General features: G+C 41.8%; 4 protein-coding genes, 2 non-coding genes and 1 pseudogene across 12 annotated transcripts in view; 4 read left to right on the top strand and 3 right to left on the bottom strand.

The window, feature by feature from the left end:
• MRPL18 (mitochondrial ribosomal protein L18) overlaps window positions 1-6047 on the bottom strand; it is a 6136-nt gene extending 89 nt beyond the window's left edge. The window contains exons 1-4 of one of the 4 annotated variants that reach the window (XM_040628024.1): window positions 5366-6047; window positions 4898-5084; window positions 1296-1378; window positions 1-417 (exon numbers count right to left, since the gene is read on the bottom strand). The exon at window positions 1-417 is cut by the window's left edge and continues 89 nt beyond it. In XM_040628024.1, coding sequence (XP_040483958.1) covers window positions 350-417; window positions 1296-1378; window positions 4898-5084; window positions 5366-5417 — 390 coding nt within the window. In that variant the 5' untranslated portion in view covers window positions 5418-6047 and the 3' untranslated portion in view covers window positions 1-349. Of the gene's footprint in view, window positions 418-1146; window positions 1379-4897; window positions 5085-5323 lie in introns of all 4 variants that reach the window. The other 3 variants (XM_008688496.2, XM_008688495.2, XM_008688498.2) reach the window with 3 other exon arrangements.
• A 307-nt stretch (window positions 6048-6354) lies between these two features.
• Window positions 6355-17323, top strand: TCP1 (t-complex 1). Its single transcript, XM_008688494.2, has 12 exons — window positions 6355-6573; window positions 7355-7440; window positions 7635-7763; window positions 10090-10187; window positions 10571-10681; window positions 10989-11170; window positions 11558-11684; window positions 14884-15059; window positions 15448-15571; window positions 15880-16072; window positions 16183-16346; window positions 17024-17323. The coding sequence occupies exons 1-12, from the start codon at window positions 6510-6512 to the stop codon at window positions 17238-17240; spliced, it is 1671 nt and encodes a 556-aa protein (XP_008686716.1). The 5' UTR covers window positions 6355-6509; the 3' UTR covers window positions 17241-17323.
• Window positions 10342-10481, top strand: LOC121102351. The gene has a single exon (XR_005834468.1). It is a non-coding gene; the product is annotated as a small nucleolar RNA SNORA29 (small nucleolar RNA).
• LOC121102349 lies at window positions 15633-15761 on the top strand. The gene has a single exon (XR_005834466.1). It is a non-coding gene; the product is annotated as a small nucleolar RNA SNORA20 (small nucleolar RNA).
• ACAT2 (acetyl-CoA acetyltransferase 2) lies at window positions 17234-30224 on the bottom strand. Its single transcript, XM_040628023.1, has 9 exons — window positions 30070-30224; window positions 29420-29554; window positions 26513-26694; window positions 24900-25017; window positions 20385-20528; window positions 19433-19555; window positions 18674-18828; window positions 18046-18156; window positions 17234-17631 (listed from the first exon to the last, which is right to left on the bottom strand). Exons 1-9 carry the CDS (start codon window positions 30122-30124, stop codon window positions 17461-17463), a joined length of 1194 nt encoding a protein of 397 aa, XP_040483957.1. The 5' UTR covers window positions 30125-30224; the 3' UTR covers window positions 17234-17460.
• A 6974-nt stretch (window positions 30225-37198) lies between these two features.
• LOC103660835 (WT1 associated protein) lies at window positions 37199-63706 on the bottom strand. Of its 4 annotated transcripts, none has more exons than XM_040628020.1 (8): window positions 63417-63706; window positions 56397-56434; window positions 53958-54013; window positions 50580-50638; window positions 48785-48912; window positions 45140-45318; window positions 39979-40133; window positions 37199-38460 (listed from the first exon to the last, which is right to left on the bottom strand). In XM_040628020.1, the coding sequence occupies exons 2-8, from the start codon at window positions 56424-56426 to the stop codon at window positions 37877-37879; spliced, it is 1191 nt and encodes a 396-aa protein (XP_040483954.1). In that variant the 5' UTR covers window positions 56427-56434; window positions 63417-63706; the 3' UTR covers window positions 37199-37876. The 4 variants fall into 4 exon arrangements, with proteins under 4 accessions (XP_040483954.1, XP_040483953.1, XP_008686722.2 ...); XM_040628019.1 differs by lacking the exon at window positions 63417-63706 and adding an exon at window positions 63078-63256; XM_008688500.2 differs by lacking the exon at window positions 63417-63706 and adding an exon at window positions 62689-62709.
• LOC121102355 lies at window positions 47072-47187 on the top strand (annotated as a pseudogene).
• Window positions 63707-70249: the final 6543 nt, after the last annotated feature.

The following is a 70249-nucleotide window of genomic DNA, read 5'->3' as shown; positions in this document are numbered from 1 at the left end:
CTCAAAGGCAAAGATTTCATGTAACCAGAAACTGCTCATAATCTGCGTTTATTCTTATAAACAACATTTAATTTGCCCTTGGGAAGTTAATTGTAATTGGCAACAGCTTTTCTCAGATACTTCTCTCCTGTCCAACAGGGGGGGAAGAATTTAGCCCTTGATGAAACCACTGCGCCCCCCCAACACACACACACGGGGAGGAGGGAATGACCTTAACTAGTAATAACATTCCACTGTTACATGACTATACAAAACTTCCAAGCTGGCTGTTCTTCCAAATGCTCTCTTCTGAAGGACGGGACAGTTCACGGCTTTATATTCCCACATTCAGATTAATGCTCCTCTTTATTCATAGATTCTCCGAGGTTCCTGCAGCACCACACCACCTTCTGTCATGGCACTCTGTAGCCGTTTCATCTGATTTTGAAGATCCGGAAAAAGGAAAAGGTTAAGTCAGCACAACGAAGAAGCTGACAATAAACAGTTCGCTTCCCAAGAGAACTAAAACAGCTGACTTGCTCTTTGCTAACTTCCAAGCCTACACTGATTTTCCAGAAAGTGATCTTAATAATGACATAGGTAAGAGACTGAAGGGATGCCAAAGATTAGTAGCATTTCATCATACAGACAAGATACCGTTTCATCATACAGAGAGATGTTAACACGTGAACAGGGAAGCAGAGTGGTAGACATTGCAGCTGTAGAGTCAGTCACCCTGGACTCAGTCTGCATAAGCCAGCCTCAGGTGACTTGGGCATACTACTCCTGACCCTCTGGGCTGCTGAGGACGGAATGAGGTCACGCATGTCAGGATACCCACCTCAGCATCTGCCACATGGAAAGAACGTGATAAATGCAACTATTGTTACTACATAAGCACCTGCTGTCAAGAAGTAATACTTTTTTTTTTTTTTTTAAAGATTTTATTTATTCATATGAGAGACAGACAGCCAGCGAGAGAGCGAACACAAGCAGGGGGAGTGGGAGAGGGAGAAGCAGGCTGCCAGCGGAGGAGCCCAATGCAGGGCTCGATCCCAGGACTCCGGGATCACGCCCTGAGCCGAAGGCAGACGCTTAACGACTGAGCCACCCAGGTGCCCCAAGAAGTAATACCTTTTAAAAATAAGTACATGAAAATCAAAATACCGAGTCTGAGGCTGCCTCCCAAGGAGTGGGTTGGTAGACCATGAAGTTGATTCCTGCCTCTAAGCAGCGCTCTGCCAGCACTCGTCCTATACTCTCACAGGCCACCACATTTTTGGTGCTGTAAAGGTGCTTTTTAATAGCCCATTCCCGAGTGGAGGCTGAAACCACAACCTGGCCGTTGCGATGCTCAACCAGCGCTTCTACGTGATGCTGAGTCCTTATAACTCGCAACCTACATGAGATGAGAAGAGAATAAAATCATAAAAGAATCCTAAAGATAAATGGACTCAGGTGAATAAATGCCTACATATTTCTCAAGAATGCAATGTCTGTTTCATTTACTTCATCACAGTTAACCTTGGGAATATGGATATGACTTGGGAAAGCTGTTTTTCCCGTCTTCATGAGGATATCCTCAATAACAATAAACCAAACATTTCCACTTAACCTCAAATATCCAAGAGAATTTTGGTATTTCTGAGATGTAATAATTATTACACAGCATCACTTCAAAAAAGGATTTGAGGAGGCACAGCTAAGCTGTGACCCTCCAATGACTAAGGATATACTTACTCTGTTTCTACTTTCCAGCTAACACCAAAATAAATGCACGAATGGTCAGATTGAAATTAAAAACTGAAATCATAATACTAGCCAGATTTTTTTTACAACCTCAAAGTAAGTCTATTTAGTTTATTTAAATTCAATTAATTAACATATAACATATTATTAGTTTCAGATAGAGGTCAGTGATTCATCAGTCTTACATAATATCCAGGGCTCATTACATCACATGCCCTTCTTAATGTCCATCACCCAGTTCTCCCATTCCCCCACCTCCTTTCCCTCCAACAACCCTCGGTTTGTTTCCTATGATTAAGAGTCTAAAGTAAGCCTATTTTAATAAGACATCAAACATGTCATCCAGCTTTTATAAAGAAAAAATTGATAAAAGTTTTCTATAGTTCAAAAAAACAGTAAACTGAAGTCAAAAGGCAGCAAGAAACAAAAAATACTTTAAACACACATTATTCATAGGGCTAATTTCCATACGTAAAGAAGCCTCCTATAATCAGTTCAAAAAAAAAAAAGACCAATACCTTAATAGGCAAAGGATTTGAACAGACTGTTCGCAGAAACAAAATATTAAAGACTCTCGGGCCTATGAAAACATGCCCCTCACTGATGAGCTGCATGGACAAGGCAATTCATTGCTACACTGTTTGGAATCATTAAGGTAATCATCAATACGGAGCTAGCTAACTAAACCACCCACACGGTGGTATTCTGTAGTTACCAGAAAGAATGAAGTAGCACTTAGAACAGTGCTTTTGCTGACATTCACTGAGCACCTACTGTGCCGGGCACTGTCTTGTTTACAGGCAGAACTCATGTTTCAAAATGATCTCTCATTCTTTATTTTTTCTTTCTCTCTTTTCTTAAGGCCACAGAAACTGACACGAAAAGGTTTAGTAACTTTAGCAAGATTACAACTAATGGTAAGTAATGGAGCTGGGACTTCAGTCCAGGGGTCTGGCTCCAGAGCCAACGTTCCTAAACAACACAAAGGATTTCCAAGGCGTATTCTGAAGGAGGTAAGGAGAATTCAGGGTATGTGGTATGCTAATATTTGTAATTTTTTAAAAATATTTTATTTATTTATTTGACAGAGACACGGGGAGAGAAAGCACAAGTAGGGGGAGTGGTTGGCAGAGGGAGAAGCAGGCTCCCAGCTGAGCAGGGAGCCCAACATAAGCCAAAGGCAGATGCTTATACTTAACAGACTGAGCCACCCAGGTACCCTAATATTTGTAATTTAAAAGCTACAAGTTTATACTTACATGCACAAATTATCTCCAAAAGGATACACAGAAAACCTGTTTGCTCTTTGGATTTTACAGCATACATTTATATTACGCATTTAAAAATTAAGCTCACATTAAAGAAAACACCAAAATTAGAAATCACACTAGGATTCTTAGTGTGAAACAGCAGAAAAAGCACTAGACTGAGAAATGTGGGTTCCACCCTTGGTTTTGCTGGCAGCCCTAGTAAAAATCACAATTTCTTAATCAAAGGTCAACAACCCTTTTCCATAAAGGCTCAGATAGTAAATGTTTTAGGCTTTGTAAGCCATAGGGTCTCCTGCAACTGCTCGACTCAGCCATAGTAATACTACAACAGCCAGGTGAGAATGAGTGGTAGTGGGTTACAATAAAACTTTCTTTATGGATAATGAAATTTGAATTTTATAGAATCCTCACATCACAAAATATTTTTCTTTGGAATTCTTTTTCATGTTTTAAAGAAAGGAATTTTTAGCTTGCAAGCCAACTCTGGCTCATGGTCCTTGTCTTAAACCACTTGTTCAACAAAGGCATAGGACTCATCCTTTTTAAGGTCACTTCCCATTATAATGCGCCAAAATTCTATACTGATAATACTATGAATATAGCAGATAGGGGAAAATAAGTGGGAAAATAGTTCTCTAATTATTTACATGATGCAAATATTAAGTAAATAGGTTGAATGTGTCAGAAGAATTTTAGATTAATTGAAGTGATCTGCCTACTGCCTTTGACTCCTTCCTATGTACACTAAGTAAAAATACATCATAGCAACTGTAAAATTTTATTATCCCTATTCCATCTTCCACAACAAAAGTTAAAATTTTTGCTAACAAGGATGTCATGTACTTTATCCTTGCATCTCCTCCATCTAGCATGATGCCTAAGAAGTGTCATAGGCCTAATGTTTGTTGAATGAACGTATCACACAATTACGACTCCTATGTAACTTCCAATTACAATTTTATACAGTCCTTAAGAAATATTCCATTTTCAACAAATGCTTAACAAGTAAATAGCCAGCAAATAAACACCAACATAAAGCAGCACAGCACAATAATTGTAATTACTGTAACAATTTATACTGTCTTGGCTCTTAGTAGGTCAGACAAAACATGTTTGTATCTTAGCTCTGGAGCTTATTACCCTAAGCCTTGATTCTCTTGCTCCCATAAAATGGAGGAAATTACTGTACCTGCTTCATAAAGTAATTTTAAGGGCTAAATGACAAAATGCACATAAAGCAACTAAGAGTTCCTGGCAAATACAACGTGTTCAATAAATAACCATCTTTATAACAAAGAACAGACTCCTAACTTGTCTTCCTGCTTCTGTCCTTCCCCCCTTACAAATTTTTCCCCAAAGCAACTAGAATGATCTTCAATTCAAGCTCAAACTTTATTAAATTCTCTGTTTCCCACTATTGTGAAAAACTGTAAAGTGCTTACTTCAATTTACAAAGTTAATGATGTTTCCTACCTACCTCTCCATTTTCATCTTACACTATTCACTCCTTTGCACACTGAGCTCCAGGTACACTAGCCTTGTAGTTCTTCAAAAACACACAAGCCCATTCCCACCCTAGCCATTTCCTCTGCTGGGAATGCTCTTCTTGACAGATTGTCTTATCTTTCAGAAGAGGTGTTAGCAGGCACCTAGTCTCTCCATCCTAATATCATCCTCTTTAAATTTTCTCCCTGACACCTATTTATTGTCTGTCTCCCCAGGGTCACCCCTCCCTACAACCTCCCACCCCCCGTCCACTAACCCCTCCTCCACCACCAAACAGCAGCTTCCTGAGAAAATCTCCAGAAATATCTGGCCCGTTGACTGAAATGATGAAAACAATTTGTAGGGCACCGCGCACTGCTCTGTAGGGTCAGTTAACTAGCCGACTTAACTACCTGTGCCAGAACTCACGGGAGGGCCACGCTGTCCCCCAACCCCGCTCTTTCCTGGCCACACCTAAGAGCTCCAGATTGCGGGGGTTCCGATTGGTGAACTCTGGGGCAACAGCTGCATTTTCCAGAGGGTCCACTTCAGGCTTCGCGGCTGGCTTGGAACTGGTTGAGAGCGCTGCGACCCCACACCCTAAGAATGGGAACCACCACATGTATCTTAAAAAATGACAAACGCGGACAAAACAGGACTATGACCCAACCTCTATCCCCATCCACCCACCGAAAGGGAGAGCACAGGTAAATCTGGTCACAGGGTACAACCATCACAGACCCTGGTTCTTAATTTCCTACTGTCATCACAATGCTGTTGGCCAGTTTACTGTTCGGTGGGGTTGAATATAAAAACACTTCTTGCATATGCACACTTACTGTGCGGGCCCTGGGGAGTCGTCTGAGAGAAGAGGGAATTACCAGGGTTCCTGCAAACCCACAGCCACTGCCAGAGCCGCGACCGGAGCGCCATCGCTGAGGGATCGTGGACAAAGCTTCGGAAAAGCCTCGCGTTCTTTCCTCATCGGTGTCCCAGCCGCTCGCCGGCCGCAGCCATAACTCATGGAAATGCTTTCGGATTCCGGAGGTCACCTATGCCTCGACCCGGAACTAACAAGCCCCGCTGCCGAGCGGCTGATGGGACGATCTGTTACTTCGGCTCCTCCAATCACTGCCTACGCTGGGGTGCACGAGACGATGGAGCCCGCCAACCACATCAAAGCAACGGGCTTGGGGGCGGGGCGCAGCGTTTTCGCCAGAGTTGCGGGCGTAAGGCCCCCGTAACCGCACGTTGCTTTGTTTGGGGCTTGTGGTCGCAAAGCGTCGTGCGTTCGTTGTCGGATCCACACACAGCCTCGCTGGGCAATGGGAGAAACCGGTGCAGCGCAAGATGCAGTTTCTCTTCAGAAATCGTAGTTGTCATTTTTCCCATACGGCCCATGTAAAGCTCTTGCCTGTCCCACCCAGGTTCAGGCCCCCAAGCTTATGCCCGTGAACTTAGGATCCAAGCTTGTGACTCGCCACGTGCTCTCTGAAGACCGTTATAAACGAACACGCGGGACTCGCTCAGAAGCCCAGCTTTCCCGTGAAGGGCCCGCCCTCTCTCGTCACACCCCAACTCCAAGCTCCACCCTACCGCCCGCTTTTTCTAGAAAGCACTAGAATGTGCACAGGCGCACGCGCAACCGGTGCCTGAAAGAAGGAAGAAGCTTCCGCGGAGCACCGCCTTCCTCCTGCAGCGCAAGATCTTAACTTCCGTTCCCCTGCCGTCGCGCCCTTCTTATTCGCTCTCTAATTGGGTGAAAATGCTGAGCCCGCCCTCTCCCGGCTCCTCACTTCCTGCTCTTCAGTACTTTTCGCTCCCCCTCCCATCCCTTCTTTCTTTCCCGCCCTGCCCCGCGGCCGGGTCGGGGGAGCGGTGTTCCCAGCAGTCTCCGCGGCCTCGCTTGGGCCCGTTCCACGCCGTAACCGCCGTCGCCGNTGCTGTGGCCGCCGCCGGGCTTAGGGACGCAGACGCTGGTTGCCCGCGGTGAGAGTGAAACTCGACGAGTACCCCACCGCGAAAATGGAAGGGCCTTTGTCCGTGTTCGGAGACCGCAGCACTGGGGAGGCGATCCGCTCCCAGAACGGTAAGGGCGAACGAGACCTGGGCCGAGCCCACGGCGGTGCGGGCCCCCTCCCGGCTCGGGCCGCGGCTGCGGGCTCAGCTCCTTCCTTTTCTCTCCCGAGAGAGGGCCCGGGGTCCGACCGCGCGGGTCTCGCCATTTCGAGGCGGGGCGGCTGCGTGTGGTTGGCAGCGGATGCCCAGGCCCTGGAACTGGAAAAGCGCTCTTGGGCCTGGAGAGTCCGCTCCTCCAGTGACACGTGCCGGTCACGCCTCGAGTCCCCTCTGGTCCGGATGCCCTGAGCCTGGTTCCGATTCTAACCAGCATGAGCGTGTATCTCAAGCTTTGCGCCTGGTTTTAGGTCCATTACGCAGGAAAGACTAGTCTTAACTGTTCGCGTTACTGATGAGTGAATGGCCGCAATCCAGATGACTTGCTCATTGCACCCCACTGGTTAGAATCTGTAGTAGATGCCGGGTACTCCGTGTCCAGGTCGATTCTTACCCATCGCTGACAGGTTTTTACGGTGCAGTTGGTTGAGGAAATTTCAGTTGAACGTTAGCCTGAGTGGTACTTAAAATGAGTTTATTCTAGCAAACGATACGAATTAAGACATTTGTTGTTGAATCTCTTTTGAGGGCGTGTACACGTTGAAGTTACCGATGTCTGTCCATCTTATTTTAAGTAATTAGGATAGATTTGTAGATTTGGAAAATCTGCAGGCTGTTGGATGTCATTTACTATAAGCCGGGATGGCTGCCATTTGGAGCAGTGGATTTAATTTTTTTTTTTTTCATTTCTGCAGTTATGGCTGCGGCTTCCATTGCCAATATTGTAAAGAGCTCTCTTGGTCCAGTTGGCTTGGATAAAATGTTGGTGGATGATATTGGTGTAAGTACACCTGTTTGTTACTTGAAAGGAAAATAACAGTGCTTAAACATCTAGCTATGCGAATTCTCTGTTTTTATCAAAATGCTGGGGTATTGGAAGGTGTAGTAAAGGTGATAATGGGTTTGTGTTAATTTAAAGGATGCCCTGTGTTTGCCGGTGATTGTGTTGTTTTTTTTCTTCCCTGCAAATCTTAGGATGTAACCATTACTAATGACGGTGCAACCATCCTGAAGTTATTGGAGGTTGAACATCCTGCAGCTAAAGTTCTTTGTGAGTTAGCTGATCTGCAAGACAAAGAAGTGGGAGATGGAACCACCTCAGTGGTAGGTAGTTTGTCACCTGATTGATGGCTGTAGATTAGTAGTTTTCCTAAAAGTGAACTTTGAGGGGCACCTGGGTGGCTCAGTCAGTTGGGCGTCTGCCTTCAGCTCAAGTAATCATCTCGGGGTCCTGGGATTGAGCCCCGCATCGGGCTCCCTGTTCAGTGGGGAGCCTGCTTCTCCCTCTGCCCCTCTCCAGTACTCATGCGCTCTCTCCTGCTCTTTCCCTCCTGTGCTCTCACATGAATAAATAAAAGAAAAAAATAATAAAATAAATAAAATTGAACTTTGACAAAGTGAAGCCATAAGTAAGTCATTTGTTTCTGAGTCAGAAATAAGTTACATACTTAAGGTGGAGAAAATTTGTTTCTGGGATAATAATTCAGAAACAAGTTGAAAATCAGTACTTACTGCTAGTTTGTACTATTTAAAGGAGAGAAATTTAAGAGATAATATAGTTGACTCATTTTAAATATGGATTATCACAAGTTTCATGAGTTTTTTAGCTACAACAATATTTATACATTACATACAGAGGTTTTTTGTTTTAAGTTCTGTTTCTTTGTCACCTGTGGGTGGCTCAGTCAGTTAAGCATCTGACTTGATCCCAGGTCAGGTCTTGATCTCAGGGTCCTGAGTTCAAGCCCCTCGTTAAAAAAAGTTTTGTTTTCTCCTCTCACTACCTGAAACTTAGAAGTTCCTAAAAATCTTCTCTTTATAACTAGCTAGGGGAAGAACGTTACTGGCTTTAAAAAAAAAAAAAAAATGTATTTATACTAAATGCTAATAGGCAATCTCGTGAGTTCAAAATGAGAGCGCAAGAAAGTAAACCTGAACAATAACATGATACAAACTTCTCTGAGACCATCCAGCAAACTGGTTAGTGTGCTTTGTAGTATAGAAACACTGTTATTTGATAAGGAATAAGTAATTTGCTCTAAAGAAACAGGCAGTGGTTTGTGGAGAAAATGTTTATATTTCTAGGGGCACCTGGGTGGCTCAGCCCTTAAGTGTCTGCCTTCGGCTCATGTCACGATCCCAGGGCTCATGATCCCAGGGTCCTGGGGTCGAGCCCCTCATCGGGCTCTCTGCTCGGCAGGAAGCCTGTTTCTCCCTCTTACACTCCCCTTGCTTGTGTTCCCTCTCTCGCTGTCTCTCTCTGTCAAATAAATAAAATCTTTAAAAAAGAAAAAATGTTTATATTTCTAGATGAAACTTTAAACCATCAAAGAACAGAATCTACCTTTTCTGAAATAACAAAAACGGTTTTTGTCTGTGTGACTTGTTTATAATATTATTTTAAAAAGTATTATAATTTCCCCAGAAGCAGACTTTTGGTATTTTAATGTCTTTCGAAGAATGATTTTTTTGTTTTATTTAAATTCAGTTAACTAACATATTATCAGTTTCAGAGGTAGAGTTCAGTGATTCATCAGTTGCATCTAATATCCATTGCCCATTACATCACATGCCCCCCCTTAATGCCCATCACCTAGTTACCCCATCCCTCCACCACCTCCCCTCCAGCAACCCTCAGTTTGTTTCTATGATTAAGAGTCTCTTACGGTTTGTCTCCCTCTCTTTGTCATCTTACTTTGTTTTAACCTCCGTTCCCCAAAGATCCTGTATTGTTTCTTAAATTCCACTAGTGAAATCATAGGATAATTGTCTTTCTCTGATTGATTTATTTGGCTTAACATAATACCCTCTTGATTCCATCCATGTCCTTGCACATGCTAAGATTTCCTTTTTTTGATGACTGATATTCCGTTGTATGTATATACACGCATGTATATCCATATATGTGTATGCACGCACACGCGCGCGCACCACATAGAAGAATGATTTTTAAAGTAAACCAGGTAATAATCTAAAGTAGTATAGATCATAGGAGTGGTGGAGTCTTCAGCCGGTTTCTGTCGAGCACCTAATCTGTAAAGGTAGCGGTTGTGTGTGTAGTTCTCTCCTGTTGTTCTACAGAACTGGTTTGTAAGCCAGAACAGTTTTTTGGCTCCAATCAGCCTTTGGCCATTTGCATATAAAACACTGTGTGCGGGGTACCTGGGTGGTGTAGTCTGTTAATTGATTCAGGTCATGATCTCAGGATTGTGAGATCGAGCCCCATGTCAGCTGCATGCTGGGCGATCTTAAGATTCTCTCTCTCTTCTCTCAAAAAAAGAAAAACTGTACAAATAATTTTTTTCTCAGATTCCCAATAACTAGTTATTCACCATCGGCATTGTGGTCGATAATAGTGGGTCATTTTAGTGTTTTCACATACGCATCGCACATGTTTTCGGACTAAGAGCAATGAATGTTTTCTCAACAGGTTATTATTGCAGCAGAACTTCTTAAAAATGCAGATGAACTAGTCAAACAGAAAATTCATCCCACATCTGTTATTAGTGGCTATCGACTTGCTTGCAAGTAAGATTGTTTGCATTCAGAGGAAATTTTACATTATGTGATGTTATAATTGTAAACAGTTTTGTGTTTAAATGTTGTTAATGACTGAATTTTATTTGGAAAAAGTGCTGTTTTAATAGTAATACTTGAAGTAAGAAGAAGCGCTAGTGTGCTTTTTCCCATTTGACTACCACATTTTCTCCCAATAATAGATTTTGGTGGCTATGCTTATGGGATAGATTAAAATTGCCATGATCTGAAGAGGGAGGATTTATTTGTGTCCTCCTCCTATATGAAATGGCCAAACAGAAAATTGGTGCCTAAGACATTTTGACACTGTGATAAAACAAAAAAGTTTGAGTAGTGAATTTATAAAAATGTTTTCTCCCACACATTTCAAACAGGGAGGCAGTGCGATACATCAGTGAAAATCTAATTATTAACACAGATGAACTGGGAAGAGATTGCCTGATCAATGCTGCTAAGACATCCATGTCTTCCAAAATCATTGGAATGTATCCTTGTGATGGTTCAGTCAAGTTTAGCCTTTTTTAGAAGTAAGATCTTGGTTAGATTTTGTGCTGAGTGATACTGTATTGAAATTGTTTGCTCCCTTCCTTTTCTAGGGGGAGCGAGAATAATAAAGTGTCACAGTACAATGAACTGCAAACAATGATAAATAGTACTCCGGCATTTTGATGGCGTGATTAATGCTGTTTCTTTGATGAGATTGCTAAAAGGAAGTGCCTTTGAATTCCCTTGATTTTTGTGTGCACCTGTTGTCCATTCCATGTCTCTTGTTCTCCTTAACTCTTGGCTTAGAAATGGTGATTTCTTTGCCAATATGGTAGTAGATGCTGTACTTGCAGTAAAATACACAGACGTAAGAGGCCAGCCTCGCTACCCCGTCAATTCCGTTAATATTCTGAAGGCCCACGGGAGAAGTCAGACGGAGAGTATGCTCGTCAATGGCTACGCGCTCAACTGTGTGGTGGGATCCCAGGGTAAGGCTTAGGGTCTGATCCTAGAGGCTGAAATTTGCTTTCTGTGGACTGTGTACTATATACACCCTTAGGTGAGCTAGCCAAGACGAGCACTGCCTGTGCTTTCGGAAAGCCCAGGGGAAAAGGAAATTGTACATCCAGGTTTTCAGTTTTGCTTGTGTAACATCACATAAAACTTAGGAAAAATGCAAGTTAAAGAAAGTACATGTGGTAGAGGCCATAAAAATCTGTTTGTAGGGTTAAATGTAATAAAAATGTAAATTTCTATGTTTAAAGATAGTATAATTTAGTATTTATTATTTTTATTATGCTTTAAGAATAGCTGTATTTTATAAAATGTAACATTGTTACAGTTCTTACAAAGGAATTTAATATGTTCAATTATAGGCATGACCAAGAGAATAGTTAATGCAAAAATAGCTTGCCTTGACTTCAGCCTGCAGAAAACAAAAATGAAGCTTGGTGTACAGGTGGTTATTACAGATCCTGAGAAACTGGACCAGATTAGACAGAGGTATGTTGAGAGATTATTGTTGACCTTTGAAAGAGGTGTTTGTAAATCATACTTCTGTTAGAGCAGGTGACAGTAAAAAAGTATACTAAAAACAAGGAGTGGGGCACCTGGGTGGGTGGCTCAGTCCGTTAAACATCTGACTTGGACTCAGGTTGTGATCTCAGTCCTGAGATGGAGCCCTATGATGGGCTCTGCACTCAGCAGGGAGTCTGCCTGTCCCTCTGCGCCCCCCCCCCACCCCGTGTTCCTGCAATCTTTAAAAAAAATAAATAAAAACAAGGAATGTTATACTTCCTAGGTAACAGCAAGTAATCAACCAGTTGTTAGGTAGCAGAGGATGGTGATGATGTAACTGGATTATTTAAGTGTGGGTGTCTTGGAGGACTTGAAAATTTATTTTTTTAAAAACATGTTTATTTTTTTTTTAAGATTTTCATTTCTTTATGGGGGGGATGAGTATAGGGGAGAGGCAGAGGGAGAAGCAGGCTTCCCGCTGAGCAAGGAGCCCGATGTGGGGCTCCATCCCAGGACCCTGGGATCACGACCTGAGTCAAAGGCAGACGCTTAACCGACTGAGTCACCCAGGCACCCCGAAAAATTAATTTTTAACCTAAGTCAGACTTTTGCTGGAAAGTTAGAAAATGGTGGTGACTGGGTGTTTTAAGATAGATTCGGGTGATACAGCTTCTATGTAAATTTTGATTTTATGCGTGATGAACATTAAAGATCTATCCAGGAATGTAATCCCTCAGATAAGCAGTATAGTGTTGGTTGAATGCTGAGGTGCACCAGGTGCTGGGGGATACTACGTGGTTATTGATTGGTTAGCACGCTCGAGAGCTAGAGTTCGGTTTGACTGCCTGCTTCCACGTGACCCATATCGTTCACATATTTTTTTAATGGTTAGTTGGTTTGTTACAAAATAAAAAACAGTATCTGACCCAAACCTGCAAGAAATCTTTGCCAAGAGCCAGGCATGCTCTCACCTTTTAGATCTTTTTTTTCTTCCCTATAAACAAATTGTCCTTTCTTTCCCCGAAGGCCAGTCCCTCTAGTGTTAAGCGTTCTCAAGCTGCATCTTCAGTTGCTACTTCTGTTCGTCACTCCTTTTCTAAATTCCACTTGCAGTCACTTTGTAGCTCTCTTAACCGGAAATAAACACCTTCTGCTCACATCCTGCTCCGCTTACTCCCTGTCCTTCCCCCTTTCTTCACAGCTGGCTGTCCCAAGTTTTTTTTACACAAAAACTGTTCTCTGATACTTTATTTCTTATCTCCTTCTCAGTTCTATTCTGTTCTCCAGTGGGGGACCATTTACTAAGGTCACTAGTGGTCCTTAGTGTAAAATTCACTAGACGCTTTGAATCTTCATTTGACCTTTATCGAGTTGGTGACTATTCCCTTCCTGAAACACTGGAGAGATGGGGAGCGGCTTTGTGAGACTGCCCCATCTGTATCCGTTTGCCTAGGCAGCCCCGGGGTCTGCTCTGCCATCCCCAGGATAAATCTTGTCACTCCTAGGACTTCCGAAACGGTTACTGTGCTGGAGACTTCCAAATCTGTTTCTTTTGAGGTCCAAACACATATGAACACCTCTTGTGCGTCTCAAAGTCAGTGTTTAAAACTGAACTTAGGGTGGTACCCATAAATCCACTTTCACCGTGTTAGTGATGAGGACCTCGGAGAAAGCTAGGAAGTACCTTTAACTCCTCTTTTTACCTCATGCCTTTCTTCTAATCTCTCACCAGAACCACTTGATTTTATCATCACATTAAATCTCAAATTCATCTACTTTCCATTCTCTTGCCCAGGCTGCCTCTGGGTTTCACTCTTGTCCCCTCTCCCAGACTATTTTCCATACAGCAGCCATGTTGACCTCATCCCTTCCAAGAGCAGAGCTTTTTGTAGGTTTCACATTGCTTTGGGGTAGATTTTTTAATTTCTTACATGTTGTTGTTTTTTTTCCGCTGTGGTCTGACCACACCTGGAGCTTGCATCCACCAAACTCTTACCCCTGTGGTCCTTAGTAATGTTCTTCCCTCTGCCTACTGGTTTTGAGGGTTAATTTTTTGCTTATTCTTCAGCTGGTCAGAAATAAAAGCAGCTTTTGTTTCTCCTTCGGTCTAGATTCTGCTCCACCGTGAGTCCCTGTACTTGCTCTTCCTGGGCCTTAGCGCCGTGTGTGTGTGTGTGTGTGTGTGTGTGTGTGTGTGTGTGTGTGTCTGTCTGTCTGTCTGACTGTAAGCTCTGAAGGCGGAGCCTGAAGGACGTGCTTGGCGTTGCAGCTCCTGCCCACAGTGGCTTGTAGCTCAGTATTCATAGGGAGGGTAATTTGAGATTCATCCTTAATTCATTCTACTTTAAAATCTTTGAATGGTAAGTGAGATGGTTTCATTGATCCATATTTTGCCTTTTTCACATCTGTTTTCCTTCCCCACAGCTTGCTTATGATTTCCGACCTGTGTCTGCCCGCCTCCTGGCAGGCTCACTTCAGTAACACTGAGGCTTCAGATGCACCTTTCGAAACTGAGCTCTTTCACATCCTGCACCCTTTTACTCCAGGAGTCCTTGGCTGACCCTCCCCATCAGCTCAGCCATAAACTGAGACTTCTGTTCAGACCATCTGTTCTCATCAGGCTCTCCACTTACCACCTCTTTGCCTCACTCCTCCATCTTTCCAGTGCAGTCTCCATCCTCGCGTCGGGGGAAGACACAGATTTGATAATACTCTTATTTAAAAATCTTAAACTTGTTAACGGTCCACACTCTAGCATCCCTACGAAAAGGTTTTCCGTTTTCTGGTCCTTCTGGCCATTTCAGCGCTGCACCCCTCTTAACTCCAGACCTTTAGGCTTTCCTTGTCTCACCTGGGAGGCTGGAGTCTGGCCTCTCACCATCTCTGCGTCCTGTCGTAGTAACACCTTTCCAGAGCATGGTTGACAGTGTTTCCCTGCCAGACCCCTAAAGAAAGACCCCTTTCTTTTTTGGTTAGAAACTCCCATTGGGGTGGGGGAGACAAGTGATAATTTTAAATTTTTTGAATTTTTCTGTCAATTAATTTAAATTTTGGTCAAAGAAGGGAAAGAATGATGTAATTAATATGCAGTGTTTTGTGGACCGTACTTAATGGAAGTTAGAACTAGATTAACAACACAGACGATAACTTTGGGTTACTACCCAAATTTTTCCTATCTCTGTAGAGAATCCGATATCACCAAGGAGCGGATCCAGAAGATCCTGGCTACTGGTGCCAACGTTATTCTAACCACTGGTGGGATTGACGACATGTGTCTTAAGTATTTTGTGGAGACAGGCGCTATGGCAGTTCGAAGAGTTTTAAAAAGGGACCTTAAACGCATCGCTAAAGCTTCTGGAGGTAGGGCCTCCGCTGGCTCCCCGCCGCGGCGCGTCACGTAGCATGTACACCAGTGTGTCTCTTGATGTTGGAGTCTCCTCACTAAGCAGCTTCAAAAACGTAAAGTTTTTATTTTTACTTACTCCCTTGATGCTCTGTGCTACAGATCCATCTTACAGAGCCATTTTTCATGTTACTGGAGAGGTTCTTAACCTACTGAATTTTTTTTACCTCAGAATGACATAGTTCCATGTTAGGATAAAAGGACAGTGGTTTGTCTGATGCCTAACTGTAAACCGGAAATTTGCATCTATACATTGCTTTTATCATAAATGTTTCTGAAGTTAAGACAGGATATGAAAACATTCATGGGAAGACTGTTTATAGACCTTTGCCGTTATTTTAATAGCAACTGTTCTGTCAACCCTGGCCAATTTGGAAGGAGAAGAAACTTTTGAAGCTTCGATGTTGGGACAAGCAGAAGAGGTGGTACAGGAGAGAATTTGCGACGATGAGCTGATCTTGATCAAAAAGTAAGCTGCTGTCCCCGTTCCGAAGCTGTACAGATTTTATTAACGAGTGCAAGTAGCCCACCTTCCCATTGATTTGCTGCTCTAGCCTTCCGGCGCTAGGAGCGGTTATACGCATGGGAGAGAGCAACGTTAGGCCGCGGTAGATGGGGATGAGTGACCGTCTCATCGCTCCTCCGCGGCCTGGACACTGCTTCTGTGTCTGAGCGAACTGTCACCAGCGTTCTGTGAAGGTGCTTACAGTGAACTTCTGTGTAGTTTTATTTTATAAAAGGACTGATGTAAGAATTCTACTTTTATCTTTTCAATAGCACTAAGGCCCGTACATCCGCCTCAATTATCTTACGTGGGGCAAACGATTTCATGTGTGACGAGATGGAGCGCTCTTTACATGATGCTCTTTGTGTGGTGAAGAGAGTTTTGGAATCCAAATCCGTGGTTCCGGGCGGGGGTGCTGTGGAAGCAGCCCTTTCCATATACCTTGAGAACTACGCGACCAGCATGGTAAGAACGTCCGATCACGTGTGTTTGCAAGAGGGCACGGGACACCGTCTTTGGCATTTGGTTAACGTTCCTTCTCTGAGACCTGCGCGGCTCATTGTCTGTCTCCTCAGGGCTCTCGGGAACAGCTTGCTATTGCGGAGTTTGCAAGATCTCTTCTTGTTATTCCCAACACCCTGGCAGTTAATGCTGCCCAAGACTCCACGGATCTGGTTGCAAAGTTAAGAGCTTTCCATAACGAGGCTCAAGTTAACCCAGAACGCAAAAATCTAAAATGGTAAGCATTACAGTTCCCTTGCGTTTTTCATGGTCATCTGTCTATCCTGTGTGTTAGTTCAGCTTTGTTTTAAATTCAAGGAAGATGATAGCTAGTGATTATATTAGCGTGGGTGTATTTCGAGTTAGCACCTCTGATTCCCACATCTCTTCATGCTTCTCTGGGTAGCCCTTGTACCTATACAAGGGTCCTGAAGAGGCAGAGAGGGGATTGTTTGGGGTGATCTGAATCTTTTTTTTTTTTTTTTTTAAGATTTTTTATTTATTTATGAGATAGAGACGGGGAGTGGGAGAGGAAGAAGCAGGCTCACAGCAGAGGAGCCTGATGTGGGGCTCGATCCCATAATGCCGGGATCCCACCCTGAGCCAAAGGCAGACGCTTAACCGCTGTGCCACCCAAGCGCCCCTGGGGTGATCTGAATCTTAAGAAGTCCCTGTTTAAGATGTTAAATGATGTTTAGAAATAGTATCTTTACTGTCCTCTAACCTTTCTACAACTCCTTCAGTACTTCTTGTTACCTGTAATCAGCTTCTGCCATCTTAAGGGGTCTACCATAAGGTCCCAACATTTCCCAAGGGGAACATTTGAGTGGAGTGGCCAGATTTAAAGAGCTGGAATGGGATAGGTCTACATTATATAAGAAGTGATTTAATAGTTTTTTTTTTTCTAAATTGCAGGATTGGTCTTGATTTGATTAATGGTAAACCTCGAGACAACAAACAAGCAGGGGTGTTTGAACCAACCATAGTGAAAGTGAAGAGTTTGAAGTTTGCAACAGAAGCTGCAATTACCATTCTTCGAATTGATGATCTCATCAAATTACACCCCGAGAGCAAAGAGGACAAGCATGGAGGTTACGAAGATGCCGTTCACTCGGGAGCCCTTGATGACTGATCTGCTTTCTCTTTTATTTATAACAATGTTGGATGCAATTCTCTTGTTCGAGTATTACACATTAAAAAATAACAAGCTGTCAAGCCTTGGCTGCTTACAAAAGATGGTTTCCATACTCACTTTGGTCCTGTGATTTCACATACTGTAACTTAGTACCTTATTAGTTTAAAAAGAGATTAGGTTCCAGTTTAGTTTAGGCATGATGAATTGTTAAGCAATTTCATCCTCTCTGAACACACATCGCTATGCCCATCCCGCCCCCGATGCACAGTGCAGCGACACCGCGACGGCCACCCTTTCGCTCCATCGTGTGTAACAGGGTAACAAGAATCCGACAGCCAGACGCTCCGAGAGGATGGCCCAAGGCTATGGCCCCTCCTTGAATGTTGACCTAAGGGGCAAAAGATACATACAATTTATTCTGTGGACACAGGATAAAAATCCTAAACTATCTTTTCCCTTTCAACGTTACACCAGTAAACTACCCTTTCAAATTCCACTTTCGTTTTAAATGCTTAGGAACTTCATACCCTGTGACATCCACCCTGACTACCTTACTAGTTTAGAAGAGTCAGAATGCTCTGTTCGTGTCAGAAGTAAATAAGAGTCCAGGGGTTTTGCCCTGGGAAGCAATTAAATAACTCCTGAGTCCCAGCAGGAGCTTCCCAGCGTCTGCCCAGTAACAGGACAGCCAAAACCTGCGACTCTGTGGAGCTAGGGTACCTGGGTTTTGCTATTTACAATCAAGTTTGCATTGCAAATGTTCATTTGCAAGCTGTCCTCAGGACTGCCTGCTCAGGTTTACCTTCTCTGGGTTTAATCCAAGTTCTTTAGTTATTGCAACAGAGAGGGCTGCAAAGGCTTCGTTGATCTCAAATATGTCCACATCCTCCAGGGACCAACCTGCTTTTGCAACCTAAGGGAAAAATTAATGGAACAGAGGTCTAAAAACCCAGGTGGAATCTTAAAGATACTAGAACAATATACTACATGATACTGAAGGATCTCTTAAGGGGTCCTACATGAACCAAGTAATACCAATTCTAAGACATTATGGATAAAACATCCCTCTGGATTCTAAAAGTTCTGAAGCAGTAACATGTTTAAAGTGTCGGTGAGATGACCTAGGTGGTTTATCAGTTCTGCTAAAAAGCATGTGATCCGAATGTTCTTGGCTGTTCTCTGTGGTAGGGAAGGCGAGATACAACTACATAAGCTCGTTGAAGGCCAACAGGAAGACTCGTACAAGGGAAACAGCAACTGAAATCTGATAGGAAGAAACAAGCTCATCCTTGGCATTTGGAAGTAGAGAGGATCTGAGCCAAGACTTCAGAAGGCGGAACTGCAAAGGGAATTACAGGGTGTTGGTCTGGTCCCAAAGAGGTTTGTTCTACCAACAAAGAACAGGTGCTAACATTCAGAATGAAACTCACAGCTTGCTTTATCGCTGGAATTGGTCCTGTCCCCATAATGGAAGGCTCCACACCTACTTGTGACCAGGAAACGATCTGTGCTAACGGTGTGAGCCCTCGATTAGCAGCCTCGGACTTCTTCATAAGCACCACAGCCGCGGCCCCGTCATTTATTCCTGTAAAACAGGAACGTCTTCAGTTCTGAAATGCTCATTAACTTGAGTTCTGTACCCGTGTCTACTTTCTCTAACACCTGAAGACACGTGTTCAATTATTCTTAATACATCTTGGCAAAGTCATTTGCCATAACTCCTATTTTACAGTGTAATTAGAAATTCTAAGTTTGGTAATATGACATAATTGACCACAGAACATTCTAACCGAGAAAAGTGGACAGATTAAAAGACTGGGGGAGGGAAGAGTAATGAAAACAAAGGGAAGAAATAGCCTTGCTCTCACATAAGGCATTGGGAGTTTCTGGTTTTGGACAAGCACCGAGGTAGAAGATGAAACTCTGTGTTCCCTAATTTGCTTTTTCATCTGTATGTCTAGTTAGGATGTCGGGAAGTCAAATCCATTCTTTAATATATAGGTTAAGTCGAAAATACGGCGATGCTAAGTGACGATCAAATACAGAGAAACTACATCTTCCCTTCAAGATACTAAAGATCTTAGCATCCCCCAATATGTGCATAAGGAATTAATGAAATGAAAAAGGCATGAATTTGGTAGACCTAGCAGAAGACGGTATTCCCCCAACTGCCCTTCAGGAAATCGAACCTGAAGCATTAGCTGGGGTGACTGTTCCTGTTCCATCCGTAAGAAAGTAAGGCTTCAACTTCGATACGGCTTCCATGTTGCTCCCATGGCGAGGAAACTCATCTGTTTTCACTTCAGTAAGACCTGAACAAAGGAAAATGAGTTAACCAAGATTAATACAGAGATGGCAGTGAGAGTGCTAGGAATGGGGGAGTCCTCAGACATGATATGTGAGGCTTCAGATTTGGAAAGAAGGTTTATTACAAAATACTTTCACTCCAACAGGAAAGTGCACATATTAAAAGTTCCATGTTCAAACATCTAAGCACTGTCCTCGTGAGATACTCTGAGTGTTTTCCACATCCACAGCCCTTTCTGAGGAAGGCAGTTCTTCGTGCAAAAGGTTGCTAAGACGTGGGGTGTAGGACTGAGCTGGTTACAACCGACGGGATGAGGGAACGTCAAAGCCAATCTCATAAGGGCTGGATGTAAGCAATGTCAGTTATGGGTCATGGAACAGTTATCAGTAACAGCTCTTTGACCAGAGCATTCCATATCAGATAACAGCAAAGGACCCAAAAACGTGCACCCTCAAGAAATACGAGATGTATACAGCTACATATAGGAAGTTATGGAAGTTCACTTCTGAGGAGATTTAGCCTGTAGGGGCAAAAGGTCAGCCGTTGCCTCCCAACAACCAAGAGCCAATGTTCCGGTTTCTCACACAAAACCTGCTCTATCTACAGAACGGTGTGGACACTCTGGGACCCGGAGTGCTCAGTGCTCACACAGTGTCCCATGTTCTTCACCCTCCAGCACCGCATAAACATGGCCCCCGCCCCACCATTTTCAGACATATCCAAGATCAATTTTTCCTTTGCAACCTGAAAGACAAGACACAATGTATAAACATTCCTGTATATTATTTTTTGCCTACTCTTGCCTATCAAACCATTACGATCTATATACTCACCTTTTCTAGAAGATACAAAAACTGGTATAATCTCTTTGTCAAAATAGCCAGCTTTCTGTGCACTTTCTGTCCTGTTCTGGGACAGAACCGCAAACTTGTCCTGATCTTCTCTACTCACTTGCCATTTTTTGGCTACATTTTCAGCTGTGAAAGAAAATCATAATAATAAAGCAAAAGACAAACATTTTCAGGAACTGGCTTTCCACCTGTAAGCAAGCCCTGCCCCCCGCCCCCCCATACCAGCAGGCCCGCTGTCGGGCTGAGCCAGCTCTGCAGCTGCCCGGCCTCCCGCTGCCCACGAATTCGGGAAGGCTGCAGTGCCTCGTAAGAAGTCACTTTCTTTCTCTTTGCTTCCCTCCTTCTCTTCTCCTTTCCATGTAACTGCAAACTTTCAGAAATGGCCTTTATGCAGACTCGCCAACTGTTGATATTTTTGCCCCCACTTACTTCATCATTCTCTCTCCGAACCATCTGAGAAAGTTATAATCATGCCTCTTTCTCCTTACATTTTAATTTCGCTATGTATTTCCCCCAAACGGCCATTTTCGTACATAAGCACAGCTCCCAAAATCGGGAACGGTAACACTGACACGATCCCATGATCTCACTCTTGGCCCATATTCAAGTTTCACCTTGCGCCGCAGTGATGTCCTTGAGGCTAATTTGTACGTTCGGTCCAGGATCACGCCCGGCACTTCACTGTCGGTGTCTTTAGTCTCTTTATTGAGAGAAGTTCCTCACACTATCTTTGTGTTTCTTCACTTTGATACTTTTGAAGAGCAGAGGCCAGTTTTTTTATCAAACATCTCCAATTTAGGTTTGAGGTTTCCTCAAGATTAAGATTTTGCAGAGAAGCGGGTACCCACTGACATGACCTTCTCTGTGACTCTTATCAGGATACTTGTGGTATCAGTTTATCTCAGGTGGTGTGAGCTTTGATCACTTGGTGAAAGTGTCTCTACAATGTGAAGTTAGTACTTCTCCATTTACAATTTTTTTATAAAGATTTTATTTATTTATTTGAGAGCTAGCAAGCGAGAGAGAGCACAAACAGGGGGAACGGCAGAGGGAGAAGCAGACTCCCCGCCGAGCAGATGGGGGACTCGACCCCAGGACCCTGGGATCATGACCTGAGCTGAAGGCAGACGTCTCACCGACTGAGCCCCCCCAGGCACCCCTCCATTTATAAGTTATCAGGAAGTTATGGGAAGTTATTTTGACATTATGAATACACGTCGTCTTCATCATCCAATTTCACCCGCTACTTTGCACATTCATGATTTTCCAACTCCGACCTTCCTCTGTACGTGGTAACTGGCATCCACTATAAAGAGCTTTTCCCTCTCCCCATTTATCGTCTTGACATCACTATGGACTCAAATATTTTCACTTCATTTAGTAAGTCATATAACCCATTATTGTCATTATTTATTGTGAGGCTCAAATTGTTCAAGACTCGGGCAGTGAGAGTCCTTTAAACTGGCTCCTGGGTCCCTTTGACATGTCCCCATGTGCTCTAAGCCCTTATTTGCTTTGTAGTTGTTCTTGGAGGGGACACTGGGAGCCGTCTCTGCAGTGAGATCTGTGGCACATGGGCAGCACATGCATAGCCGAGTAGCTGACCCAAGAGTCAAGGGGACCCTTATGGAGATTTCTGGAGCTCCTTTTCTAGCTCTCTTCTTTCCAGTACTCTCCCCACAAACTCCAGGCATCTCAGCAGCTCCAAACTCTGACCTCTGCCTCCCTAGTTCAATGGCCACCATCCCCCCAGGTAGAAAATCAGGGATAGTGGAGTTTTCCCTTCTTTCAAGGATCTCGGGGCGCCTGGGTAGCTCAGTCGTTAAACATCCAACTCTTAATCTCAGCTCAGGTCTTGATCTCAGGGTCAAGAGTTTAAGCCCCATACTGGGCTCCACACTGCGCATGGAGCCTACTTTAAAAAAAAAGAGAGAGAGAGAGAGAGAATCTCAATCTTATGACTGACTGCATTTGAGGTAGAGTTGGGGCTGGTGTGGGGGAGTCCCCCACTCTCATCCAGGGGAGCCCCAGAGTGGGCCCTGGGGAGGGGACCCCAGAAGGGCAAGAAATTGCCCTGGGGGTGCAAGCGAGGTGCTCTGCTGACCCACCCCTCCCTCATCATGGGATCCTGCGAAAAGAGGGAACCCGAGGCCCCAGTGCCCTGACAGGAACCTTCAAACATCCCTCTCAACTATTTCGGATGCTGCCCAAACCTGGGGTCTATTACTTCCCCGAGCCAAGATCCGGACGTGGACACACTGAGAACACTGGGCAGGCTGGGGCTCTGTGACATGACTCAATCCTGAGCAACCCTGGGGGCTCAGCACAGATCCAAGAGCACAGGATCCTGGTCTGCGCCAAGTTGGTGGAGCCGGCCCAAGCCCAGGTGGACTGCCAGTACCTTGTCCTTGGGGAACTCGAAGGACATGTTCCTCCATATAAGTCTAGAAGGGAGGGTTGCCCAAGGCTGACAGGAGGAAAGAGCTGCTAGGCATCAGACGAGGCTCCGTGGGGAAGGCCCGGGTGCTGACTTGTGTGGAAGGGATGCACCTGCCCTTGTTGGAGCCAGCCCTCCAGGGGCACAGGAGGTACCAGCAAGAGAGGGAGAGCAGCCAGTGAGATGGCGGTTCCTGGCAACTGTCCCCCACAACCTGCTCCTGAGGCCAAGCCCACTGGAGATCCTACGCCACTGCGGAGAACACGCAGGACCTTCCCCAGAGTGACAGCCTTTGTCTAGAGCCAGAGAGAAGGGGGGTGTGGGGTGGATGCTAATTTGGATTGTTCTAGATATTCCCCACCAGAAGCCTGCAGGAGGCTGAGCTGTGGGGTGACGGGGGCTGAGCCTCAAATGGAAATATGGAAGGTTCTGGAAGGTCCTCATGAATAAGGGCCCCAGCAAGGTAAAAAAAAAAAAAGGGAATCTCAGTCTTACATGATTGTTGGTTGATATTTGAAAACAGTAGCTTGATACATTTTAACCAATTTTATATTTGTCTACATTAGGGAGTCTAGTCTTTACTAATTACTACATCATAGACTAAATTTTTTTTTTTTTTAAAGCAACAGAAATTTATTTTTTCCTATTGTGGAGAATAGAAGTCCCTGAGCAGGGTGTGAGCAGGTCTGTTTTCTCCTGAGGCCTCGCTCCCAGCCACCTTCTAGCCAGGTCCACACGTGATCTTTCTCCCGGGCACATCTCCCATACTTCGTCCTCTTCTTCCAAGGACGCCAGTTAGACAGCATTAGGGGCCGCCGTAAAGGCCTTGTTTTCATGTAATCACTCCTTAAAAGGCCCTAACTCCAAATACAGTCATGTTCTGAGGTCCTGGGGTTTGGGCTTCAACATGGGACCTTTGGAAGGTCCTAATTCAGTCCATAACACCTCAAAAAGGACTCGGGAGCTGGGATTTTCAGTGACAGGCTCCGGTGATGTTGAGACAGTTGGCTGTCGTATCACACTTTACGAACCTCTGGCCCGGACTCGACGACCAGTAAGACCCCGGCCGGGCACACACAGAGGCTGCCATGCTGTGGCCACACTCTCCAGCCGTCCCTGCTGCCACTCGTGCCCGCGGTGCCCAAGACGCCTTAGCTTCTCACTGCTCCCCATGCCTCCACGCCGCTTGGCCTCTGCCTTGACACGCACTATTCTCTCTGCTTAGAATCTTGCTCTTTCCCCTACTTTCTCATCTGACTCCTGTCTGATTTCTACTTCTCCTAGACCCAGAGCCATTGCCACATACATTTAAACAAGCGTGTGTAACCTTGCAGGGCTTGTTTCTTCAACTCTAACATGAAATGTCCCTTCTGTGCTTGAGCTTTACGTTCTCAACGTGGGAAAGACAGGAGCTCGTTTGACTTTCTGGCTGCTCCGCCGGTAGCCCTGAGCCACAGGCGACTAAGGCAGACCGGGTCAGACAGCACAAAGAAGGCGGCATGGGGCATCAGAAGTACCCGTTCGGGGGCGCCTGGGTGGCTCAGTCGTTAAGCGTCTGCCTTCGGCTCAGGGCGTGATCCCAGCGTTATGGGATCGAGCCCCACATCAGGCTCCTCCGCTGGGAGCCTGCTTCTTCCTCTCCCACTCCCCCTGCTTGTGTTCCCTCTCTCGCTGGCTGTCTCTATCTCTGTCAAATAAATAAATAAAATCTTTAAAAAAAAAAAAAAAAGAAGTACCCGTTCGCCTCTGATACTGCCTCGGCCACAGAACCTCAGTTCATGGGCCCTGGTTTCTTCCGACGGTAAAACGGGAGATTGCTCAGAGCTCTGAAGCCCCACCCGCCTCTAACCTTCTGTGCCGGTCAAGGAGTCACGGAGGGGACATGCTATTTCCTCAGCTGGGCTCATCCAAGCGGAAGGAGCCCCTGCCATCAGTGAGGCAGAATGAGCAGGACATGGTCCCTGCCATTCAAGAGGAAAGCACTTGCCAAGCGGATGACCATAGGATCTTTGTGAACCTTTCTGCATGTGGTCTGTCTGCCTCACCTGTGTAAGCCTTACCTGTGATGCCCATGTGATAGCTGTGGAACGCGTCGGTAAGCCCGTCACAGAGTATGCTGTCGGCCAGGGGCACTTCCCCAATCTTGACTCCTGCCCTCAAATGAATGAAGTGAGGAGCCTGGTACAAGGAATACAAACGGACTTAGGACACCAGTCCTCTCCTTAGGATCCCACTCAAAACTACCCAGTGGCTCCTCAGCCTTCACCTACCCCCCTGTGACCCTTCTCCCCAGTTCTGGCCCATCCTCTCCCCCACCCAGGGTCTGGGGCATGAAGACCCCTGGAACCAGCAGACTACTCTACCCTGCCTACTCCTGAGAAGCTGTTCCTCTCCTACCTATTTCCATTTACCACCAAATCTCTCCATTCTGTGTCCTATTTCCTTAAAGACCTCATTTATTCTTTCCAAAGAGGCAACTAGTTATCTGTTAAATGAGGAGCTCATCTACAGGCATAAATGATACTAACAGTGTGTCACTTATTTTGAGAAAAGACATAATGCCTCTAGTGAGAATAATCAGGTTGCCTAATTAACTAATGGGAAGGGATTTCTGGGTGGGGATCTTCTTAACTCCTACCAATTCAATAGCAGCTATAATTGAATGGAAACACTTGGAGTCAGAAGATCTGCATTTGAATTCTAGCTCTGGGCCTCAGTGTCCTGATCTGTAAATTGGGAATGATACCCCCTACCCTCTCAGGGCTGTTGTGACTGATGTATAAAAGCGCCTTGTGAAATACCACACAGACGCTAGTATAGTCCCATCAGAATCACTCCAACCCTGTTTGCTACATTCAACTTACCTCCTCCTGGGCCTCAGCAACTGCTGGGCAGAATCGGCCTCTGTCTAAGGGATCCCCGGGTCACACCCTGAACTTCCTGTAGGAAGCAGGGGATACACTTTTTCCTTTTCACTGCCATGCCAATTTGCGGGATGGACCTTGGTGAAACAAATCCCGCCTGGTCCTCTTTTCCACATTCTATGCTTCCAAAGGGTCAACCAAATTGGGTCCCTGGGGTCCTCCTTGTCAAGTGCAGGACAGTAAGTGAAAACATCTGTTATTTACTTTCCCCCACAACGAGAAAAAAATTTGAGATGAAGGAAACCAACTGACTAATGTTATAGGTTTAATTCAAGAAATATTTTAGGGTTTGGTAACATTTTAGAAAAAAATGTATTCTGTTCCAATCACACGGGTTGACAGGCTTTTTCTAGCACCCGGATTCCCATGCAACTTGGAAGACGAATTAACAACCAGGTAGAGGGGCGCCTGGGTGGCTCAGTGGGTTAAGTGTCTGCCTTCGGTTCAGGTCTCGATCCCAAAGTCCAAAGTCCTAGGATCAAGCCCTGTGTCAGGCTCCCTGCTCAGTGGGGAGCCTGCTTCTCCCTCTCCTTTTGTCCCTCCCTCCCCCCACTCTCTCTCTCTCAAATGAATAAACAAAATCTTTAAAAATAAATAAATAAAACCACCCAGACAGGGATCAAGGTTGAATCCATTTTTTCTGTGCGTGTTTGGTTTCGGCTCTGATATGAGTTCGTTTACTCCGCTATGGCACGGACATGAGTGTGTTAGTGAGAGGTCAGCGGCAGCCATCTCTCCAGAGGCCTTACCTTGCTCATACTTTCCATGCCTCCTGCAACCACAATGCTGGAGTCTCCTATCCCTATTGACTGGGCTGCAAGACACACGGCTTTCAGGCCTGACCCACAGACCATCTGGCAGCTCCATGCTGGAACAGAGTAAGGGATCCCTGCACCCACACTGGCTTGTCGAACAGGATTCTGCCCACAACCTGGCAGAGGGAACACAGAGACTTATCAGCAATCAAAGAGAAGGACAAAACTTTTAGATGAAAGGGCACAGAAATCAGATCAACAACTGGGTTCCTGTCACTTCCCAGTCAAGCTGAACCAAGCCACACTCCCAACCAGACAGAAAAAGACCTGTGTCCACTCTATACGTGCCAGTCTAGCCCCTAAATACAGATTATCCTGTGCTTCTGGATATAAGCTTTCTTTTCCACAGGGAAGTTATTAATTTCATAAGAGGGAAACGTTCTTCTGGTGATCTTTCAACAGGGCTTGAATAAGCACACTCTCTTCTCAACACAGGGCAGAACTTGGGCATTATTCATTTTTCTAACTAGGGCTATGTGCTTCCATGATCATGGCTTAGGACACCTGGCACGGTAAGAGGGTTACTTAAAGAGGAAAACCTCTTCCCTTCCTTGATATTCATCACACACGGTTAACTGGTTACGTAACAAGACATGTACAAATCAGAACTGACAAATACCTTTCTGTAATTCAACTGTGAGGGCTTCCCTCAGGGAATGGGAAGAAATACACCATACACATAACTGTAGCACAGAATGGAATGGAGGTGAAAGTCTCAAAATATTCTCAGTACCCATTGTCTATTATCGAAGGATCTATTTTTTTTTTTTTTTAAGATTTTAGTTATTTATTTGACAGAGAGAGACAGCTAGAGAGGGAACACAAGCAGGGGAAGTGGGACAAGGAGAAGCAGGCTTCCCGCTGAGCAGGGAACCTGATGCGGGGCTCAATCCCAGGACCCTGGGATCAGGACGCGAGCCCAAGCCAGACATTTAACGACTGAGCCACCCAGGCGCCCCGGAATCTACATTTATACAGTGGTCACTCCGTTGCCAATTTCAGATATACCCATACCTACCACCTTTCCTCAGTGAGTTTGTTAGCAAAAACTAGCAAATGGGTCACAGACAAAAATTTAGAGATTATATTCATCACAATGTTCTTTATCTGGGATTAGACTGGTAGCCTTGAGACTGAGGCCAAAAACAGACACAGGAAAAATTATTAAAAAGACAGAATGAGGGCCGCCTGAGTGGCTCAGTCAGGTAGGTGGTCGGCTCTTGATTCCAGCTCAGGTCATGATCTCGGGGTCCTGGGGTTGAACCCCAGGGCAAGCTCCGAGCTCAGCGAGGAGTCTGCTTGAAGATTCTCTCTTCCTCTGCCCCTTCCCCTGCTCATGCACAGACTCTCTCTCTCTCTCTCTCAAATAAATAAATCTTTAAAAAAAAAGAATCAAAATACCTCTGAATTAAACTCACAGCATGCTAGTTAATAAAAAGGACAATATTAAGGCTCCTGCTTTTGAAGCTATAATTAATTACATATGCATTTAAAGTAAATAACTCCTACATAAAAATAGTATGTGTTTATCCATAACCCCCATCTTCAGGATGAAGAAATGAGTGTTACACATAACTAACTAACAGCCTGGCATTTAGCAGAATATGCTCCATGAGAAAGAGGATTTCTACCTGATATGAACACTGCTTATCCCTAGGGGAAAGAACAGTGCCCGGAGCAATATTTTTACAGGATTGTGGAGGGTACCTAGCTTTAAGGAGTAGGACAGATGAGGGCTCAAATACTAGCTGCACTTCAAACTGTGCCCCTCAAAATCTCATTTACTTATTTGCAAAATGGAGATAATATGATGCAATGGACTTACTGACAGGATTCAATGAAGCAGTGGAAGCACTAAGCACAGTGCTTTAAAGGCCCAGCATTCAGCAGGCCCTCAATGAACGTAGCTGGTATTTGTATTATAATTATGTGGAGACACTAGAGAGGACAGATGCGGAAGAGCTAACAGAGAAACCAGCATGACGGACCCTATGGCAACCGAGTAAGTGTGAATCGTGGGTCTGGGAAGGAAGGAGGATGCGGGCTGAAGGCAGCCAGTCTGAGAATATTACATATATTAAAGACCTTGAGAGTCATGAGAAAGTGGTAGGCTCCAACTTTATGGCCGCTAAGGACAATCTGAGAAAGGAGAATCAGGAATTGGAACTACAACCTTATAAAGTGAATATACCAAAAAACAGGCCAGGTCTCAGATAGGGTAAGGACAAAAGTTGGTTGTGACTGGGCATTACCAATTAATACTAGGAACAATTAGAATTTATGCTGACTGAGCATGAATCTAGTTATTAATAACTAACTAGGAATTGTCAGTGGTCACTGGTCTATAAACTCAGTGGGAACCAGAAGTGAGACTGGAGCACTGGGGTCACTTACTCGCCCATCCAGGGAATGAGAGCTCTGTGAGGAACGGGAAGTGAGCCTTATGGGGCCCGGGGCAAGGCCCTTACCAGTGTTTTGGAGCCCTATCCCCAGCACTTAGCACAGTGCAGGGCACACAGGAGGAATTCATACATTTTTGTTGACTGTGGGACACATCAGGGGCATATGCAGGGCTGTGTAGACTCTCCTGTGGGTGAGGCTGGGCCCGGTTCTAAAGAATGAAAAGTCAGTGGAGGACGGCGGTCTAGTCTAGGAAACGCCCAGGAAAGTCGCGGGGTGTGAAGCTTGGCAGGGGGGCGACCCGAAGAATCCCAACAGAGGGGACTCCGTGAGCAGATCTCCGGAGTTAAGAACTTCAGTTTCGGGAGCGGGAGGTGTGACGGGGTGTTGATGGGCTGCTTCGGATGAACCTGACCTGCGCCGGGATCTCTCAAGAGTTACCTGCTGCCAAAACGTGTCCAAATATGACCTCCGACACCTCTTCGGGAGCCACAGCGGCTCTCTTCAGGACTTCTTTGATGACAGCTGAGCCCAGGTCATGGACAGGGACGGTGGCTAAGGCACCATTGAAGGAGCCTAGGACAGAAGGGAGGACGGGGGCGATGAGGGCACCCAGCGCGGCTTGCCTGGGGTCGGGACGGACCCGCGAGAAACCCACCCATCCATTTCCCAAGCGCCAGCAGATGGGCTCGGCCCACGCTTCCTTAACAAAAGGGGTCGACTGTCTCGCGCGCCCACGGGCTTTGAAATCTTTACACGGCTAAGCACCGGCAGGCAATTCGCAGAAATCCTCCATTCACCAGCGCGGCCCAGCTCGGACCACCCAGGGACCCCGCCCCTGCGGCCACAGGGCTGACATGGTTCCTCCAGGAGCGGGCCAACCAGAGGACTCGAAAGAGAGCGCATACCTTCGCCAGCCAATGGGGGAGCACAACGGCACGGTGGTTCTACCCGGGGATCCAATCAGAGCAGGCGAAGCGGAGCGGGGAGGGGCTGCCGGCCGAGGGGTCCGGGAAGGCGCGGGGTGTCGGGATGCAGGGGATCCCAGGGGTTCCGGGGTCCCCCCGGCTGAGCCGCCACCGCCCACTTACCTATGGCGGTCCGCGCCGCCGAGACGATGACCACGGGATCAGAGCCTGCATTCATCCTGCCGCACGAGCACTTCTCCACCTGCTGCCGGCCGGGCGCTGCGGGCGAGTGAGGCAAAGCCTTGCTCAGCCGCTTACAGGCCGCGCCGGGGGGGCGGAGCCATAGGCTGCCCCGCCTCCGTCTCCGCAGGCGCCAGTGAGCAGGCGCGACGGCTGGGCGCGAGGGGGTGAGGTCGGCCGTGAGAGGGCCGAGGCAGGGAGCGGGCCCGTGTACCCGCAGGCCCCCGGCCGAGACACACCCCCCCGCCATCTCAGACCCTTATTCGAACACCCGAGTTGTAGTTTGTCTTGACGTTTTTGTTTTGGGGGGCAGGGGTGGCTTTTTTTGAACTTTGTGTTTTTCGAGTCATTGAAAAGTGGGGGTGACAGAATAGTACCCCACGTTCAGCCCAGGACTCGAATCCCAAAGGCGAGAATGTGGGTACGAATCCTGACAGCTGCAGGCCTGCGGGCGGTTCTTTTGTGTGCTTCTGCTCTTGTGGCTTCCAAAGCTCCTCTCCGTTTGGCCTGGGTGCCAATGATAATCCGTTCACTAGGGGTTAACTTGGTTCTCCTCTGGGCAAACCCTTCTGCGTGCCTTCCTGTGGGGTTGGCACCACTTGCCTTATAATTATGCTGGCAGATCAGCTCCAGCGCTGATGTGTGAGGAGTCGGAGTGTCTTAATCCTACAGACCAAAAGGATTTCCTCCAGGTAACAGTTTGGAGAATCTGCAAGAACCGGGTGCATATAACAAGTTGGGCCTCTCTTGTGTTTCAAACCCTTTTATGACTTCCTATCTCTTACCCGGCAAAGCTCAGAATTTTTCAGAGCTATCTAGGACCTTAATATCCACCCCCTCCCCCCACCCACTTTTCAGCCTCAGGTTTGGGTGTTTTCTCCTGGACACACCCCACAGAGTAGTCTAGGTTTCCAGAGAGAGCTCTTGCTTCATCTTCCCTCTAGCCCTCAGGGCAGTGTTGGACCCACAGTAGGGACTTAATGCATTAATAAATATTAATGAAATCTCATGATATTATCCAAAAGCTTTAACAATCCCCAAGGGCTGCATAAGACCCCATATAGAGAGTAGAGTCAGCCACAGACATGGAAATAAGTATTTGAGTAATAATTGGGGCGGCTCTGCTGGCAGAGCGTGCAACTCAGTCTCAGGGTTATCAGTTTGGGCCCTACATTAAGGGTAGAGAGTATTTGAAAATAAAATCTTTAGGGGTGCCTGAATGGTTCAATTGGTTAAGCATCTGACTCTTGGTCTCGACTCAGGTCATTATGTCAGGGTTGTGAGACTGAGTTCAAGTTGGGATCCAAGAAAGCGGATCGTCTTGTTGAAATTCTCCCTCTGCCCCTCCCCCTGCTCACGCGTGCCTACGTGCTCTCAAGTAAGTCTTAGAAAAAATTTAAAGCTCTTAAAATTTTTTTGAATAATTAACATTGAACAATCATCATCAATAGTGGCAAGGTGTGTTTGAGTAAAGGGTAAACACCGAGGGGCAGGAGGAGGTGTAATCGGCGGTAGCTGGAATATCACGGCTTTTAGACTTAATGCTTTTCGCCTCTTTCCATAGATCCAGTTATAGTGATTGATTCCCAACATCCGTCTTATGCTAATTAATCAATCTTAGCCATGGGCAATGGTTTCAGAATAGATACGTGACCCAGTGTTGGCCACAAAAGGATGAAGGGAAGCTTGCTGGGTTGGCTCTGGGAACAATATTCTCCTTTCTAAGAGATAGAAAGGAGGATGGATCCTTCTTTCCTTTGGACAGTATCTGGGTGTGAGACCTGGAACTGCTGCCTCCCCCTTTTGAGCATGAGGGGAGCCAGCATGACCCTTGGTAAGGCCAACACACTGAGGACAGCAGAGCAGAGATGGAAAGAGTACAGCCTTTGAGGGCATCTCTGAGGTCAACCCTAAGTTCAGTGTCTGAATTCAACCTCTGATTTTCCAACTATGTGAGATAAATATTCCTTCTTGGTTAAGCCAGCTTAAATTAGACAAGCTATTGTATCACATGCCACTGAGAGCATGCTGATTATCCATACTGAATTCCCGGGAGGAAGTGAAGATTTTTGGATACAGTAGGAAGGAAAGGGGTTTACTGGGGCAAGAGAACTTTGTCACAATGTTGTGCAAGGGAAACTGCTGCCAAGCCTGGAGAATCCTCCTGAAGAGCTTTCAAGTAGACTGAAAACTCATTAGGTCTTAGGAATCTACATTAAGACTTTGCAGAGGTATGTGGATGGGCCAAATGAACCAGAGAAGACAGCTAGGGCATTGGCCCCGCAGTAGGAATAGCTTGGATAACAGTTTTCTTTGGGAGAAATCCTTAGTCTGAAAGAGCAATGGAATCAGCAATCCTAAGAGTTCAGCAGCAAATCTAAGATTCTTCTGTCTGCAATGTGTTCCCTGTCCTAAAACATGCGAGTACAAGGATTGTATGGAACTTGTGCCTCGGCTTCATGCTCTGTTCTATCCCAGTGTCCCCCTACATCTTGGGCTACTCAGTCTCCTTTGTGGGCTGTGACTGCCCTTTAATGTATTCCTGGAGGTTGTTACTTTGCACCAGTACTCGGGATAGTATCAGTCACTCCCATGGCTTCAGCAACCCCTATATGCTGTCCACTCTGAAATCTCTCTCATCTAGTTGTCTCCTGAGCAGATGCCCTCTCCATTAAAATTTCCTATAAGCATATCAAGTTTAACACATCTAAACCAAACTCATTATATCCACCTCTTCCAGCCTTTATTGTTTCATCTCTGTTCAAAATCTCGATTAGCAGTGCAACTTATCTTCTGTCAACCAACCTACTGGGTAGCAAGCACTCCACTTAGACATCACTTCTTCCAGGAAGCCTTCCTATCTCCTGCATTTGGTGCCCCTTGGCATCATCTACCTAACTTGTTTTCTTACCAGTTGTTAAAATTCCTAGTTTCTTCTGTCTCCTGTAGTAGACTACGTAAGCTTCGCAAGATCACCTTGTTATACTGTAATGCACAGCTCCTAACACATTGCAGGCATTAAGTATGAATGAATACTAATACGTTAGGCCCAGTGCCGAGCACATATGAATGAATATGAATATATTCTTCTGGATGCGAGGAATGTATTCAACTGTTTCCTCCATCAAGAACCCAGGTAAGAGCAAAAACTGAGGGTAACTGCCTGCTTCTGTGGAGGGGCTACACAGCACCTGTCTGCCAGGGAGTCCTCATTATAGTTGCTCATCAAACTCCATTCGGAGCTTTGTATGAGAGAGATGGGAACTAAGAATAACAAATAGGCAAAAGAAGAGTATCATTTTAAAAATGGCCTCCAGATCTATGCTCATATGCTACCTGGGCTGTTAGAGTTGGGTGGGTAGCCACCATGATCTCCAAGCACAAGTGAGGGGCCACTGCTGCAGCCATGCTACCGAGCCAGTTTCTCCTGAAGGGGCCTTGCAGCCGTTCTTGGTTAAGTTTCACAAATCGGGTTGCAGGAGTGCAGGCCAGATTTAAGCCAGAAGGTAGAATTCCCCAACCTCCCGTGTAGCAAACTCCCTGGTTGTTCTGAAGGGAGCAGTGACTCAACACTGTGGATTGACCACAGCTGGTTTGCAGTGCACTCCTGACAGTAGTGGTAGCTCCATTCTTTCCGGGCACAACTCCCCCAGGATGGCTCCAGATCAAAGGTAACATCATCCAGGGTTGTAAGAAGTGTTCATTATAACTCCCGGGGATAAATGAACTCCCAAGAAAGCGTCAACAGAGGAGGGGGCAATGGCCTAGAGGACAAACTGCTACTAATGAGAAATAAGGAATATCTGAGAGAAAATTGTGAGGAAAAAATGGCTTTGCGTTGTTTGCAGAAGTGTCCCAGAAACCACAGTGCTCAGTTGCATCAAATGTAGCTGAGAGGCCAAGAAAATGAGCATCCAGTGAGCCCTCTGTACCAAGCATGGCTACATCTGTTCTCTTCACAACCTTTGGCAGCAGCATCCACTGAAGCTTATGTGAAGAGATGGCAACTGGTACACCACCCTCCGATCATGCCAGACCTTCACGAAATGTTCTCATCCCTCTCGTCCACAAACTGGTCTTTCCTTCAAAAGTCAAACCACTTCTAAGACTACTCTTAGCCAGCATCTTTAACTATATATTCAAAATATTTATAATTTGCATTTTCCCCCATCACTGCATTGCTGGTTCGTGTGGTTGTTTCCAGCTCCTACGTTTTGGCACCACAACCATTCAGACTTCTTGTGAGATGGGACGCTCAGCTCCTGCATAGTTCTTCCTCCTACTCCAGAGGATGAGGCAGGAGGCCAGAGGGCCCCGCCCGGGCTCTTGGAATCAGACATGCTTCTGCTGCCAGCTCTGAGGCAAGTATTGTCCAGGAAGCTTTGATGACAGCGCCCTAGAGGGCCCACTGGACACTTCCCAACCCTTGGGTGATCACTCAACCCTTTTAAACCCATTTCTTGTTCTGTAAAACAGCCAACAAGTGCCTCTTCTCAAGGGGGTGATAGTAAAATTGCATATAAAATGTGTCAGCTTCTGCATGTTAAGCGTTCAATAGATATCAAAATGTTAAGGCTTTTTTTTTTTTACTATCTTTATAGTACAAACATCCCTGGAATGATGCTAGAGACATCAAAACTATCTTACTAACTTTTTGGGTTTTATCCACGTGAACCACCCTTAAAATTAACCTTCTTTGGCAGTACACCCAAGCTTTTGCCAAATGGCTGGCTTCTCCCACTTAAAGAGAATACACTTTTAACAGGAAGTGAACAGGCAGCTTTTCACTTTTGCATCTAAGACATCACAATCCATTTAAAGTAAGCTACTATCTTTTCTATCCAAACAATACAAATTTATATTTGAAGTAGTTTATCAAGGGAGATGGTCTGTCATCACGACTGGAACTTCGAGATGATAGTACTGGCTAACATCTACTGAGCAATCGCTGTGTGCCTGGCACTGTTGTAAGCACTTTACATGTAGTAACTCGTTTAATGCAATTTATAGGGAAATAATGAGCCACAGAGGGAGAAAGGAGTTTGCCCAAGCCATGAATAGCAGGTTAAGCAGTAAAGCCAGGATTCAAATCCATTAGCTCCAGAGGCCACTCTGTCATCCTGGATTATGACTTACCACCTCTCTTATCACAGTCATACCAGCAAAAAAAAAGCATCCAATTCCAAAACTGAAGAATGACTCTGCACAATCCAAAGTTCTCTCTACCCAAGTTACTCATCAACTAACACAGACGCATCAGAAACCTGAAAATTGGTAATGACATACAACAGGTCTATATTAAATTTAGTCATAAAATTCTATCACTAATTTAAAAGTTAATTTCTGTTGTACACCAAAGATTACTGAACATCAAAGGAAAGAGAAATTTCATTTTTGTTTAAATTGGGCAAGTTAAAAAAAGGACATACATTAAGAAAAACCAAAGTCGAAAGTACTTCATAAATCGAAGGAATATTTAGTATGTTAATATATACCAAAATGTTAAATTATCGTAAGTAAATGTATTTAAAGTTGTGTAGGATCTATTTACTTGAGACTACACAAGAGGCTAGTCAAAAGTCAGGAAGTGCAGTATCTATTTTTTTTTTTTTAAGATTTTTATTTATTTATTTGACAGAGAGAGAGAGCCAGCGAGAGAGGGAACACAAGCAGGGGGAGTGGGAGAGGAAGAAGCAGGCTCCCAGCAGAGCCGGGAGCCCTATGAGGTGCTCGATCCCAGGACCCTGGGATCACGCCCTGAGCCGAAGGCAGACACTTAACGACTGAGCCACCCAGGCGCCCCAGGAAGTGCAGTATCTTAAACACACCAATGAAGACAAGATATACCTGTATGCCAGTTAAACAAGCAAAAACACAGGAGCTTTTTTCAAATATGCCATACCTCAGTTTCAAGTGTCGTTAACTCCACTTCTGAGGTTTCTTGATTATGTTACAATACCTAAAACAAGAAAATATTTTGCTTTCAGCAGAAATCACATTTCATCTCAACCACATATATGAAAAGCTAGATTCTAAAGCCATTCCATACCATAGACTTTGGTACTTAATGTTTAAAAGCAGACAATGAAGCAAACTTCTGAGTCTTAAAAACATCTTAAAAACATTTTCTCCTTCATTCTAACACCCCACAGCCGTACCATGTAGTATCAGCAGACATGTTGTTAGTATAAATCAATAGCAGTTGCCAATGCTTATTTTTTTTTAAAGATTTTAGAGAGCGAGCAAGCAGGCGAGTGTCAGGGAGAGGGGCATAGGGAGAGACAGAGGGAGAGACAAACTCCAAGCAGATTCTGTGGTGAGCGCAGAGCCCAGTGTGGGACTCGATCTCATGACCCTGAAATCGTGACCAGAATGTAGCCAATGTTTTAAAATGAACATCCCTGGGGCACCTGGATAGCTCAGTCGGTTGAGCATCTTGCGTTTGGCTCCAGTCGTGATCTTGGGGTCCTAGGATCAAGCACGTCGGGCTTTCTGCTCAGCAGGGAGCCTACTTTTCCCTCTTCCTCTGGCTGATGCTCCCCCTGCTTGTGCTCTGTCAAATAAATAGTACCTTAAAAAAATAAAAATAGACTATACAGATACCCTAATTATCTGAAATCATTTCACAAAAACAAAGTCTACTTTTCAACTAAAAACTAATACTTACGATTTTCTTTATACTTTCCTTTATACTTAAAATATTTGAGTATTTTATAATTATTTTTACAAGTCAGAAAAAACATTTATAGTCCTAAATTCCACGTTCATTTTGCAAAACAAAGCATACTTGTTTTTTCAAGATTTTATTTTTTTAAGTAATTACCACACTCAATGTGGGGCTGTAACACACAACCCTGTGATCAAGAGTTGCCTGCTCCACCGACCGAGCCAGTCAAATGGCCTAAAGCATACTTTTAAAAATTAAGAGCACAGTCAAAATTGATGCATGAACTTAAGCTTCACCACTGTGGTACGTTGAAGGATGATGAGTAGAAATTCAGCAATTCAATGAAAATAAATGACAAATGCTAAACACACACATATTAACAAATAAAAGAACTAATGCAAGCAGTTACAATAAAAATCTTTATTTAAGTTTGGTCAGTACAGGTAAGATATACTGGAGTCACAGAGCAATATGCATTAACAGGATACAACAGTTCATAAAAACCGAGTAACTATGCACACAAATTTCTTAAACATTCAGTCACCTAAAGAGAAAATGCACAGATGTATGGTGGAAAAAACTGTATCTAACACTGAAACTACTATAGGACTCCATCAGCAAGTCCAACTTTTAGTGATAAAACTACTGTACTGGGCAAACTTGGCAGTCATAAACCCACATCTACTCTAACAAGTCTGAATGGTGCATAAGTATAATAACAGCATGAGTAAGAATGCCCTTACACAGCACAGATTCTAGGAGAGACACAGATTTATACAGACATCATTGTGTTATACTTTAAGGAAAGATTTCCATTTACAACTTCACATTAACTCATATAAAAATAACTTGACCCTACACAAAATGTCCTTTTAGCAACATTCAAGGTAATTAACTGTTACAATTTCCAAAGTGGCAGAGGTATCGAAGCAAAGAAGGGGAGGGAAAAAAAAAAGGGAAAAGAAAAAAAAAAACCACACCCACAAAAAAAAGGCAAATTGTGACAAAAGTATGCGTTAATTTTCTGGACAGTATCCTCTCCCAAATTAAATGACACTGTATAAAAATTTGCTGGAAAAAATATTACAAAACTGAACCCTGTACATTTACACTTGAGTCCAAGCCATTCTGAACGTGGCGGGAACCCGCAGTTCGGTTACCTTTCCCACTCACTGTTTTCTCCTCTTGAGGGTCATGATTGGAGTCTGTGTCATTTGAGTGGTGTGTGAGAGAGTTTTCACTGCCCGTGGGAGAGTCTACACTTTCATACCCCGCACTGAGTTGATTTACGTAACTACTACCTCCTCTGCCAGTTCTCTCCTCTGAGCTGTTGGAGGCCTTATTACCATTCCCTGGAGAAGAAGGAAAGTCATCTTCGGCTGTGTCCCCCTCCCTGTGAAATCCAGACCCAGACGTCCTCTGCCGGGAGGAACTGCCATTACTTGGTCCGTTGGCCAGCCGGCTGCAGTCTTTACCTGTGGCCTCTGCCTGTCCTACAGGCTCAGAAGATGTAGTCCTGCTGGTACTTGGGGCTGGAGCTTGAGACTGCTGCTGTTGGTACTGAGCCAACTGCTGGCGCGTCTCTTTCAGTTGCTGCTGAAGAACTAGAATGGTGCTCTGCATACCCTCTACTTCTTCGTCAAGTTGAATGATGAAGTCATTCAGTTCTGTGCAAAGGAGAGTCAAACCTACTTTAATAATCTCTTAAGTAGATTTTATTTTTTAAAAGATTTATAACATTTTAAAATATTACTGTCACAAAGCCAGTCAATAAATAGTGAACAAATACAATTCTAAAAAAATCACAAAATACAATTCTAAAAAAATCACAAAATATTTAAAAATTTTGCTCGGAATTTAAAAATAGCCATTTAAGAATGAGTTTGGGGTTTTTTGTGGGGGATGGGAGGACATGCTTAAAGTATCTTAAAGCAACCAAGTTAAAACAGATTCAAGCCATCTAGCCATATACAACTGATTATAGCTCCCCAAATCCACTCCGTTATCTGTTCACCTGTGGGCCCACATGGCTGGTCCCCTTCCTCCTTACTCCCCCTAGGTAGTGTTTGTCTCAGCTCAACAGCAGGTTTAGCCCTAGGGAGCAGTGGGTCCTCTACTCTAACACTCCAAAGAGGTCTATGCTATAACAAAAACAAAAATCAGAGAAAATAACTCCTGAAAATTGATAAAATACACATGGCCATTAAGTCCTAAAAACGCTTGGGAGAGGGGAAAGTCCTTCACTACTATACAAAATCTCCTAGTCACTATGTTTACAAATATTAAGAGCTAACAACTATCACTTACTTTGAAAAGGTACTTTAAAAGGTATTGTACTGACTACTGATCTTTCCAATTGTCAAATATATTAACTTTCAGTTTATTTTTAAATTTTTATTTATTTGACAGAGAGAGATCATAAGCAGGCGGAGCGGGAGAGAGAGAAGCAGGCTCCCCGTTGAGCAGGGAGCCGGACACGGACTCAATCCCAGGACTCCGGGATCATGACCTGAGCTGAAGACAGATGCTTAACTGAGCCACCCAGGTGCCCCTTAACTTTCAATTTAACTTCCAGAGTTTGGATATTTTAGTTACTATTCATCTTTCTCAAAAAGAGGAGAAACAGAAGGGACACAGCTATACTTGCCCACAAAAAAGGGCGGGGGGAGGGGGATGAGAGGGGGGACGACAGTGGCTGACAACTAGTTCAGTTTACCTTTAGCAAATTTAAATATTAGCTTTTATAAGATATTAGTGAATAGCTTATTCACTAAACAGGACCTTAAAAGGTACAATCAATTCTGTATTTTTAGACCACTGGAAATAGTCAAATACTTCCAAGATTTACACTTAGAGAAAAACAGGTTAAATGGAGATAACCCCCTTTTAAATATTGAATATAAATTTGTATATGTAATGCCTTAGTAATAAACAGCCTCTCACCAAATTCCACCTCCCCCCAAAACCAAATTTCTTATTAAATTTGCACAATAAACAAGAGTGTGGGGGGGGGGAACCACTACAATTAAATGGCTTTGCTGACTCAACTAGAAATGTTTCATTTGTAATTTTATAGAACCACTGGCACAGATTAGCAAATACAGAATCTAATCTATAATATTCATGCCTGGCAAGTGTTTTAAAGCCAGTGCAAAGTTAACCAAACTTTTCAAAAAACCCCTTACCATCCTGACTGCTTTTAAGCTCCTCACTATATTTCTTCTGTAAAGCCAACTCTGCTTCAAGCTGTGCAATACGTCCCTGGGACAGCTGCCTTCCAAGCTCTTGATTCTCCTGGATAAGCATTCGACACTTCGCCATTAACTTTTTGCCTGTTTGGCTGCAAAGGAAAGAGCCATCCATCACAAAATGAAGACAAGTGTCCACAACCTTGTTTGCTTGCAATTATTACAGCAATAGATGGAACACGTACAGAATATAACTGTCACGGCAGATGCCTCCCTATAATTACCATCTTCTTTTCTGGAACACGTCCATCTTCTGCATTTCAGTATTTTGCCAATACAGCAGCAAAAATAAACCCTAAACAAAAAGTACCCAAATGGCCACATTTTCTATTACACTAATAATGGATTCGGGTTTCTATTTTCATCCCAAATATCATTTGAAATGGAACTGAGCCAGTTAATTAATGCAAACCTCAGAGGTATCAGTATTAATAAAACACTAAGGTACTTAGCTTCGTGGAACAGAAAAGTTCTTAAAAAGGTAAATGCAATAACATAGAGTATATTTATTGTTGCTAAAGTAGCATTTCATGAGGGTGCCTCTTCATAGGTAGCTGTCATAGAATGTTTATTGCATAAGTGAGGCATATTCAATAACTGTTTTTAGAGACTTTTAATAGATTTTTTTAAAAGTCATCTTTACACCCAATGTGGGGCTTGAACTCATGACCCTGAGATTAAGAGTCGGATGCTCTACTGACTGAGCCAGCCAGGCACCCCTAAACAGCCTTTTTAAAAAGAGCCTTAAGAGTATTTCCATCCACTAATCCTTCATTTAACTTCTTCTTTTATATATTTTGAACTGTCTTAAACTGTAACACAAGTTTTTAAAAATTTAATATTGATATGTGGTTAAGATTTTATTCATGTTATAAAAGGTTATCTTTAGAACAGAAAAATAAGATCGGGGTTACTTATCACAAATAATGCAAATGTTAAGTATCTGCCAAGTTAGGAGCACCAAACTTTCCACAAATTAGTTACCGAGTATTAGTGCAACCGTCTATAGAACCTACACATACATACACAGCAACTGCAAAAACGCGATCAGAAGCCTTGGTAACGGCCCTCAATGAAACTATCTTTTCTTTAGCCTCAACAATAACAAGAGAAATGATCACTTTTAAAGGGATCTCAGTACATATTTGTGATGTTACCTGATACTGAATAGAGACGGCCTGATGTTTTTTATTTATTTTTTAAGTAGTTAGGCTCTACAGCCAACATAGTGCTTGAACTCACGACCCTGAGATCAAGAGTCGCTCGCTCCGCCGGGGACAGTCTGACATTCTTGTAATGGCGTTAAGTTCAGAAAGACCTAACCTAAGTGGTTAAAAAATTTTTTTGCTGACACTTTGTTCTTTCCTTCACTTACTGGAGCTTTCACTTGCCTGATATATTCCTTCAGAATGCATCTGGACCTATCATAGGCCTTCAGACTTAAAATGAGAGCATTTTGTAAAGGATTCTCATTCTTTGACTCAGTGTTGTAAGCTTTCTTGTTTGGTTTTTCTTTTTTTTTTTTAAACCCATAGTACATATTTATCCTAATGTAATTCAAGCAAAAGTTTGTAATTTAAATTTATCTGTAGTACAGTAAAACCTGGGTCACTGTTGCTCAAGGCAGCCTCAGGTGGAAGCACTTGCTAAGGGTTTTCTCTCTTTCTGGCAACTTTACTAGCTGGTGCTCTTGTTCACGGCAGCTGTAGCTCCGGACACCTCCCCCCGCACCCCACCATTTCCCATTCGCACCCGCAGACTTTGGCCTCCAATGAACAAGAGTTTAGACAGAAATCCCACGGGGAGCTCAGAGATAGGTACCACCATCAGGCAGTGGCACTCATCCCACCTTACTGGCCATTTTCCCACAATCTTCTTTTCTTATGAAGTCTACAGGATCAGTGTTTTCCAACTAACCTCAAAATCCTTCTATGTGAATTTAATAGAGATTAGAAAGAAATACTGTAAAACCAGTATTAATTGTGACCTGACTTAATCTCATATAAAGTGTATCATAAACTGAATGCAAAAAATGTTTCATTCATAGTCATACCTTTTTATAAATGCCTGTTCTAAAATAATCCTATCACTTCTAAAATTAGTGATTATTGAAAGAAGTCTTAACAAAACTGTTCTTTAAACATTTTGTCATTTTACCATGTCATGTGAGATTTATGTTGTGTTCATCACATCCCCCAAAATGAGAAGAGTTCAATTACAAGTAACTGTCTTTGGAATAATTTTCTTTAATCAACAACTCCCCCAACCCATTCTTAAAATCAAATAATTCCAAAGAAAATCTGAAACAGTTTGAGAGAAAGATTTATAAAAAAGAACAGATGCTATACATTGCTTTATGATCACGAGGAAGGGGGCCAGAATATCTGAGAGGTGTACACACAATTACCTAAACGATTAAATGCAAAACAGAACTGTCAAAACAACTGAAATAGATCGCTCTTAAATACTCTGAAAACATATGCACTGTTACATGTATGGAATTTTTTAACTAAAGCAGAGAAGATAATTCAATCTTTCTCTTTCAAAATTAAAACAGAATAGGAAAGGGGGGGGCCACAACCCAGTCTATTTGAATTATTCCAAACACAGTACTGATTGAGCACTATCTGTTTCAAGTTAATGATGTATTTATAGTACCATTTATAGCCTATTCTTTACAGAACAAAAATCCATTTACAGGTGATTAAAATAAATTATGATTTATTAATACAATGAAAATATTATGTAACCATTAAAAATGAAGTAATCTAAATGTACTTAAAAATTTTAAAACTGTGCAAGGGATAAAATGTATGTTGGGGGAGGCGTGGACGCCAAGCTTCAATCATCTATGTTATGTACGTACACATTTGTTTAAAATGGATATATATAAAATGACTGTATATGCATAGAAATTATCTTGATGATACCCAAGAACAGTGGTTACTGCTCTTGGAGAACAGAATGGGGAAGGAAAGGTCACATCTAGGAATGACTCTCACTTTCTGTCTCCACCTTTCTTCATGCTGTTCCAATTTTACACATGAGCATGTTTTATCTTATTAAAAAACGTTTTTAACAGTAAGAAGAAAAAAGCCCGCAGACCTCACAGTGACTCTTACCTAAGCGGCAAAGAAAGATGCTGGCTAATAAATGTGAGTACATGTTAATAATACATTTTATGAATTATTTCTTGACCTACTAAAAATATGTAGGCCATTTCTACTGTGATCTTAAATGGCATAAGATATATACAAATGCCTTAATGTGGCACAATAAGCTAATTTCAGACAGATTTGGTTACTTACCCTCCAACCCCACAAAATAGTGAGAATTTTAGAAGCGGATTTCTTGTTGTAAAGTCACACAAACCACTTCTTCGACCCACCCTCTGCCCCACAATCAGTTCCCTAAAGCACAAACATACAAGATACTTACAATTGATTTGAATGGTTAAGAGAGAACTTAAGTCACCCTTGTTAAAACTGCACTTAAACGTTGGGACAATCTGGAACATATATCTTCCACTCATCTTAGACTCCATTATCACCAAGTGAAAATTCGCATTGGTGACTTATAGAATGATCTGACGAAAAAAATTCACCTCCAGGATTGGATGGAAGCATGAAGAAAATAATGCCTCATTCATCTAAATGATCAAATGAATTTGCTAGAAATGATCACTATACCTTTTTTTCAATTCACAACATGTCTCACTTAGGCCAGCCCACAGTTCCAATACATTATTTCCCCAATCTTCTGGCAGGCACCCTGTGAGGCTGTCCCACATTAATTTCTACTGCAATATCCTAGGACAAGGTGTCAAAAAGTAACAAGTGTCAAGTCTCCTTGTCTTTTATGATACCAGCTGGAAAAACGTAGGTCTTTAAAAATGAGTCACAGAGCCTTTTCCTTCACTTTGAAGAGCACAGCAACAATTTTTCCAAAATCAATCTGCTCTCCACAGCCCCCCAAAATCAAAATGTTAAAAGTACAACAAAATCATTATAGTATTCCTTGAACTTAAAAAAAAAAAAAAAAACAACTATTTCAAGGCACATTTAATTTAATATCAAGAGTGCAATACAAAAGGCCCAAATACAATGAAGGAAACACATTCCCCCATTAACACCAACGACAATGCTCTTTCAACATGTGCCTGTTGAATGGAATGGGGATTTAATTTCACTACTGGAAAAAATAACGCAGTGAATCTCATCACAGCCAATATCCTTATACAATCTAGTAGTGAAATGAATGTTTATAATGCTTCAAACAGTTTCAACCTGAAGTTTGATACCACACCTTTTTGTTTGTACAGTCCTCAACAAGATTATCTACAGCATTAGCAACCATTCAAAGAACAAACCATTCATTAAAACCACATTGATTTAAGGCTCAATCAAGTAATATAGAGCCCCAAACTAAATGGTTCAATATATGAACTACTTGTACTGACATCTATTATTTGATTCTCTCATGACTATTAAATTGGTTCTTAGCAAATAAACTCTTTAAAGGCAAAATTCACCTCATTTGAGTTTTGACCCAGAAGTTCAACAACAATCACGAAGTCCACAGTCTTATTGGCAAAACTGATATACAGTGTCTCTAAGTCACTATGCTCAAGGTTAAGAGCGATGCGTATTCCATTTTTACATTTTACTGGAATTTTACATGTTCAATTCAGGATTTTAAATCTCTAGGTTTTCATTCCTCCAAACTGTCTGAAGACACAGTGTGCCACAGACTTAAGACTTCTGTTTCTCCCTCTATTTTCTTCAAACAGAAACATTTCTCAAGTGTCTACATGGTTCTAGAAGGGGAATTTTTCGGAGGTGGCCACTTCTTCGGAATAGTCCGACGCCATCAGGCCTCTGAAGCAAGGGGAGGGGGAAGAGAAAAAAGCTGAAACACAAGGTTCATCTGGTAAGTTTTACATTAACCATTACAAGCTGGATAGTATAAGAATGTGGCTTTTTTTTTGGCTCAAAAAGTCTGAGTCTTGGTGTGGAAACGAGTACTTGGCTGTCCCACCACAGCTTTCTCGTAGTGGGACTGTCAGGGAAGTCTTGACTGGGGAGTATGATTTGTTTACCTATCAGGCGTAAACTTCCAGGCACTCAGTTCATTTTGGGCTTGTTCCAGTTTGTCTTTAGTCTGTTCCAGTTCACCTTTCATTTTTAGGAAAAACAAGTTGATCGCTGGGTCTACCATTGTTGATCTCAACTGGGCAACGCTAGGCTGCTGGACTTGCTTGAGGTACTGGATTTGAGTCTGTACAAAGCAAAAAAACCAATTACTACCAAATCAAAGAAAAATGTATACATAGAAGGTGGGGTAAAATCCATTTCGTTCACAGAATTTACCAACTTGTTAAGTCCTTCCCCCTTTAAGAGGATCTTAACATCCTCTAGGAAAAGTACAAATTTATAAACAACTATTTAAGGTTATCCATGTAGGAATTAAGACTATGATTGCATTTCCATATTTGGAATCTTTAAAGAGGGTACATCCTACTTTGCAACCAAAACGTTAAAAAAAAAAAAACTGTTATATTTACTAAAAATGTTGACACCCACTAGAAAAAAGCCATATGTAAAATATTATATAAGAGTACAGTGAGGGGCGCCTGCGTGGCACAGTTGGTTAAGCGTCCAACTCTTGGTTTCAGCTCAGGGTGGTGATTTCAGGGTCATGAGATAAAGACCCACTGAAGTTTCTCTCCCCCTTGGCCCTGCCCCACTGTGCACTCACACTCTCTCAAATAAGGAAATCTTAAAAAAAAAAAAAAAAGTGCAGTGGCTTACCCTTTCCAATTTGTCCCTATGGAAATTATTCTATATATATATGTCTCCTAAAAATATACCTAATACCAGATTATAACTTAAAATACATATTTGTATTTCTAAATTTAAAAATATACAATGCTTCTATTTACATGAATTGGCATTACAGCATTATAAATAGCACCTTAAGTCAAAATAAAGTATATATTCAATTTTTCCTTGAGTGGATTTGAATCACAGATTTGTACAGGTGGCAGTTGACTCACCAAATTCAAACTGCTTATTTTTGAAAATAAATAAGCTAATTGTCCAAGGATACAGTTAGTTCAGTGCCAGAACTGAGACTAGAAAATAGTCCTCAAGCCTCCTGACTCCCAATCTAGAGATTTTCCACCACACCAGAACCCCTCTACTTACATATGAAACCTTCAATTTCGACTTCAGTTGTACTATTTACTAGCACACTAAAAATACATTTCTAAAATATGAAATACAGTTTATTAGCATTAAATGCATCACTTTCTTCACACCCAAAGTAGATTTGGTTCAAGATCCTGCTGCACACTAAGGCTTAAATAGGATTAAAGTTAACAATTTATAAACTGCTAATTTCTAACGATTCAGTAAAAAATACAAGTATCTGGATTGGGAATATCTCTACTTTTTCACTGAGCAAAGAGAAGTAATTTTTACTTAGCTTAATGAGATCTTTTTTTTAAGTAACTCATTTTAAACAAAAAAGTACAACTGTTTATTCAATATAAGATCAGTTGCTAAGACAATTGAACAGGGATAAAGCATGTCATATTGTATATACACCACAGTCTGGGATCCCTAAAGAAAACATGCCTCCGACACTGACACAGTTACTATTTAGGTTTACAAAGTAAACTGCCCTCATCTGCACATACACCCTTGCCCTTTCCTTGTGTTTTTGCTCCTGCTGCTCTTTCTGCAAAACCTTACTCTCTAACTGAAAATGAGTTGTTCAGCTGACCTGCACAGGGGAAAGCTGTTAAAAAAAAAAAAAAAAAAAAAGACTGGAAATGGTCACGTTCTAGTTCAAATAGCCTTAAAAACCTGAGATGAGAAGACAAAAGGGTGATGGAGCATCACCAAAGGCTCTGATCAGGCATGATATGATCAAAACTGCCAGTGTATATATAAAATAGCTGGAGAAGCACAGAAGTGAGTCAATAGCATATATTGTCTAGGTGAGTGTTGAGAAGTGTAAGAATTACGTGTTGTATGAAAGGAGCACTCCCCTTGACAAGGATGGAAGAGGACCTCGGTCCTGACAACACACATATGGTTAAGGCATTGCCAACCACTGCGTGGCATCTAACCATCGTTGGAAAAAAAAAAAAAAAAAAGAACATGAACTAGGATGGCAAGTGTAGGACCCAAGAAGAAAGAATTCAAGACACACTAGTGCTATGAGATATTACTGTTGGCACAATCCATTCACACTCTACCAGCAGTTAGCACTTTGAAGATAAGATTCATCCTCTGCATGTGTCAAGCATCTAGCAGAGTGCCATGCAGAGACCTAAAAGTGGGTAGAATCTAGAATCCTTAATATCAGAAAAAGAAGAAAAGAATTAAAGAGCTTTGAAACTGGGTACTCTAGAGATATAGTGCCCATTCCATTAGATATGAAAATCTAAAGAGGGGGAAAAAATTTTTTTTTGAAAGGATGGAGTGGATGTTATAAAGAAAAGAAAATTATATTCAAACTATTGGGCAACACTTCTTGGAACCAGGTGTCCAGATTAAAAAAATAACCAAAGGTGGGGATGGTCAAGAGTTCAAGTTACAGAAAGTGAAGGCGTGTGATTATTGAAAAGAAATTTTAAGAAATAAAAGGACTATGAGCCCTAAAGAACACTATATTGGTGAGAAAAGAATTAGGAATAGGACTGCGCCCCATATATTATCAGAGTCTCCAATGGCCAGAATATTGCCTTCTGGATTAGATTTAATAAACAAGGTATCAGACCAATGGAGATTACACAGAAGAATTCAAGAAAATTTCAGATTTTCGGGACGCCTGGCTGGCTCAGCAGAAGAGAATGCAATTCGGGTGCCTGGGTGGTTCAGTCGGTTAAATGTCTGCCTTCGGCTGAGGTCATGATGAAGTCCTGGGATCCAGTCCCACATTGGGCTCCCTGCTCAGCAGGAAGTCCTCTTCTCCCTCTACCCTTCCCCACTGCTTGTGATCTCTCTTTCAAATAAATAAATAAAATCTTAAGGAAAAAAAAAAAGAGCATGCAATTCAATTTCAGGGCTGTGAGTTCCAGCCCCACATTGGGTGTAGAGATTATTTTAAATAAATAATTTTTTTAAAAATTTCAGATTTTCAAAATTAGAACACAGACAAAACTACCTCTACTTTATATAACATATACACAAACACTAATAAAAAGGAATGTGTAAGACTACTGAAGACAGCATATAACTGAACCTAAATTCAACCACAGCTAAATGATCAAATATGCCACTGGATTTCAGATCTATGTAGACATGGCAAATACTACAAATAAAAAGCTGTAACATTAAAAGCAGATACGGAAGAGGTTACTGATACTAACAAAAGTTTTATACACAGAGAGGTAAAGACAGCAGAGGAGAAACAGTTTGCTCAGCAAGGAGCAAATCCTTCTTATGCCCTCAGGTATCAAAAAAATATCTGAATCGATATACTGATTCTCGTATCATGGAAATTTCAGAGCATAACTTAAAACTTTTAACTTCTTGGCCAAAAAATATATTTTTAAATCCAACAATGGAGTGATCTACCAAAATGTTAGCATATTTATAGCTCAAAGCCTACCTACCTTAACAAAATGTTCATTTATAATTATTAAGTTTGTAAAAGTAACTAAATGCTAATATACACAATAACGCAGACTAAAACCAACTCCTCAAAAAGACTTAACATTTGACATACTTACAGTACACTCTTGCATCTCTTGCTCCTTGGTTGCTAGTCGCATTACAAGGATGTTTTCCCTGCGGGCAGACTCTTGTTGTTGCTGCTTTAGTTTTTCTTCAGACTCCCTTAACCCAGTTACATCATTAGCTGATGAAGGAAAGAAAAAAATTCCAGAACATAATGAAATATAATTTCAAGATCAAAATGACCTACCCAAAATAAAGTTCTGATTGCCTTTGTCAAGAATAATAAAAACAAGGGCAAAAAAATTCATTGAGTCTTTAAGTTTCTATCCTAACTTCTTTTATAACAAGGAAATCTGTTCTTGATCATGAGTGCTCTTTTAGGAGGTAGTGGTGTTAGAGTGACCTACAGCCACCTAATACTACGTAGAATTATGTAGTTATTGTCCAATCTACCTCCAAAAGAACATGGAGAACTTCATGATCTGTATCTGTCTATACTACAGCGTGTCCAAAGTCCTGCCTATATTGTTTTTAACCTATCCAATGAAAACAAGCCAATAACTGCATAAACAATTATCACTTAAAGCCTTCACAATATTGGGGAACCTGGGTGGCTCAGTCAGCTGAGCGTCTGACTCTTGGTTTCGACTCAGGTTATGATCTCAAGGTCAGGAGACTCAGCCCCACATGGGGCTCGGGGCTCTGGGCAGAGTCTGCTTGAGAGTCTCTCCTTCTCCAGCTGTCCCTCCCTTGCTCATGCACCTGCATGCACAAACTCTCTAAAATAGATCTTTAAAAAAAAAAAAAGAAAGAAAGAAAAGCTTTCAGGGCACCTGGGTGGCTCAGGTGGTTAAGTGTCTGTCATCAGCTCAGGTCATGATCCCAGGATCCTGGGATCAGGCCCTGTGTTGAGCTCCCTGCTCAGCAGGGAAGCCTGCTTCTCCCTCTGCCGCTCCCCCTGCTTCTCCTTGCTCACTCCCTCCCTCCCCTTCATTCTCTCCCTGTCAAATGAAATCTTAAAAAAAAAAAAAAAAAAAAAACGCTTTCACAATATTAATGTCTATGGATTATAATATAGTTATATAATAATTAAAATTTCAAGGTATTAAGCATTCTGAACTTGGAAAACAATATTGCTTTGTATATTCACAAATAGTATGTTACTCCTAACTCAGTGAAAAGTGACAAAAACTAAAACAGTTTGAAATTAATAAACTTTGTTGGTATTATTTTTCAGGAGGTTTTGAAAGATCTGTAAATATGTACCTATATCCTATTGTTACACATTAAGCTCTTAGAAGTTTATTATGTGTTGCTTCTGTGTACCTCCTTTCTAAAACTAGTAACGCATGCTTCACTTCCAATTCTCTGGAAGGAATTAGGGACACATCAAGGAAAGCTTAAAGTAGTTGTGAATTTCCCCATCTCTACTCTCAGACACCTGTATGTAATTCTACTAAAACAATCACGCTATTATACGATTATTACATATCAGGTCTTCCCCAAATGACTGGGTAGGAATTCCTAAAGAAGAGGGATCATGGCTCATTCATCCATTTCGTAGCAGCAATACAGTGAGTGCTTGGGAGGTTATTTAACAAAATGCTTGAATGAAAATTACAGTTGCATAGGGGCACCTGGCTGGCTTAGTTGGAAGAGCATGCGACTCTTAATCTTGAGGTCATGAGTCTGAGACCCACACGGGTGTAGAGATTACTTAAATAAAAACTAAAAAAAAAAAAAAAAAAAATACCATCGCTTAGAAAAACCAATTATCCTGTGTCTGTAACAAAAATCTTTAAAAGGAAATATTCACATAATCTTTAAGAAGCTAAAACTCAAACTTACAATTAAGATCTGTGTACTTGCCCTCCAAAGCTTGGACATATGCTTCATACTGTTTCCATCTAGTACAAAAATAAATACATATATTAGTTGTCATGCTGATACTCTTTTTATTAAATATACTAGAAAATCACACCCATAAACATATAAATTTAAGTAATGCCAAGAATTTCACTACATGATTTTCAACCAATAATAAAATTAGTCACTTCATTATTCCTTCTTAACTTACAGAACTAGATAAAAGAAAATACAGGAAAAAAGTATTCTCTGCTGGGAATATACCAAGTATGTTCCTTTGAGCCTGTTCACATGCCTTAAAGGACTCTGTATCACTGAGGCTTGGCACAATGCCTGGATTACAAAATCTACGTAAAAAATTTATTTCAGATATGCTGTCTATGGCACCAAAGAAATGTGCCTAATTATAAAAGATTAAAGGTTCTTTATCTTAGCTCTTTTGTGAAAATACCGTAAAACCAAAGCAGTGGTTCAAAGCAGTTATTTATTTTTGTCTGTAAAAAAGGAGAATATACTATTTCCCAGGACTATTCTTTAAACCACACCTACTTGGCAGAAACAATCTGCAAAAATGACATATACTATCAGAGTATGAAGGAACCTTTCTTCCTTATTATATTCCTAACCCTCTAATACAGGCTACACTAGCTTGGCAATTACTGTTGAAAACAAGGTCCCCAGTCTTCTCTTCAAGCAACTAACAAAAAGTAACGTGCCCAGAATGTCTGCTACCCTGTTTACTGAAGAACTATGCTTTTAAGTTGTTCGTGCTCTGATAAATAAATAAAATCTTAAAAAAAAAAAATTTTACAGTTGATCCTTGACCAATATAGGGTGGTTTAGAGGTGACAAACCCTGCATACTCAAAAATCCATGTATAACTTTTGAATCCCCAAAAAGCTTAACTACTAATAGCCTACTGTTGACCAGAAGGAAATCTTACTGATAATATAAACACTTAAATTACACATATTTTGTATATGTATTATACACTATATTCTTACAATAAAGCTAGAAAAAGGAAATACTAAAAAAACAAAGAAAATACACTTAAGGTACCACACCGTACAAAATCTGCATTAAGTGGACCCACACAGTTCAAACCTTTGTTGTTCAAGGGTCAACGTGTTTGATTTTAGAAAATCTTTCTATAAAACCTCAATAACTTTGACAAGTTTACTATGAGATATATTATTATTACAACAGAGTAAACAAAAAAAATTTCCACAACATCAACACTTTACATAAACACTTTACGTAAACACTACTGTTCAGTCAAAGGCATGCTTATCTTTACGGTCCCTACAACCTAGGACACAAACAGGAGTTTCACTCAGTGCTTGGGGATGAACAAAGGTCTTTTGTGGAGGCTAAACAAGAACTATTTTAGGGGCGCCTGGATGGCTCAGTCGGTTAAGCATCTGACTCTTGGTTCAGCTCAGGTCATGATCTCATGAATCGTGGGGCTGAGCCCCATGTCAGGCTCCACTCAATGGGGAGTCCACTGGAGATTCTCTCTCTCTCCCTCTGCCTCTTCCCCCACTAGTGCTTGCGTGTGTGCGTTCTCTTGCTCTAAAACAAATAAATCTTAAAAAAAAAAAAAAAGATCTGTTTAGAGGAACAAAAAAATATAAACGTTCAACCAAAAACATTTTTTTTTTAAGATTTTATTTGTCAGAGACAGAGAGAGCGAGAGAGCACAAGCAGGGGGAGCGGCAGGCAGAGGAAGAAGTAGGCTCCTCGCTGAGCAAAGAACCTGATGCGGAACTCGATCCCAGGACCCTGGGATCATGACTTGAGCCCAAGGTAGACACTTAACTGACTGAGCCACCCAGGCATCCCACAACCAAGAGCATCCTTATCAAGATGACAGAAAACACAGAATAGTTAGATTAAGCAGCACTTGATTTAAAATCACCAAGAGAATTAATGAGAGGGAAAAAAACTCACTTAAGAGTCATATATGAAAATTCCCTAAAAGAAGTTAAGCTGACCTCAAGAATATAAACTGCAGGACTTAAAAACCTTAAAGGTAACTTAATACAAGAAATTGCTACTATGAATTTTTATTAAGATTGTATCACTAATTTCTCTCCCTAAAACTAAATCAAGAGAAAGACAACACATACTAACGAGACATACAAAGGGAATATCAACACGTGAGTGACAGTATATCACAAGCAAGGGTCTACCTCAGCAGGAGAGGACAAGAGTGTTTTAGAATACTAAGAATTTAAATTTTATGTATGGGAAAATAAATGTATGCAATGAAAAAACTGTCCTTTGCATGAAGAAGATAAAGAGCTTGTGCACAATATGAGTAGCTAAGGAAGGTGGGAAATTATCAGACTCTAGTTAAAAATGGAATATGTCAGCTGCATCTGCCTATGTTATAAAACACCTTTTCTGGGGCACCTGGGTGGTTCAGTCAGTTAAGCATCTGCCTTCGGCTCAGGTCATGATCCCAGGGTCCTGGAACTGAGCCCAGAGTCTGGCTCCCTGCTCAGTGGGGAGCCTGCTTCTTCCTCTACCCCTCCCCCAGCTCGTACTTTCTCTCTCTCAAATAAACAAATAAAATCTTTAAAAAAAAAAAAACAAAAAAAAACCTTCTTTGTACCTAAAAATTATCATCTAAAAAACTTACCAAAGTAATAAAATGTAAAAAGAACAAATTTAAGTTACACATGTGTTGATCCTGTTTTATATTAAAAAAATAAATACCCTTAATGCTGTTTTTCACAATCGCCTTTTCAAAGACATTTATAAGATAACCACAGAAATTCAGAGCTTGAAGTAACCTTTGAAAGTAATTTAATTCAACTCCTTAACTTGCAAAGGAGAAAATGGATTTATATAGTTACATGAACTGACCAAGGTAACAGTTATAGAAAGAGTAACTTTGCCTATCATTAAATAATGTATTTCTTCCATAACTAAACATGTCATCCTTTAGGACTACAACTTTTTAACACATTAAACAGGAAAGGAAAAAATAATGACATCAAAACAAGTCTATATATTTGTTTAAATGAAGGCTTTCTAAGAGCAGGGTCTTTCCCCATTCCAAGTTCTACATATGAAGTACAAATGCTTTAAGTTAAAATTCTGAACATCTTCCCTCAGTTTATCTAGTAATCTAGAAGTTACCCAAGCTAGTACTTAGTTCTTTAAAGTGTTATGCTTTCCTCAATGTTTACATAATGAAGAAACAGACCACAGAAAATACGTTCGAAAAGTACACTGATTTGAGGATGTATTAATGTTAAAAACAAAACAATCTAACTTGAAAATAATTATAGGCTAGAACCACAATATGTTCTATAGAAAGTATTTTGTATTTTTGATAAAAGAACATTTTACCTTAGAATTAACTCATCTCGTGCCATAACTTTGAAGTCTGTTTCACTCAGCCGAACCTATATATAAAGAGAATTAAAATATGAACTGACTGCTTTTCCTAAAACTTTAAAATATTAAATACCACTGGCTCTTATGTTCTTCATATTTTTATAAAGACAGGATCTTAACATTTTAGTCCCCCAGTTGCTCATTTCTGTTATTAGGAATACCCTTATTACTGAAAACACACAAAGTCCCTCCCAAAGGAGCTCTGTGCTGAAACATACAAAGCCTCTCCAGAACCCCAAGTTAAATGGCTCAGTACATATTATTGCTTTTTTAAAAATCTTGTATTATTGTTTTCAAAAGGTACGCTATTTATCTTTAATACAGACATCATTCTTAGGGAAATGAAAATTAAAACTCCAATGAGCTATCACTACACACTTATTAGAATGGCTTAAAAAAATAGCGGTAAGGGGCGCCTGAGTGGCACAGCGGTTGAGCGTCTGCCTTCGGCTCAGGGCGTGATCCCAGCATTATGGGATCGAGCCCCACATCAGGCTCTTCCGCTATGAGCCTGCTTCTTCCTCTCCCACTCCCCCTGCTTGTGTTCCCTCTCTCACTGGCTGTCTCTATCTCTGTCGAATAAATAAATAAAATCTTAAAAAAAAAAATAGCGGTAACACCAAATGCTGGGGGAAGATGTAGAGAAACCAAACTTTTACACATTGCTCGTGAGAATGTAAAACGGTACAGCTGCTCTGGAGAATATTTTGGCAATTCCTTTTGAAACTAAAAATGGATGTGCCATACAACCAATTCAGCCAGTTGCACTCATAAGCACACATCTCAAAGAAATTTAAAAAAATTATTTTCACACAGAAATTTGTACATGAATGTTCACAACTTTATTTGTAGTACACCCCAAACTGGATACTACCCAAATGTCCTTCAACAGGTGAATGGTTAAACTATGATACATCCATGCCCTTGGAATACTAGATTCACCATAAAAACAGCCTATGGATCAACTTGGAAAAACCTCCAGGAAATCATACTGGGTGGGGAAAAAAAAAATCTCAAAAAGTTACATATACTGCATGATTTCGTTTGTACATTTGTGAAATAGCATAATTACTGAAATGGAGAACTGAGTAGTGGTTGCCAAGGATTCGGGATGGATGGGGTTATAGAGGAATGGCAAAATGGAAGCTTGTGGTAATGCTTCAGTTAACTATTTTGGTTGTGGTGGTGGTTACACTAACACATGATGAAACTACACAGAGCTACAAACACACACACACACACACACACACACACACACAATGCACGTATACACTCTGTGGACTGTATCAATGTCAAGTTCCTGGTTTTGATATTGTTATGCAAGATGTCTGATAGTTAAGGAAGATTAACACTGAAGGAGGCTGGATGAAGAGTGCACAAAACCACCCTGTACATTTCTTTGCAACTTTTGGTGTATCAATAATCATTTCAAAATAAAAAGTTTTAAAAAATGGGCCCAATATTCTAGCTGAAACTGCTTTGTAAATTGAGAAATATTGTTTCTCTATATACCAAATGAAGATTGTAAAGATGAGGCACCTCTCCTGCTTTAGTATAAAATTAATGCTTTACTAGTTTCTTTTGTAAGAAACTTGTTTCAAATTGCAACATTATCCAGTAACATAGTACTATTATTATGAAAAAGGGAAAATCATTGTACCAAAATATATCAAAAGTCTAACAGAAAGCACACAGTTAATTCTGATTATTAAACCACAGTACAATTCTTTATTTCATAAATAATTTGACTTCAAAACTTAAGACAAATTTCCATAATACTTATCATCTAAACTGTTCATTTAAATATTCACTGGTTACTAAGCTCATACCTTGCTTTCCCATTTGAATTATAAATTACTTTCAGAAACTATGTTATTTTGCAACTTTGTGCGTGTGTGAATGTGTGTAATAGTGACTAAACTGAATTAACTTAGGGAAATAGAACAGGGAGAAAATGAGACTAGAAAATAAAAACTTCAGAGGAAAAGGTAGAATCCAAGAACTAGCTGTAACCTTTTCTTGAAAAATAAATAAGCGGTTTTACCTTACAACCAAAGGGGTTTAAAAATTATGAAAAAAAGAAAATAAGTAACTTTCAAAAACTTGTGAAGAAATCTTTTTTCACATTTATAGTTATGTAGGTGGAAATATTCATACAGCATAAGATTAAGAGTAGCCCACGGAGACATAATTATAACACAAGTTTTCCAAAAACTGAAAATATTCTAAAAATACATTCAACATACAATGTCTAGGACATTATACATCCACAATGCCTGCAGTGTTATAAGGCAAGAGAATGAAAAATAAGCAAATAAAGATAGTCCTTTCAACTCTATTAATTCGCCTCCTCCTAAGGACTTAAAAAATGCAGGGGGAAAAAAAACACACCTTTTTGGGAAGAGGTTCCTCGTTGGTCATCTTGAATCCTAAGAAAAAGGGGCAGAGAGAAGAGGTTCAATTGATGTTCTTCCAGTTAAGGTAGGAACAAGAAATATTGGCTTTTTCAAATCAATTTATTAGGGAACTCGGTTTTCACCAAATCATTACATTACTTATTTAATAACAGTTTTAGTTTTACAGAAAAGTTACAAAAATATTACAGGGTTCCTGTATACTCCACACCCACCTTCTCCTTTGTTAACACCTTACATTACTACAGTTTTTAAGTTACTAAAAAAAAATTCCTTTGTGGGGCGCCTGGGTGGCACAGCGGTTAAGTGTCTGCCTTGGGCTCAGGGCGTGATCCTGGCGTTCTGGGATCGAGCCCCACATCAGGCTCCTCTGCTATGAGCCTGCGTCTTCCTCTCCCACTCCCCCTGCTTGTGTTCCCTCTCTCGCTGGCCGTCTCTATCTCTGTCAAATAAATAAATAAAATCTTAAAAAAAAAAAAAATTCCTTTGTAAAAAAGTTGATCATTTTGATATTCCCATAAAGGACTGACAGAAATGTAACTTTTCAATGCATTCTTACAACCGCCCTATGAGAAAGAAATCTTACAGAAGTGACATCATTGTGCTAAAGTCAGACACTGACCTCAGGCAGTATCCCAGGCATCTTGCTGGAAGAATATGAAGTGTAGTACCAGTTGCTAAGCCTGTCCTTTTACAGCAACATGTTGTTATAGTAAGGCTGATAGAATCTATCATCGTGATAATTCACTACTGTACAATGCTTACACAAATAGTATATATTTACACCTTAAAAATATTCCTACACTAATTTCATGCCACAGAATTTGTATCACACATTAGCTTTTTATATAAATTTATACAAGATTTACTTAACTATTGCAAAAGATCGGTTATAAAATAGAACAATTCTCATTACCTTTATTATGCTTACTGAAAACACTTCTTCTTCCCAATATTCAAATAAGGACACAAACTAATTTAAATTTATTCCTAGGTTTTATTTCCAATGGCATTGTCATGAATCTTCCCCTTATATTTTACACTTCCTTTACATTTATTTTACTTACTCATACTTATTACAAATCCCAAACTATTAACATCTAACCAAAGAGAAATAAGTCATGGAGATGTACAGTATGGTAACTATAATTAATAATACTGTATTGCATGTCTGAAAGTTGCTGAGAATAAATCCTGAAGGTCTTCGCAACGAAAACAGGAAAAGGATTTTTCTATGTGGTAACAGATGGTAACTAGGCTTACAGTGGTATTTCACAGAATATACAAATATCCAACCATTATGTTGTACACCTGAAACTTATGTTACATACATGTTAATTATACCTCAATTTTTTAAAGATTAACCAAAGAATTTACAGTGTAAAACTCAATTTTTAAAAGCTACTGGATTTCATATTATTTGAAATTCCTCAAAAGGAATCTTCCCAATACCATTTTTTATGTTACATACAATCCCAACTCTGTAAACCAGATATTCCAATCATATACTGCCATTAAAACCTCACTTTCAGACTAGATACACTGTGTTAAAGAAATCAGTACATCTTGGGGAAAAAATTGTAAGTTGATTATATATTACTGGCTTAATTCTTCCCTCTTTAATAATCTTATCATTGGATGAAGCAAAAACCTGAGTATGTCATTTTTTTCTGAGCTGATCAAGTCTCTAACCAATATCTATAAAGAAATAACCATATTTCTACCACTTAAGGTCTGTTTATTTTTCTAATTTTTTCCTTTAAATTGGTCCCTGTTTACTTTAGACCTCTTATTGACCAGTTTATACTCTTTGTCGAAGTAATGGACAGCTGGTTAGTAACTATCCTAATGTGACCAGTGATTCCAATCATTTGGGAAACAAACCTTCACCATGTTTATCCCCACAGATGTCTAGTTTTATTTTAGTAGGTTTAAAGTACATTCACTCTACTTGACCACAACCTACTGGAACTCAGAAATCAAGCCTGGCATTTCCTTGGAATTTCCCATCTGTCTGAGCTAAATACAACAGGTAAACATCGATTCTAGCCATTTGAACTTTTAGCCATATTTAACTAGTATACGTGTACCTATACATGCCACTGATCTCATTAAATCCTTCTAAAGGCTCCCCATCTCAAAATAGTGCATGCCAATCCCCTGCTATTCCCTCACATCAAACTTTATTTTTCTTCATAGTTCTTATCATGATCTGATATTTTACATACTTATCTGTTTCTCCCAATTATAAAATAAGCTCCGTGAGAACTGTTTCATTCACTGCTGATGTCACAGTACACAGTAGGCACTCAAACATATGCTGAATGGAAATATGGACAAATGAATTTGCTTCAGTTACTACTGAAATCATAATACTGCTAAATAAGTCAATCTAATTTTTTCCCCAAAATAACCAAGACGACCTGTAAAATTCTGAGAATAGATGTGAAACCTAATATAACGGATACTGTGATAAGAATGCTGTGACAGTTTAAAAAGTTATATTTACCACCGCAGATAGTCTACCCATTAATAGTTAATGGGCACCATAGCTACTCAAAATTTTAGTTATAAAATTTAAGTATTATGGATGTTACTCAATATAAATTCTAGTTATAAACTAGTAAATGCTTCTACAATGTGACATTTTCCCCAGGTTTATTTGTTCATTCTTTTCTTAGTACATATTCAGATTATTTCATTTAAATAAAATTAACTGCAAGCTTAATTAACAACAAATAAGCTGCTGTTTTTAAAGGGCATTGAAAGGACTAGGAAACACAGGAAAGAAAGTTCTAGTAACCCTGCCTTTCTATAAGAGGATGGCAAACTTGGAAACAAAAAAAGCCGCAGAACTTGAGCTTCAGTTTCCCCAACCCAAAAAGGATTCTCACCAAGGCTCAAAATTATTGAGCTACTTCTAAAGATAAACATTAATCTATAGCATGGTGACTAGCATAAAATGCAATTATTAGTTTCCTTCTCCCCATCAAAAAAACAAAGACTCTGAATCACAACTTCTTGAAGAAACTGAAGGGAGAATTCAAAGGTAGAGATAACAATGAAGACCTGCTCCCTTTTTTTTTTTTCCTAAAGATTTTATTTACTTTTTTGAGAGAGTTAGAGGCAGAAGCAGACTCCCCGCTGAGCAGGGAGCTGGATGTGGGGCTTGATCCCAGGACCCCCAGACCATGACAGGCTTGCTCCTGTCTTTGTTTTTAAGCCCCACTGCAGAATTCTTGGTAATCTCCAATTTTTAAAACTCAATAAAACAGCAAGTTTTTAAAATTTTTAACACTGGTTTATATTCTCTTCTAAAAAGTTTGACAGTGGACAAACTTTAATTACACATCATTCAGAGAATGTATATTTTCTTTATACAAATAAATTTATAAATTTGTGACATACGTCAAAGATAAATGCATTTTGTATAAATGTTTGCATTTCATGTTGTCTCTCAGAGTCACATGTCATTCCACATGTTATAGAATATGTGACTTGGGAATTCAAAGGTTAAGCATTTTGAAAGAAATTCCTCCCTGATTTTTAGCTATTGAAAAGTCTATCTTTCCTTCAGAGTCCATAATATGCCGTAAGAGTTAAAGAAGCAGCTTGGCAAAAGGCAGATAAGAACAGGTTTAAATTTAAAAGTACCAACATTCAACTATTTTCCAAACAGAACTTGGTTCCCAAATCTGACTTTCACATTGCATGAATATACTAAGAAAATTATACCCCAAGGCAATCTTTAAATTACAACTGAAAGCACAATATCATCTAAAATCAATTCTAGATTCATTAAGACAGTGTACATCCCAGGTTCTTAGAATTATGTTTTTACATCAGAAAAATGGAATAACTAAAATATCTGGAGTTGAATCCTGAATCTTGAGGGGAAAAAATGAATATATACTCAATGCTATGAGTCACATCACACACTTAATAATCACGACTTTTCAAAGTCAAAGTTAGCCTCCATTTTCCAGATGATGAAAATAATTATGAGTCACTAAATGATTAACTCTGGTCAAAACAGCTATTAATTAATAAATTGGCCTTTAGGATCCCAAATGCAGCACCTCTCTGAAGTTGGTAAATGATGAAGATGGATTATTCTTCCACTCTCCCATCCTCAATAATGAATAAGCTTAACTAAAGAACAAAGAAAAGCAAAAGAGATAAAAACTTAAAATTGGCCAATTTGGCTACCTTTTAGGAGGTTTAAGATTGGTTAAAACGTGGTCTTAAAATTATGTAAAGGTTTCAGTTATTCACATCATTAATTCAGGGATAATCTCTTAAATTCAGATCTCAGAATCACCATGTACTCTTGATGCCTCTAACAATGAAAAACACTTTATGATGGCGAGTTCAGTTTCCGTTGGCTAGGTGTCTAGCATCCCAGACCCCAGTACTTCCCTCGCTCTTAGCATTAGGATCCTAAGTTATGCAACTCGGTTCTTAGAGGTGAACACCAGCCAACACAATTTGAGAAAGCAATGTACCTCACTGAAACTAATCGTAATTAAACTCAAGAAACTAATAATCCGACAGCATACAACCTTGGCTCTGCAGTAAAAAGGGTACTATAGTTAGGAACTGGACGACCACCTTTTCCTGACTCTTATCAATCAATGGATCTTGAGCAAGTCACTTAACTCTGGGCTGCAGTCTCCAAATCAGCAAAAAAACAAAAAAACACACAAACAAAAAACAAAGGGGGGGTACCAGTTTTGCATGCCTCACAAAGTGCTGCAAATCTCAACGCTCAAGTGCCATTAAAATGCGATTTTATTTGAAAAATCCTTTTTGTAACAAAATCAAAAGATAATTTTAATGTGTATTTAAAAAAATTAAACTAAATTCCCCAACTACATTTTCAAGAGTGGAGAATATTTATTTATAGCACCCAGTTCTAGCCTGATGGACCAGCTTAATATCCAATGGGATATACAGTTACGGGAATACTGAAAAGTTTTTCTGAGAAGCTGAGTATCAGAAAACATTTAGAGGCAAAAAGTAGGAAATAATTTTAAAAATAAAATAAGCATAAAACCAAACGCTATCTAGATCTTGTTTTTCTAAAAGACCCATCAACATAAAAATTTAAAGAGTAAACTTGTTTTTCCAAGAGCAAGATAACATACAATTATATGAAAAAACGAAGACCACCAAGAAAAGTATATTTTCAAGGGGATTCTATGCCGCATACAAACAAGAACATAAGGAGCTTTGAAAGCTGTAACATCCTGTACAAATGTAATTATTACAGCTCGTCTCCACATTGTAGAGCTACTACAGATGTTCTGTATCATACAGACGAACTCATTTCTAACACACAAAAATATTTTGAGCAGGCATGACTCAAAAGTGAATGAGGAAAACTAGATACTAAGTTCTGATGTGCTAAGGAAAACATCAGCAGTGCTTGTGACACATTTTATTATTACTTTCCTCCTCTGGGACTTAGAAATTTATGCTTAAATTCCGACACTGAGAAGTGAAAATACTGACCACTTGGCTATAGCTATCTGTTGAAGACAAGGTTAGATCTAAAAGAACTCCCAAAATACACCCATCCAAACCCTTAAAAGAACTCCCAAAATACACCCATCCAAACCCTTAAAATTTAACTTCATCCTTATCACATGCCACCTGGTGGACTGCAATTTCTTTCTCTGACTTGCCTCATCAGGTGCTACTGAACGACTGTAGTAAATAAAATTTAGGTATCTTGAAAAGATTTTCCCACATAACTTTTTCTTAATGGTGGTTTGAATGTCGAATATATGCACCTATCAAAGAAAACTTAATGGTCAGAACTTAAAAATTAAAAAACGTGAACTTGTGATAACCTGTGACTTCCACTTATCTTCCTCAGTAATGGAATTAACTAAATTCTAAGAGATACAAAACTAGATGGACAGCTCTACTGTAAATACACTCATGGAAATACTCTTCTACCTATGGCAAACGATCTGTGTTTTTACTTTAGAAACAATTAATTTAGGATTGTAACACAGTCCTTTGAGATCAAACTGACTTCATCAAAACAAGAACCTGGACTTTTCCACTGTGTCCTCTACTGACCAATGAAATATGGTTTTCAAAAATCAAACAACAGTCTTAGAGACCCAAGATGAGATTTAAAAATTACACGAAAACCTCTCCTCTACTGAATAAATAAAGAATTCTTTCTTTACTCAGAATGCATGCAATCATTTAAAAATGGAAGTCTACAGGAAGATGCAGCTGCAGTAATAACCTACTGCGCGATGTGAAAATTGGTCAACGAACACGGCTTTCCTTCCCTTGCTGAACTCGTTAGTGCCGCCAATCCTAGGGATCCAGAGGAGAGAGGTGGGAGGGGGCGACACAGAGGCGGGGACACGACGCGCACCGAGGGGGCGGCCTCCCGGTATCGCCGGCCCGCGGGAGCGCCCACCTCGCCCCCGGGACGGAGGACGGAGGCAAAATGGCCTCGGGGCGGCGGAAATGTCCCCGCAGGCGGGAAGGAGCTGCAGCTAACGGGAGGCCGGCGGGCCCGGGAGCCCCGACTCACCCTCTGAGCTCTGCCCGCCCCTCCCGGGCCGGCCGCGCCTCAGCCCTAGGGACCCGGAGGTCCTCGCGGCCGTTCCCGCCGGCGGCCCGCACCTACCTCTCCAGACGGAGGCCGCGCCGGCGCTGCCCAGTCACATAGGCCAAGGCCGCGCTGCCCGCTCGCCGCCCAGGCCTCCAGACCGTACTGTCCCCGGCCCCCGCGCTCCTCCTCCCGCCGCAGCCCCGGCGCTCCCCTTTATTTGCGGGTCTCGCTGCCACAAAATGGCGCTGAGGGAGGACGCGAGGCCCCGACGCCCCACCCCCTTCCCGCTCCTCCCGCCGCGCCGCGCCGCCCCGCCCCGCCCCGCGCCGCCCGCCGCGCCGCCCGGCCCTAACGCGCCGCAGCCGTTGCCCGCCCTCGTCACCGCCCCGCCATGTTCGCGTCCGGCCCACTCACCGAGTCGCCTCCTGGACGCGGCCGCAGCCACCAGCTCGTCACTGGGCCCTGCCGCAGGGAGAAAAGGCGAAGGGACGGCGCCTGCCCGGAACCTCAGGGCGCTGAGGAAGGAGTTGCGCCTGGGTGGCACGCCCCGCAGATTCGGAGCCCTGCAAATTCGGCGGGGGCGGGGGGAGAAGCGGGCCGCAAGGAGGGGGTGGGCGACAAGGTCGGAGGTCAGCCGCGGGGCATCACGGGAAGGGCGGCGGGGGTCGCGATTGGCGGCGCGGGGCGGACGCGCTCGCTGGGCCACCTGCGGCTGCGGCGCAGCCTCTGGCGGAGGAATCTGGGCCAGGCGGCGCGTGATTGGCCGCTTTGTGGTGCAGCGTCCATCGGTGATGCTTCCGCGCGCTGGCGGGCCAGGTGCAGCCTCAGGATCTAGGCCGTGGGTGGGGAATAAGGTCAGTTCAGGCTTCGCTTAGCCGTACTGTGTGAGAAGTTAGAAACCAGTGTTCTGTCTTCTGAAACGCAGCCTCCCGGCTGCTTGATTCATTCCCATCTTGACATCCCGATGCTAAACGGAGGAGCTGTTTTCTAGCAGATGGGGGTTGTACCTGTGTCAGCAGCTCTAGGGGCACCTTGCAAACTCAGAAACGCTGGGAAGGCGAACCCCGTGAGTTGCTAATGAAACTTATAAAATGCGTTTTGTAATTTGAACATGCTGCCTTATTCAAGACTTTGTGTCACCCGGACCATTGCGTAAGAACGGTGGTGTTACCTGCTAACCGTGAAACAGTCTCTTATACTTACCACAGGGGGTCAGGTAATTCTTTTGATTGGTCTTCCTTTATCGGCTTTACTAAAAGTGGCTATCCCTAAAGGAGCTGTCCTGAAATGAGGTGATTTATTAGGATAAGATTAAAGTGTTCTCCAGATGGTCAAAGGGTTCATGGGATAAACTCACTGGGAATAAGTCAGATCAGTATGGAGAAAATATTTGCAACTTACAGCACAAGAAATCTTAAAAACTGGAAAAAGACGAAAATCCAAAGAGGATTTTTGGGCAAGAACGTGAACAGACAATTCACAGAAAAGAATAGCAGTGGTCCTAAAACATAAAAGGCTGTTTGTCCTCACTTATAATGGAAATAAACATTGAAATTACAAAGCTCTGGAGAAACAGTGCTCATAAATTTCTTGGTGGCAATGGGGAAATGATTCAAGCCCTATGGAGTACCAAAATGCCATTTGCATCTATTCTTGTATCTTGCAATTCTACTTCTAACCCTAACTACATTCTGAAAATGCACCTCCACAAATAGAAACAACATGTAGGCGAGGTTATTTGTTGCAGTGTCATTTGTCATAATGAAAGTTTGGAAATAACCCGAATGTCCATTAATAGGGAACTGGTTGGACATGATAAAACCATACAATGGGATGCAATGCTGCCATTAAAAAAAAAAAAAATGAATGAGTTGCTTTGGAATGAGTCCCAGGTTATATGGAAAATTGGAAGGATAGGGCGCCTGAGTAGCACAGTCCATTAAGTGTCTGCCTTCAGCTCAGGTCATGATCCCAGGGTCCTAGGATGGAGTCCTGCATTGGGCTCCCTGCTCAGGGGGGGACTGCCTCTTCCTCTGCCCCCCCCCCAACTCGTGTGTGTGTGTGTGTGTGTGTGTGTGTGTGTGTGTGTTTGCTCGCTCTCTCTCGCAAAAATAAAATCTTTAAAAGAAAAAGAAAATTGGAAGGATATCCTAGAAACAAAAACGGTTACCTACAGAGGATTGTGGAAAGGGTGCAGGGGAAGAAGTAGAAGCAAGACATCTGATTTTGAACTTCTAAAGTTTTACGTAGCCAAAAAGTAAATTAAAAAGAAAAAGTAAACCCAACGTTGAAAGCAAATTGAAACAAACAACTTTAAGTCAAATTGGTAACATAAATAATGTTGTTACCCAGAGAAAAGAATTATTCCCCCAGGGCTTTTGAACATAGTACTCAGGCAACATCTGTGGTGGAATATGTTCTAAGGATGAAAAAGAACTACAAAGGAATCTTAAGCTTCTCTCAGTGGTTTTGAATTAATGGCAATATTGTTGCTGTGGTTTTGAAACTATTATAAGAACACAAGTAACATAATGTATAACTTTAAAGCAGAAGAGAAAATGAAGTACAAATATAAAATTAAGGAAGTTCAGAAAAAGCCTGTAATACATTTAAATTGTAAGTATCAATTTGAGTACGTGATTCTAAAAATAAATTTCCTAGTTCTGTGCACTGAAATGGCCAAGAAGCACTAGGGTGGCAAACTGTCCTGGGGGATTTCCCAGGATGCTGCATTTTCAGTGTTAAAACCGGAACTGTCCGAGGCAAACCAGGATGGTTGGTCACCTTCAGGAACAATGAGCACACTTGCCCCCCAGATTGTGGTTTCTAAATTCCATTTCTCACTAAATAGATCCAAAACTCTGAAGAATTGGCTGATTCCAGGCTAGGGCAGAGAAAGTACAGGATGAGTCAGACATTTTGTGTCTGAATGCAGAGGAAGTGCTCAGGCTAATATGTCAACAGGACTCAGGAGAAGAGGCAAAACTGATCTATAGGGATAGAAGTCAAATCCATGCTTGGCTGGTGGGGAGGAGCATTAATCGACTGGAAAAGAAAATGGGGAACTTTGGGGGGTTATGGAAATATTCTACATCACGATTAAGGTGGTGCTTACCCAGAGATAGAGATAGAGATAGATAGATAGACACATATATCATCACACTGCACCACTAAAATGGATACACTTAACGTCAATTTTACCTCATATAAGTTATATGTATTTATTACATACATATACTTCATATAAATTAACTCTCATATGTATGTATTCAGAGCAATTTTAACATCAAAAGGAAAATGGCAACAATTAATTATAAGTACTGAATAGATAAAAATCTATGACCCTAGAGTAACACTTGATGAGAGAGGGGGTGGAGGATGATTTTCCATCATTGGAAATGACTATTATATCAAGTCAATCTGAAAAGGAGCAATTAAAGGGAACATAGGATTTGCCCTGCCTTTTTTTTTTTTTTTTTTAAGAAAAGTAGAATTGTGGTTCACTCCTGGTTAATGAGGAAAACCTTTTCCTCACAATAGGGTGCTAGCAAATAAATGTAGAATAAATAATGTAATTAGTGAATAACCATTATGCGAATATAAAGAAATAATTGATTCAGGCAAGGATCATCAGTGGACTTTAAAACCTTTAGATGACAGATTGCTGGGAAATGAGAATATGCATTTGGAGCTAAAATATCATTTCTCAGATTATCTAATTGTGAAGAGAATACACTTGTATAGTGGAGTCATCTGGTGGTCACCGTCTGAACCAAATGAACAAATTTAGAATCTGTAATAGTGGGACAACCTCCAATTTACAGAAGATACAGGAGGAAGAGTAATAATAACAAATCTAATGGCACTGGCAAAATTATCCCCCACAAAACTTTATGAAACTGTAAGCAATAACTATTTATTGAACCCCTGAGTTAGGTCTAGCCCAGTCCTCAGTATTGATATCCACCCAACTTTAAACTACAATTTCAAAAGAGATACCAGAGTATGCTGGAAGTTATATCCGACTGTTTTAAATAGCACACGATGTTGAGTTAGATTGATGTGAAGTAAACTGGCCACTTCTTTCCCATCAGCCTAGTAGTTAGACTATAACCTATATTCCTACTACTTTGATTTAGGAACCATCTAATAATATGTGAAAGGGAAAAAAGAAGAAAAAAAGGCACTCACAGTAAGTCTGGCCTTTGTCCTTGTCACATAAGTCCAGGGAGCTTGGAGATGGGCAGATTTGGCAGTTAAAGAAGTTGGCAGTGATTCATAGGTGCTCTTATGAGCTCAGAGATGGCATGACCATGACCCTGGGCATGTCAAGTTTTTCCGAGTCAGTACTTTTGCTTGGTCCATTCTTTCTGTCTGTCTTGCTCTTTCTACTCTTCCTTACCAGGTTATCTCCTATTGCTTATTAGCAATTAGCTTTAGAGACATTATTTAGCCTATTATGTGTCAATCATAGGGATTTGCAGTTTCACACATGGGAGCTAAAGCTTTCTAGACCAGTTTTCTCTTTTCAAGCTAGTGGGTTTTACAGTGACTTTCTTACAAAAGTTTTTCTTTGAGCAGCAATGCAGTATACTAACCCAATATGTCTACTCTTTCAGGTTTGGTTAACATTTATAACCATAAAGCTAATGATGTTTAGTCTTTCTTTACAGACCACAAAGAACTCCATTGGTACTCTTTAAACATGTTTTAAAAAAATAAATAAATTATATTCATATAATAATTTTTACGTACTATTTTAAAATTGCTATTTTACTGTACCTATCTCCTTGAACATAATACTGAACAATTTTCCAGGCTTTGTTTCCTAGTATTGGTTTTGGGTTTTTTTAAAAGATTTTATTTATTTATCTGAGAGAGAGAGCAGGAGGGGGAGGGGCAAAGGGAGAGGGAGAAAGAGGATCCCTGTTGGGCAGGGAGCCCAAAGCAGGGCTCAATCCTAGGACCCTGATATCATGACCTGAACCAAAGGCAGACGCCTAACTGACTGAGCCACCCAGGCGCCCCTTCTTGTATTATTTTGAATCAGTGTATTCATTATATACCCAAGGAATGTTCGTTAGATACCTGCCACACTGTACTAAGTACAAAGGAAATTTTATGCCCCGAATATTGGCTCCGCAGTGGAGTTTCAGTCATTCTGAATCCTTGATGGGGGCAGGGAGCGGAGCGAATAGAGGTGTGGGGAATGCAGAATTACTTGTTCTTGGAAACAGCCTTGTCTAGTACCTGGAAAATCCCTTTATTAAAAAAAAAAAAAAGAATAAAGGCAGAACTTGGAAATAATTTCCCTATCATGATCTCTATCCTTTTCACCCATTCAGTGCAAATAACAGCGCTTTCTGAAAAGGATTCAGTGTGCCAGCGTGACTAAGCATCACTGTACTCCTTCCAACTTCCACCAGGGGACCGTGGCACACACTGCTGGGAGCCAAGTTCCTCTTCTTGCTGATGGTTTCCTGATGGTGTTTGAGTCATAAGATCTTCAGCCCAGGGGATGAATTATGGCTGGTATGAGCCAATGTTTCTTAACAGGAGTGTTATTGATATTTGGGGTAGGATGAATTTTCGGGTCTGTGTGTGTGTGTAAAGGTGTTCTGTGCATTTTAGGACATTCTGCATCCCAAGACTAACCCACTAAATGCCAATAGTATCTCTCTATTTGTGTGACAATTGAAAGTACCCCCACTATATTTCCAGTACCTCTGTATGGGGAGGATTTCCCTGATGAGAACCTTGGTTGATGGGGGGTATTGGGATCTTCTTTACCAAATCATGACACCCCGTCTTCCTGCAGGCAGAATTAGCCAGTTGACCAGTTCTGGCCAGGACCAGAGGAAGTCTGGGGCTTCTGAGAAAGGTTTTTCTTTCTGATAAGAGAGGAAAAGGTGTTTTCCCTCCTCCCTTCCTCTTAACAGTCTGGGAGAGGCTCTGATGCTTGTACCTATAGGAACCATCTCACGATCAGGAAGTACCAAATGGGAAAACAAGCCAGCCTGCTGAGAATACAGAGTAGGGAGTGAAAAGTTCCTGGATCATGGATGACATTGTTAAGCTTCCAAATGAATGCAGGGACTGCCAACTGTTGGGCTTTTTATGAAGTAAAATAGAAATGTACTTATATTTTAAACCCCTGTCCATCAGGGTGCCTGTTAATACATCACCAAACACATTCTGACTTAAGCAGTTAGGGAAAAAGAGTATTTACATGATAAACAAGTTATAGAAAATGGAAAGATACCAAGTAAAACCAGGTTTTTCTTGGGGGAAAAATATAATGAAACAATTCACCTGCAGAAAGTTGAATACTTAAAAGTCTCAATATATGAATTGTGTTTGCTTTACTGAACCCATGCATCAAAATAATTGTTCTTCCTGTACCACTTCGCTTTGTTGTTGTTTTTACATTAGGTTATGATTATGGCCCTCATTGTTCAGTGGTGTGATAAAGCAGAAATTTACGTACCATTATTTACTTGCAGAAACCCCAGCCTTATAAGACACAGACCTAGCTACATTAAACATGTAAAGGGCTTGGAGAATCTTATTTTCAGAACTTTTCAAAACTACCATTCTATTTTCCTTTGCTGCTTGCTAACCTATGGGTACAACAGTTAAGTTCTGTTGGGTCAAACACTCAATGAAACCTCTTCTAATTTTTAAAAAGGACAGCCTTTTATTCCCCACAAATTAAAGAACCGCTGGCTGGGGGCACCTGGGTGGCTCAGTTGGTTAAGTAACGGCCTTCAGCTCGGGTCATGATCCTGGAGTCTGAGGATCGAGTCCCACATCAAGCTCCCTGCTTGGCGGGGAGTCTGTTTCTCCCTCTGCCCCTCTCCTTTCTGGTGCTCTCTCTCTCTCATTCTCTCTCTCTCAAATAAATAAATAAAATCTTAAAAAAAAAAAAAAAGAACCAGTAGCTCGGGAGACAGTCCATCCAAAAACCATGTGCCTGACTCACTCCTGATCATTGCAAATCTGTACTTCTTCCAGAGAAGAACAGTTGTTCCAGTCACCATGCTGACCACTTGCTACAGACGTCTGTCAGGAACAACATAAGACTTATTTTCATTGCTCTTTCCTGCCTTTTTTAACCTCTTTACTCTATCCCACTCATCTGTGTCCAGTGCTACCGTCCACATCCAGATCTTTATCTTTTCTCATGGAAAACTCCAAAAGCCTTCTAGTTGGTCCCCTGCCACCCATCAGAACCATCATCCAACAGC

Source organism: Ursus maritimus, unplaced genomic scaffold (genome assembly GCF_017311325.1).
Source record: "Ursus maritimus isolate PB19 unplaced genomic scaffold, ASM1731132v1 scaffold_13, whole genome shotgun sequence".
NCBI classification, from domain to species: domain Eukaryota; kingdom Metazoa; phylum Chordata; class Mammalia; order Carnivora; family Ursidae; genus Ursus; species Ursus maritimus.
The sequence above is the reverse complement of the archived record's forward strand: the minus strand, read 5'-3'. Positions and strand labels throughout refer to the sequence as shown.

Coding starts and splice junctions, on each gene's coding strand:
- ACAT2 (XM_040628023.1), bottom strand. CDS start 30,124: ATGAATGCAGGCTCTGATCCCGTGGTCATCGTCTCGGCGGCGCGGACC. Junction 19,556..20,384: donor TTTTGTATCTTCTAGAAAAG/GTGAGTATATAG, acceptor TCCTTTGTTCAG/GTCTTACTGAAGTGAAAACA. Junction 18,829..19,432: donor CACCCCAGCTAATGCTTCAG/GTTCGATTTCCT, acceptor CCTGTTTTACAG/GAATAAATGACGGGGCCGCG.
- TCP1 (XM_008688494.2), top strand. CDS start 6,510: ATGGAAGGGCCTTTGTCCGTGTTCGGAGACCGCAGCACTGGGGAGGCG. Junction 7,441..7,634: donor TGTTGGTGGATGATATTGGT/GTAAGTACACCT, acceptor TGCAAATCTTAG/GATGTAACCATTACTAATGA. Junction 10,682..10,988: donor TCTTCCAAAATCATTGGAAT/GTATCCTTGTGA, acceptor CTCTTGGCTTAG/AAATGGTGATTTCTTTGCCA.
- LOC103660835 (XM_040628020.1), bottom strand. CDS start 56,426: ATGACCAACGAGGAACCTCTTCCCAAAAAG. Junction 50,639..53,957: donor CGAGATGAGTTAATTCTAAG/GTAAAATGTTCT, acceptor TTTTTGTACTAG/ATGGAAACAGTATGAAGCAT. Junction 45,319..48,784: donor AAGAGATGCAAGAGTGTACT/GTAAGTATGTCA, acceptor TGCTTTGTACAG/ACTCAAATCCAGTACCTCAA.